Raw genomic sequence first — 72,089 nt, 5'->3', positions numbered from 1 at the left:
TACTCACCTGAGAGCAGCGTAACAGTATTTGTTATCCACATCCATCTGAGGCTGTCAGTACCAACTGGATGCTGCAGCTGGCCTTCCTGCCCTTGATGTGGGTTCCCGTCGCTTGGTAGGTCCGAGCAGATCCTCCACCACGGTATACCTTTCAACCAACTCCACCAACCGGTCGACTGTTGCGGGGTCTCCATGGCTTACCCAGCATTGCAGGTCATCCGGCAGGGACCGCAGGTACCTGTCCATCACCGGGCAAAACAAGGAAAGAAGCCGCTCAGGTGCAAGTTCAGTGCTCGGTGCAGGTCAGATCCGCCATCCAAGCATAGAGACATCCAAAAAGAGAGAGACCGCACTCAAAGGTATAAGATGAAAATCAATCGAACTCCTTTATTCTCCTTTATTCTCCATGAATACAGCAGACAGACAGTACAATACACGAACAGACGTGTCGGGTTGACGCGTTTCACGATGTAGATCGCTTAATCATAACCACACTAAATTCACGCCAGGTGTCTATGAGAGAATGACTTTGGAGTAATTGTTTGAAGGTAAGTTTGTGAGGAGTAGAGGGAGGCGAGATGGGGGCTTTATCCAGAAAAGGATAGACCACCTAATTGGAGTCCCCACACAGTATGACTGTCCCTTTCTTATGTTTGTCAACTATTTGAAGAAGGTGGGAGAGGAAGGATTGCAGGTTGATATTAGGTGCATAAAAAGAAACCAGTGTCACTTCCGTGTCTAATAAGCAGCCTGTGAGAATCAGGTATCTACCTTCAGGGTCAGCAATGGAAGAGTGAAGTGTGAATGGAGCTGTGCGATGAAATGCTATCAAGACCCCTCTCTTTTTAACATTAGCAGAAGGCGTGAGAAATTGTGGGTAAGAGGCAGTTAAATATTTGGGCGTTTGGGAGGTAGTGAAGTGGGTTTCCTGAAGACAGACAACATGGGCTTTGGTGGATGCAAACGAACAGAAGGCTTTGCGTCGTTTCTGATGGGAGTTTAAGCCCTGAACATTAAGGGTTAGCACATTCAGGGAGGCCCATTTGACAACTGAACAGAGAAGGCTAGTGGTGATGGTTATAGCAGAACCAGCGGTCTCCCCCCGGCGAGGTGGGGAGGAAGGGAGCCAAAGAGAGGAGGAAGAGGAAGGAAGACATAGGTTGGGGGGAGAAGACAGGGGAGCGAAGCTTCAAAAGTAGTAACAGAAAATACAGTGTACATGAGAACTGGGAACATTCCATCTGTGCTGGTTTTGGGAACCCGCGCAGAGGGAGTAGTGTTGCCCCTGGATGTCTCCAAGAGGAGGGTTCCGAGGACAAGTGGGGGGCAGCAGTGACAACCAACAGGAGACTGAGCCACTGCTAGAGAAAGCAAACAAGTGAACATATGATTGTGACCAGGGGTAGTAGACTATTGTGTAAAAGCCCACAAGGCAAACGGGTACCTGGCAAATATGGCCATACAGCCCACCAGGTAAGAAATAGGTAAGTTCAGTTTTGGATCGCAGAATTCCAGGTGTGGAGGAATGGGGTTGAAGACAGTGATGGCAGAGCGATCACGAACCTTAGTAAGTGCGGAGTGAAGGTGGCAAGCAATGGTCTGGAAATTTTGAACCAAAGCAGGGGAAAAAAAATCAATAGGAGAGCAGTCTCATATAAGAGGTTTGCATAAACCACTTTTTGGGTGCATAGTTACCATCCAGGCAGAGGTCATAAGTCCAAGTTCAAGTGGGACTTCAAAAGGGAAAGGTTGATGGTACAGAAGTCCTCCCATGTGACGAGCTATGTCTTGTAGCCGGTGGAAGTCCAGGGTCAAGGAAGTGGTAAAAAACAAAGTGAAGAGTCATTCAGAGGTGTTTCAACCCAATTGGGTCATGGGAAGTGGGGGTCCTGGACTGTAGTTCCTAATTAGTCCATAGAGTCAGATAGATCGGGGAGAGGGGTGACAAACCTGCTGCGCTTTGGAGTCGCAGACACTGAAGTGGTTGCCTTCTGTGGTGTTCTGGATGCTGAGTGTCTGCGTTTCTGCGATGCAGGGGTGGTAGGGGGGGATGCAAGGCGTAATTCATGAAGGCGATTCTGGAGATCCTCAGTGGATTTGCAGGAATACTTGCATTCCTGGTAGGTAAACCGTACAAAGAAGGGAAAGCCCCAAGTGTATATGATCCTTTGTTGCTGGAGAACTTGTAATAGGAGTTTGGATGCTATGCGTTTAGTGACTGTAGCTTTGCAGAGGTCCGTGAAGAGCTGATAACTGTGGCCCTGGAACATGAGGGCCTCTTTCTGGCGAACAGCTTGAAGGAGCTGTTCTGTGGTCCGGAAAAATGGAGCTTTGAAATTATGTCACGGAGTGGGCCTTCAGGTTTACGGGGGGCTAGGGCCCTGTGGATGCGGTCCATTTCCAGGAAAGCTCGTGGATGAGGCCCAGGCGAGAAGGTCCCAGATATTCATACTTTTTACCCGCGATTTCCTCTGGATACCATCCTGGTGGGGTGCAAGGTCACTGGCAAGCTGTGAAGGCCAGTGTATGGGCTTCAGGGTGGCTGGTAAGCGGTAAAGGCGGCTTCTTATCTCGCTGTGGTGCAGAGCTCTAGTCAGATATGTCTGTCTCACTGAGCTTTGAGCAAGCGCCCCCTATTAGTTTATCTTAATATGAACAAATACTCTTGAAGCCATAATGCTGGAAACATGACAACAAGTTTGAATATACCAAGGGTGGAAGTGTACAGAAAATTGTCAATGATCCATAGATAAACAGAACAACCTTACATACTAGGGTGAGGCAGTTACAGTAAAGCAAGTCTCAAAATCTCTTTTATAATCATTGCAAACAGAAATCTCTGATATGCATAATCAGGTAGCCAAACCATAGAGTTTGGCCATCATTGAGGCAGGAAAGATTTACCAAAATAAGAATGTAAGTAAGGAGTTACCCAAGGTCGCCATATTTTCTTCAAGGTCGCCATATTTTCTTTTTATTTTTTTCAATAAAAAACTTGTAAACAAAGTCAAGCCAAATGATGCTGCTATAACTTCTTTGCCCTCACTTGTATATAACACACACATGCTTTTGTGTGCATTTGTGAAGTTAAAATAATGTGTACAGTTTATTGTAAAAACATATTACTATACAATTATAAAATTATAAAAATGTAACAGAAAATTGGTGAACTACAAATAATTATATAAATAATACAAATATAAGGGTTGATTTACTAAAACTGGAGAGTGCAATATCTGGTGCAGCTGTACCCAGAAATCTGTAAACAGAAACCTAAACCTAAATTAAGTAAGGAGAGAGATACAATTAAAATATGCTTATATGCCAAGCACACAGATCCACAAAGTTTTCATTTTAACTGTCCTCTGGGTTCTTTACCTCTGGGTTTATCTGCAGCAGACCATATTAGTAACTGCACCATAATTCTTGCACCCTCACTTTAGAGACATCAAAGATAAAGAAATGTTAATGTATGCAGAATACGGTATTTTAAACAAATATCTGTCACATGAAGAGAGGCCCTACATCCCCACTGTTAATTACAGAGCAATCAAGATAGGGCAGTGAGAAGAATAATCATTACGTTCTAAAAAGCTAAATATTAGATAGCTGTTAATATGAATAAGCGTCTAATGCCATGTGCAGTGTAGATGAGGTTAATCTCACCACAAATATTAGAAATGATAATTTTAAGAATATAAATATTGAAAAAATTGAAAATAAGGGATAATTCCTTAATAATCACTAAAACCTTAAAAACCTCCATGCATAGAATTTATTTAAGCAATATGCATGTATTTAAAGTAGAAGTTTGAAATAGTGAAGAATTAGCCTATTATGTACATAACTCAACATAATTTAAGAAGAGTAGCACCCTATTTTTGTAAAAGAAATAATCTACCCATGGCTCTGATCGAAAATGCAATTAAAAAAAAAAAAAAAAATTCAGGACCCTTGTGAGATGACTCCTTCTTCATGGTATGTTTTCTTTAGGGTTCATTGGCGGCAATGCCTTTTCATTTTTTAAAAGTAATTGCCTTTTTATAAAACAGAGACGATTTTTTTTTTCTCAGTTGTAACAAGATATTGTATTTTTGTTACATAACTTTTATGTTTACATGGCATAATAAAGGTTTACACAAAGACTGTAGGGGATGGAATGATCCTAAAATTTTAAAGCAGAAGTGCAGATGAAAAAAAAAAATACTTCTTAGTCTAGTATTGCAATAATTTGAAAAAATATATTCATAACAAAAAAAAAAAAAAAAAGCAGAATTCAGAATGAATAAAGAGATGACCTCAAAAGTATACTTTTTCTCATACATTGTCAAGTCAGCAGGCTGTAGTCACCAGTGAGGTCTCCTTAAAGCGGAGTTCCGGGCACGAAAACGTTTTTTCAATAGACATACCCCCGGGACAGTCAGGGCTAGTACATTCCACAATGGCTAGTCTCTGATCTGTCCCGGTTCGCACTTACCTGCAAGAAGAAATACTCACTTATAAAATTTCTTCTCCAGCGTTGCCATCTCTCTTGTGGGCACCTCTTCCGCATCCTCTTCCGTGTCTTCTTCTCCCAGAATGCGCCTGCACCGGCCCCTCTCGTCACTTCCGGTGTGGCGCCGCATTCCTCCACAGCTTCTGGGCATGCCCAGAAGCTGTTTAGCAGGGAATGCGGCGTCGCCCCGGAAGTGACGAACGGGGCCAGTGCTGTCGCATTGATTCCTGGGAGCGATGACGTTCAGCTCCCAGGAATCATCGCAAAGGAGGAAGTGAAGAAGAGGTGAGTATTTTCTATCTACAATTACAAGGTGAGTAAGAAAAAAAAATATATACCTAACTATCCAATTCCTTTTCAGGTGAAGAAGATCCAGCGGATGGGCACAAAATCGATTAGGTTGATTTTGTGCCCGGAACTCCGCTTTAAGTGTGACAGAAAAACTTGTGTCTTCAGTGCATCAGTTGTGTCATCATTGTGTAATGTAAACATAGGAACTAAATTGACAGAAAGGTAAATCCCACCTCTTTTGTGCACGTGTTGGATACCGCACCACGCACGCACACACACAACTACACACAAACACGCACAAACACACATCAACCTCAATGCACTTCACTACCAATATTGACCCCCACCCCTTCTTACCTGCAAATACCATCCAATGTCATACCCCCTGCACTCTATAGTGCATACTACAAACTGCCATACCCTTTTCACTCCTCTCCAGCAAAAACTGCCCACTGTTAGTCATCTTCATGCACACGGGTCATACCTGTCCCATGTAATGTCCTCTGCATTACTCCTTCACCACCGACAACTGCACTTGGCACCAAACAATATGCAAACAAGAGGAAATTACAAGTCTCACTCTTACCTCCCACTTGGCCCCAGCTTCCCAGTGTCTCCAGAACAACCTTTCTATATATACCTGCAAGATACCCACTGCGAGAAAATTTGAGGACTTGACTAAAGGCTCCGCAATCATCATCTGTGACCTCACTTCACCCTGGGATCCCCTGGCCACAACAATAAGCCCCCCACCCCACTCACACATCTTGATCACTGGTCACCACCATATTTTATTAAAATATAACAACCTTTTAACAACTCAGTTAAAATATTAGAATACCTTCTCTTTTCCAAGTAAATTGCTTATTTTCAGAATATATGATCAAAGGCTGTAATTATTTCTTAGTAAAAGTATTACAGAGGAGCAGTTGCAATTCCTGACAAACTCACTAACACTAAAGGAATAATTATGCAAAATAATTAGCCTCTATATTATGCATTATGTAAATATGTTACTACATATTTAGTGCTTGAAAGGTGATGAAGATAAGATAATGAATGCTGACATGTTAAAAAATACATTTGAAGACTAGTGTTCTGCAAGCAAGAGCATAAACAACATAGCTATTTGGAATGTAAATCTTCAAAACATTGCCAATATGTTTTCAGTCCACTTGCATAAAATGTGATAGGCTAGAAGCTGATAACTCACATAAGCCAACAGAGGACAAGTATTGATTCCCAGGTCTGTAATCTGTGAGCTAGTATAGATAAATTCCAACAGGCTTGCTGCATTGCATTGAATTAGGGATGGTTTGGTAATGATAAATGAGAAAAGGATTCCATCAATGAATGTCTTCTAAAAAAAAAACAGAGCTTGGACAAGTAAAACACAACTTTAACCTTTTGAGTCCCTAAAACATGGTAAAAGATTACTTCAGAATCAGAAGCAAGAGAAACATTTCTAAATGCATTTCTCATTTGAAAATTTGTTATCTTTAATCCCAAATTAAGAGTTCCAAGATGTCAATGGTATTTTCTATAGCGACAAACATAAATAGCAATACTATATACTGTGCATTCCTATGCAATTAAGACTGCATGCAAAATGTACTCCATTTGCGATTTGCAGTGGGTGTCAATCGAAAGTTAATGACATCCCAAACGCAGGTTGCAAATGCATTGCATTTTCCCACACCTGCCCGCACTGGACTGCATGGTACAAAAGATCTGATTACAGTGCGGTTTAAAAAGTAGTGAATGCACTACTTTTGGTGCAGCGTGGTGTGATTTTAGCACATTCAAAACAAATTGGCTGAAATCGCACTGCATAGAACCACATGTAAATCGCACAGGAATGCACAGCTCATTTCTGTGCGATGCATGTGTAGGCATAGTATGAACCGGCCCTGAATGGCCTAAAATCGCACTACGCTGCACCAAAAGTAGTGCATTCACTACTTTTTAAACCACACTGTAACCAGATCGCATGGTACAAAAGTACTATGCGATCCAGTGCGGGCAAAAGCACTGCATTTCCAACCTGCATTTGGGGAGTCATTACCTTTCTATTGACACCCACTGCATATCACAAATGGAATGCATTTTGCATGCCTTCTGATCGCACAGGAACTCACGGTGCATTTCTGTGTGATTCATGTGCTGGCATGGTGTGACTCGGCCCTTAAAAGTACATATCAATCCTACGTGTCAGCTGCCAAGCATCAGACATGCTATGGCATACATTAATATATATATATTTTTTTCAACCACCGAGTTAAACAAAAAAGTGACTTGATTCACCCATTCACACATTCCATTTATGTGGACGGGGGAATTATTTCCACTGAGCTATTGTGTTCTGACCACAGGGATACTTCCCCTTTGTCAGAATATTGATCAGTACTGCAGGCTATAGCTGGCAGCACTAATTGATTGGGGAAAACCCCGACAGGCTGGTTGTACACAAGTCCATCTACCACTCAAATTCTGTACAACCAGCCTGCCCATACATTGATGGAATTTCAGTTGGTCCGTGCTGAACCAGCCAAATTTCCATCCATGTATGACTGGCTTAAGATAGTGGTCTCATGCAGTAGGAAATATGCACCTCTCTGTCATTGAGGTCTACTGGTCTCCTTTCTCAGCCCAGAGGTCCACTCTGCTCTTCCATTATATATGCATGATATGTGAGTGCTGCAGACACAGGGTTCTAGATGAACACATACCCTGCAGTCTACAATAGTGTTGTCCTGAAGCACTTACTGACCACAATGAGCAGTAAAATTCCTGTTCTACACTGAAAAAAAGGCCTTAACACCTGGTCTGACTAGGTGTTAAATTCAGGAGATTTAACACCAAGTTTACACTGGTTTTAAGACTCTTCTGAGCTAACACGGGTTACTAAACAGGTACATTCCTATACTAACACTGTCGTTATCACAGAGACAACACTGTATGGTGAAGAGACGTGATATTTGGTTCCTACCTTGGTTAACACGGGTTACTAAACACGTCTTAGGAAATTATCACCTTGATTCTCTGTGATAAAGCCTAACACCACTTAACACCCATTTAACACCGGTTACTAAACGTACACCTTTATCAGTAGTAAAGGTTAGTAAAATAAATAAATTAATAAATAAATAAAATCCTGCAAGGTAAAAGCATAATAATAAAAAAAAACATAATGTGCTAGTATACATAGCATACTAGCACATTATGAAGGACTTACTTTGAAACTAAGCTCTCCCCCACTGACAGGGCTTCCACCTTCCTCCAGTCTTCCTTCCAGGTTCGGTTGCAGTCACTTGAATGGCTGAGCTGCAATGACAACATGCATGTGCGCGGGAGTCACTGTCACGGCATAGAACTCTGAAGGAACAGCACCAATATGCCCTTTCTTCAGAGCGCATGCACCTGTAATCTCACCAGCTGCTGCTCCCTAGAATATCTTCTAAATGGTGCATCTTTATTATAGGCTTACCTGTAGGTAAAAATCAAAATAGAGATCTTACTACCACTTTAACCACTTAAGGACCGCCCGCTGCAGTTTTACTGTGGCAGGCAGCCCCTCCTGCGTGAACTGACATAGCTGTACATTGGTTGCACGCCTGCAGCTAGGGGGCGAGCGCGAGCCTCAGGCAGTGCGCTCCTGCCCCACTCGGCAGCGGGGACTCCGAAGCACAGTGCCAACGGCTCCGATTACCACCGGGCACCCACGATCGTTCCCCTCTGAGAGAGAAGGATGGCCAATCAAAATACGCTTATTGTGATTTTTTTTGCCAAAAATATGTAGCAGAAAACAAATTGGCCTAAAATGTTAAAAATGAGCAGAATGTGAAAAATATTGTTTTTTTTTTTTCCAGAATTGTCGCTCCTTTTTTGTTTATAGCGCAAAAAATAAAAATCGCAGAGGTGATCAAATAACACTAAAAGAATGCTCTATTTGTGTGCGAAAAAGGACATCAAATTTATTTAAGTAAATCGTCGCACGACCGCGCAATTGTCCGTTAAAGTAACGCAGTGCCGAATCGCAAAAAAATGGCCTGGTCATTAAGGGGGAAAATCCTTCTGGTCCAGAACTGGTTAAAGCAGAACTAAAGTATCTAGTATTCTAGTGCAAATGCTCTAAAATTACAAATTTAAAAAATGTGCATGCATGCATACTTAAAAATCTGTGCTACATTTTGCTTTATTCATATTTCATATTATCCATTTGCCATCTTGTAGAATCTGTTCCAGAACATTAGCAAGAGATGATTAACGTTGAATTCTAAAGCTGGCCATAAAAGCATGGAAAATGTAACAGATTCCTCTATCTGCTCAAACAGTATGGAGGGATGCATCACCCCTGCCAGCTGTCACAATACCCAAACAGGGACTACATCTGATTGACTGCTAATAATTATCTGACAGGCCCTTTGACAAAAGTCGATTAAACTTTGTCAATTGCCCAGTGGAGTGGTGCCAGAATGGTCATATGATGTTCAAATTTTAGCTGGGCCAGCAGTAATATGGGTCAGCCATAATTTGAGAAGTGTATGGTCAGCTTAACGTGGTTATAAAGGTAAAAGGTTTTTACCTTAAAGTGGTTGTAAACCCTTACCTATATACAGTGGGTACGAAAAGTATTCAGACCCACTTAAATTTTTCACTCTTTGTTATATTGCAGCCATTTGCTAAAATCATTTAGGTTCATTCTTCTTCCTCATGAATGTACACATAGCACCCCATACTGACAGAAAAACACAGAATTGTTGACATTGTTGCAGATTTATTAAAAAAGAAAAACTGAAATATCACATGGTCCTAAGTATTAAGACCCTTTGCTGTGACACTCATATATTTAACTCAGGTGCTTTCCATTTCTTCTGATCATCCTTGAGATAGTTCTACACCTTCATTTGAGTCCAGCTGTGTTTGATTATACTGATTGGACTTGATTAGGAAAGCCACACACCTGTCTATATAAGACCTTCCAGATCACAATGCATGTCAGAGCAAATGAGAATCATGAGGTCAAAGGAACTGCCTGAAGAGCTCAGAGACAGAATTGTGGCAAGGCACAGATCTGGCCAAGGTTACAAAAAGATTTCTGCTGCACTTAAGGTTCCTAAGAGCACAGTGGCCCCCATAATCCTCAAATGGAAGACGTTTGGGACGACCAGAACCCTTCCTAGAGCTGGCCGTCTGGCCAAACTGAGCTATCGGGGGAGAAGAGCCTTGGTGAGAGAGGTAAAGAAGAACCCAAAGATCACTGTGGCTGAGCTCCAGAGATGCAGTCAGGAGATGGGAGAAAGTTGTAGAAAGTCAACCATCACTGCAGCCCTCCACCAGTTGGGGCTTTATGGCAGAGTGGCCCGACGGAAGCCTCTCCTCAATGTAAGACACATGAAAGCCCGCATGGAGTTTTCTAAAAAACACCTGAAGGACTCCAAGATGGTGAGAAATAAGATTCTCTGGTCTGATGAGACCAAAATAGAACTTTTTGGCCTTAATTCTAAGCGGTATGTGTGGAGAAAACCAGGCACTGCTCATCACCTGTCCAATACAGTCCCAACAGTGAAGCATGGTGGTGGCAGCATCATGCTGTGGGGGTGTTTTTCAGCTGCAGGGACAGGACGACTGGTTGCAATCGAGGGAAAGATGAATGCGGCCAAGTACAGGGATATCCTGGACAAAAACCTTCTCCAGAGTGCTCTGGACCTCAGACTGGGCCGAAGGTTTACCTTCCAACAAGACAATGACCCTAAGCACACAGCTAAAATAACGAAGGAGTGGCTTCACAACAACTCCGTGACTGTTCTTGAATGGCCCAGCCAGAGCCCTGACTTAAACCCAATTGAGCATCTCTGGAGAGACCTAAAAATGGCTGTCCACCAACGTTTACCATCCAACCTGACAGAACTGGAGAGGATCTGCAAGGAGGAATGGCAGAGGATCCCCAAATCCAGGCATGAAAGATTTGTTGCATCTTTCCCAAAAAGACTCCTGGCTGTATTAGATCAAAAGGGGGCTTCTACTAAATACTGAGCAAAGGGTCTGAATACTTAGGACCATGTGATATTTCAGTTTTTCTTTTTTAATAAATCTGCAACAATGTCAACAATTCTGTGTTTTTCTGTCAGTATGGGGTGCTATGTGTACATTCATGAGGAAGAAGAATGAACCTAAATGATTTTAGCAAATGGCTGCAATATAACAAAGAGTGAAAAATGTAAGGGGGTCTGAATACTTTTCGTACCCACTGTATATCCAGTAAACTGACTGGCCATAAGTAAGTTGTACCAGTGCAGCATTTTCCCTGTACATCCTTGTAAAATTCAGAGATGAAAATTATTTTTTACAGACTCACAAAGCAGGGGGCGGGGAGCTGCCGTTACACACTGTTCAGGAGCTCTGAGAGCTGATTGGAGGGAAGGGACACACCCTCCTTCACACAAAACACAGGAGCAGAGCTGAGGCTGTCAATCAGACATTGACTCCACCCACTTCACCTTTTTTCACTTGGTGTCAGGAAAACTTGTCAGAAGTTACTCAAGCAGATAACAGAGGAACTAGAAAGCAAGAAGAAATGACACGTAGTGGTTTGGAGAGAGGCAAATAAAAGCAATAGAAGTACAGTATGTGCTGTATTTAGATTTAATGTCTGAGGTTTACAACCACTTTAATGCATTTTCTGCATTAAACGCATGCCGATCAGCCACCGCAGATATACGGCGGCAGGTTCCTGTGCCCGTACGTTACTTTGCGTGGGCCCATTCGCCAGAGGGGAAACTGCTTTCCGGGGCCGCGATTGCCACCGGGCTACTGCGATCGCTCCTCATAGATACAGAATGGCGGTCTGCCGTTGTAAACACATTTTACCCTATTTAGGAACACAGCCCTGTGTTCATTCCATAAGTCCATCCCCCACACAGTTAGAAAGCATCCCCTAGGGACAGATTTAACCCTTTGATTGCCCCCAGTGTCAACTCCTTCCCTACCAGTGTCGTTTTTACAGTAACAGTGCATATTTTTAGCACTGATTACTGTAATAATGTCACTGGTCCCCCCAAAAGTGTCATAAATGTCAGTTAGGTATCTTATCTGTCCACCGCAATTTCGCAGTCCCGCTAAAAATCACTGATCGCCGCCATTACTAGCAAAAAAATGAATAAATAAATAAAAATGACATAAATCTTTCCCCTAGTTTGCAGACATGATAACTTGTGCGCAAACCAATCAATATACACTTATTGGGATTTATTTTACCAAAAATATGCGGCAGAATGCAAGTTGGCCTAAAATGATGAAAACATTTGATTTTATATTTTTTTTATTGGGAATGTTATATAGCAGAAAGTGAAAAATATTTTTTTCTTTTCAGAACTGTCACTATTTTTTTGTTTACAGCGCAAAAAATAAAAATCGCACAGGTGATCAAATACCACCAAATAAAATCTCTATTTGTGGGGGACATCAAATTTATTTGGGTACAGTGTCGCACGCGCAATTGTCCGTTAAAATACCACAGTGCCGAATCACAAAAAATGGCCTGGTTATTAAGGGGGAAAATCTTCCGGTCCAGAGGTGTTTAACCAGTTCTGGACTAGAAGGATTTGCCCCCTTAATGACCAGGCCATTTTTTGCGATTCGGCACTGCGTTACTTTAACTGACAATTTCTCTTAGCAGGGAGCAATCGCGGATGGCTGGCAGGAATTGGTGCCGTCAGTCCCGTGCATCAGAGTCCCCGCTGCCGGGGGGGGCAGGAGCGTGCCCCCTAGCAGCAGGCGTACAGTTACGTTGGTTCATTATACAGGAGGGGCTGCCTGCTGCAGTAAAACTGCGGCGGGCGGTCCTTAAGCGGTTACGGTAAAAAACCTGATCTCAATCCTGCTGCTGTCAGTCAAAGTCTGTGAGAATGGAGAAGGGGTCAGGGGTTGAGCTGCATGAGTGCACCATGGCAAGTGGCTTGCTAGGGGGGCACTCAGAGAAAAGGAAGAGCCAAGCGCACAAGCGAGGGATCCAAGAAAAGGAGGTTTCGGGTTGCTCTGTGCACAGCCGTTGCACAGAGCAGGTAAGCATAACATGATTGTTATTTTAAAAAAAGCCTTTACAGTCAGTTTAGATAGATAAAAAAAGACACAAATGAATGCAGCTCTGTAACCACCAATATTTTTAAATGCAGTGTAAGTACCTGAATTTGAACAAGTATCATCCTCCAGCAGTTCCTGTTTAGCAGGGCTTGAGCATGAGAGGAAGAAACAGATCAATTAGTTCATGTGCTGACAAGAAACATACTGATAGGATGAGAGAGCGAGACGAGTGATAGAGAGATAAGCTAATTACTGTGCTGCTTCTCCTTTCATTGTTCAGTCGCAGTCTGGGACAGTTGCAAGACAAAATGGAATCAGAGGAAGTAGGAACATGTTTTGTTATTGTATCTTTTACTTGCCTGGGGGTATTGTCCAATATTATGGCTGCCAAGGCCTACCCAACCACCACTATTTAACATAATCCTTTTTCCCCAATAAATTAATCCACACCAATACCTCTTTATTTGCGTTTAAAATGGCCAAAGCAGCCTCTTTATTAAACAAAACGTAATTCACAACTCTCTTCATTACACCATATCACATTATTTTGCAACATAACATACATAACCAGCCTGATATATCTACCTGCTCTTCCAATAGGTCATAAGATTTTTGAAGGCACTCTTAAATTACCAACCGGCTGTATCTGGCACCCCATTTGCGTCACCAGAGGCCCCCAGTCGCAATTACACCGACTCGGGGACAAGCGTTTATACATCCTCCAACCGACACAGCCAGCTTACAACACTTCCATTTTAAATCCGACACTTATTAGGGCAGGTACACCCATACCGAAGATGGGCCAAGACCCTCGTTCTCCAAAGAGCGTAACCATCCCCTGCCTTCAAAAACCCAGCGACCTCTGCCCGCTGCCATGACATTACCCTTGACCGCATATCTTTACCAATTAAAAAACCCCAAACCCCAACCAAACGAAAAGCAGGGGCGGGAGGGCGGTAGAATCTTTCCTTGTGCTGTCCCCTTGCTGGAATGATGCCCCAAGCAGCACGTCCACCAGAAGACCCCAGTGACCACACCCTGCCCCACCCTGGCCTCCACCAATAAGGTAAGTCCTATATTGATCTAACCCATCACCTACTTAACCCCTTAGTTCCTTCTAGCCTGTATGCCCAAACCCCAGTCATGTAGGCCTTTTGCCCAGGCTGCGGCTCGGCTCCTGGCCTGTTACTGGACTATTTCATCTTTTATTTTTGTCTAGAGCTCTGCTTTAAGATGATACTACATTCTGTGGGAAGCAGTATAATCATTTAATCTGTAGGGGCTTTTTACATTATTTGCCAAGAACCAAGCATGTAACTGGGCAATTTCTATTCTTACCCTAAACCTCCCTCTCTGCTGCTCTATTATTAGCCATATGTTACTTGTTTTTTATGAATGCTGCTGTCAGTTAAATAGGAAAGCAGAACACAGGGAAGAACTGGGAGCAGCCACCTTGTTCTGTGCATTGGTGGTTTCTGCCCTGTTAGCAAATGATATACTAAGAGGGAAGTTTGGAAACCCTATGACCTCTTATTTGTGCAGCCCACAGAGCCTAAATCAAGAGTTCAAAGATAATCCATGTCCAGCAGCTATGCCTACAACTGGTTAACCCCCTGGAAAAGCCACAAAACACATAGGGCTGTGTAGTTGAAAAAAAAAAAAATCATAGCTGTTCATCTAACAAAAACCCCATCTGTGCAAATGGGGCAAAATGGAGTGTACTCGGCCTATTTTGTCACCTCATCCCATGCTCACCACCAGGACTTCTCCAGAGCCTCTCCAATCCTCTGGAACTCCCTACCCCAATCTGTCCTACTATCTCCTACTGTGTCCTCTTTCAGACGATTCCCTGAAAGCTCATCTCTTCAGAGAGGCCTATCCAGCCCCCACCTAACAACTGTACATTTATTATCTCCATCAGCCCATCTCCCATAGTTACTTTTGTATCTCTTGAGCCTCCCTCTTAGATTGTAAGCTCTAAGGAGTAGGGTTCTCTGATTCCCACTGTAATAAACTGTTCGTAATCATACTGTCTGCCCTTCAGTTAAAAAGTGCTGCATAAACTGTCAATGCTATATAAATCCTGTATAGTAATAATAATAATAATATTGTTTGCATATCAAATGTGTGAACGGGGAAAATACCGCTTTATGACAACTAGATGAAGCTGAGGAGCATACTTATATCCTATGATAGTCAGCACCATCTAGTGGCCATAATGCAGTATTTTCGTCATTCACACATTCAATGTGCAGAGAACATAGCCTGAGGGCATTTTATTTTGATTCATTCACTTAAATTGAATTTGCATGCAGTTTTGATGAACAGCTATGTAATTTATTGATTTGCCCCCTTAATGACCAGGCCATTAATGCCATTTCTTGCGATTCTGCATTGTATATTAAATATTTTTTTATTAACCCATCCTATAGTTTTGCAAGTGTGCAGGCATGCATTATTTTAATTTGCAGTTTCATGGTGTTTGCATTAAAAATAGTTTTGTTTTAAATAAAATGACTTGCAGTTGTACTTCATTTACTGCTATCATTTAATGGAAAGTAAAGAATGTAATATACCTACTGTAAATCTTTAGCATAGCAGTGCATACTGCGTACTACTTTATAAAGGTGGTGACGCTTACTACATGTAACACTTGTAAGGTAAATAACTGATATTAATATATTTATTCTTATATCATATACCTAGCCTTACCATAGAAAAATTGGGAAATCCCCATCCCTAAGGCAGAAAGGAGGGAGTGGAGAAAAATAGCAGACACTATAAACTTTTTCTGGCGCATAGGGACGACAGACTAAACATATTTTTTCCAAATTTTCATAACAAATATAAAGTTAAAATACATACAGATTAAAATGATATCCAAACTATAGTTTATATTGAGGGCTCTACAAGGCTGAACAATGCCATGATTGGTACATGGGGCCCAGGATCTCATCATGGCATTGTTCAACCTTTGGGGAGCCCTCAATATAAAATAAAGTTTTTACATGATTTTAATCCTTATGTATCTACCGTATGTATTTTAAATTCATATTTGTTAATAAAATTTGATAAAGATATTTTTAGTCTGTCGTCCCTATGCCCCACAAACAGTCCACAGTGTCTGTTATTTTTCTCCCCTACCTCCTTTCTTTTCTAGGGGTGGGGATTTCTCCATGTTGATGAAAATTGGATTTGATGCCTTTAAATATTTGTTCCCTCTCAATCTAAACAAGTCTTACCATAGATTTAGTTCTATATAAGAGAAGTCTAATGATCAAAAAATATAGATTTAATAAAATAGCGTTAAGAGCAGCACAAATATTTAGTGTAACTGAAGAGGACAAATACGGATTGTACTAAAATAATAAATAATCTTATCTTTCTTCTGTTAATTTTCTAATCTCCCACGCCCATGTAATGGCGATGAACAATTTTCCTAATGTTTAAATTTTCAACTGATGGTTTGGGGTTGTATACAACTGGGCTATCTGTAGTGCTGCTGTGATTGGCCCACAGCTATCAAATGGTACCTGAGCCAATCATAGAATGTCAACAGAAAGTAAGCTGGAAATCCTTTTGTGTAAATGGATTGCTTCTACAGTGTTGTGTAGATCACTGAATCACTGAATTTGCAACCACAGTGTACAAAAAAACCCTAAAAAATCCCAATCAACTCCCCAGAGTACTACAGTGTTACTATGGTGACACTGAACTACTCTGATGAAAGTATGTAAATAAATAAAGTAAGAAAGTATGTAAGAAAATTAAAAGTGTTTAAAAAATTGTTTAAAATGTAATTAAAAATTATTTAATTTTTTGTAATTATTTAAATCATTTATTTATTTATTTATAAACATACTGTCACCAGTCAGTATCCCTCATCACCGCTATAACAGTTATATAATGATGTTGTACTGCACTGGTGACAAAATGTAAAAAAAAAAAAAGAATAAATAAACTGAACAAAAAATGTATTTTTTTAATATACTAAAAAATTGTGACAAAAAATTACAACTTCAAAAAACTTGCAATGCCTCTTACTAAATACCTTAGAAGACTGTCTACTTTACAAAAAGGGGTCATTTGGGGGGTATTTGTAGTGTCTTGGCATTGTAAGGGCCGCACAAAATTAGATAATTAGAATAGATCAATTTTCAAATATATATATATATATATATATATATATATATATATATATATATATATATATATATATATACATTTATTGGATATGTTTTATACCAAAAGTAGAAAATATTTTTTTTTCTCCCCAATTTTTTATTTTTTTTCATGTATACCACAAAAAGCAAAACCCAGTGATGATCAATTACTACCAAAAAAAAAAAGCTCTATTTGTGTGAGAAAAAAAAATGATATGCATTTAATTTGCATACAGTGTTGCATGACAGCACAATTACCAGTTAAAGTAGCACAGTGCTGAATAGCAAAAAATGCTCTGGTCATGGAAGGGATAAAACCTTCCAGAGGTCAAGCTTTTGACAAAGTATGTTTGTAAATAATGCAACCATAGGTTGGTTCTGCAAGTAACTGTTTTAACTTTCATTATCAAGTAAAGTTTTGTGTATGATTTACCCAGAGTCCTGGGCATCACATTTTCCTTTATAACTGGAATATTAAGCTGTAGTTCAGATGAAAAATAAACATTCAAAAGAACCCAGTTTGCTATTTCCAGTGTAAAAAACATCAATTTCCATTAAACTAATCCATCTTCTTCTGTAGCTAGCACAATATTGCAGTTGTGAAAAATCCAGATGCCATTATCAGGCTTTCAATCAACAGCTTTACACGGCAGGGTAACTTGCTTTATCTTAATGGTAAGATAGTGACTGGCAAGAGCAATAACACAGAGATAAGACTGGATTTATATCACACTGCCTGTCAACATTCAAGGCACACAGCTCATTTTTTATTCTGGAAAAGAGACCCAATCAATTTTCTCCCGTAAAATGACTTGTGGCAGCACCTGGAATTCTATACCGCTGTTAATGATAAGATATTCATTTTATAGGCGATAGGCAGTTTATTCCTAAGGTTTGGCAGAAAATAAGGAAATCACTGGTCAATGCATGTTGTTTAGAAATGAGAAGAATGTGGAGATGATAGTGTCATTTGAACATGACATATTATTAATCTGATTTCACTGCATAAAGATGTCCTGAATTAGATTAATCGTAATGCTGGCATTGAATCTTATGATTTCCTCTCTTGAGGACATGATTCATTTTAAGTGTATATTTTAACTGTTTTTTTATGTGATCCCAATATTACTCCATTGTTTGTTTTTCAGGGTAAATGTTCAGACAACCTTAACCACTTATAACTGCTTGTGGCATTTCTGTATTGAGTTCTAACAAGCCATATGGCCTTTGTGCTTTTCCTGGCACTTAAATATTCACATGTCTCTTCCTTGCTGCTGGAATGTTGGAGATGGTAGATAAGGTGTAACACTTATATAATAAATTCAAGAAATGTCAGAATTAACTGCAGTTTGTTAAAGCGTAACTCCACTTTTGTGGGGAAGAAAAATAGCAAATAAAGAAAAAATAATATAGCGTATACAATTGCAACACAAATCATATTGTAATTGAATGTTATTAAAAATTACCTTTCCTTTTCAATCAGCAGCCGCTGTAATTTTCCGAAGATGCAATATGGCTACCTGGAGATGTTCTGTACACAGAATGTGTACTGACCACACCACAGAAACATAATTTCCTGCTTTTGTGGTTGGCTCACCAATGTCCCCAGAAGTTTGTCTAAGATACAAGTCAGATTTCTGGCAGCCCCTGCAGCAAAAATGTCATTTTTGGTGAGATACTCCTAATAGGAACACGTCTAAAGGGATGCAGGCCCAGCATATTTCCTCTTTAGTGCTCTGCAGCTGCACAGCTGATTGATAATTATGAAACCACTCCCATTAGACCCACTCAGCACAGAGGCACAGAGGAACAAACAATGATTTCTTCAGAATAGCAAAAGGTAGGAATCTGCAACAAAGGTTGTTATAATCCTTTAAATGTACAGAGATCACCCAGAGGGGAATGTTTTTTTTTCTCAACAAAGGTGGAGTTAAGCTTTAAGCCCATATGTAAGTGTCCCTTTTTAGAAAGCTAGCTGAATTACAAGATCAATGTTTGGTCTAGATTAATTAATATTTGCCATATCATGATATCTGAAAAACACAGGCAATCGAAGTACAGGTAATTCATGCCTAGTTGTTAAAAAAAATGTTTTTGATCATTTTTATTTCTATTAAAAGGAATGTAAAGATCCCTTGTAAAAAAAATAAGCTTGACAGGACCTCTTTAAAGTGAAATCTGTGGTCAAAAAGACCTCAGATCTCACATCTACACTAAAAAAGAAAAAAAAAAAAAGAGTCTTTTTTATTTTCATGATGAAAAAAATGGGCTCTTTAAATGCGTTGCTAGGAGATGACGTTTGATGTCGCTCCGGTCCTCCAAGGTCATAGAGTTTGAGTGGGGGCCATCTTGCCCTCACTCGACTTCCTGCCTGTGAGGAGCGTGGACCAGATCGTTTTCCCCACTGCCGGTGGGTCCGGTAAGCAGGGAATAAAGACCGGGAAGGGTTATCCCACGGCAAATCCGCTGCTGGGACCACCCTTATAAGAAAGAGGACCGCCCGCAGTTTAAAAAATACTGGGCTATCTGCTGCCATAACCCCGGTATTTAACATCAAAGTACCGACGTAAAACTGTGGCGGGCGGTCCAGAAGTGGTTAATAAATGTGATGGTTGAAGCAGAGAGCACTATATATATATATATATATATATATATATATATATATATATATATATTGATATTGTTGAATGAGTAAATGTTTGGGCATTTATTCAAATGCTTGAACAGCCGAAGTTGTCCAAACTTGTGCTCAGACCAAACCTTGAACTCATCCCTATTTCTTACCATATGTATTAACTATATGAAGTTTTATATTCTCCACACATGTACGTGTTTGTTTCCTTTGGTTGTTCCTGTCAACGTTTAAATTGTGTATTATATTGGATGCCATACAGCTTGCACCTGAATTATTAGGGGTCTAGGTATAAAAACTACATTGTGAAAATGTCTTATTCATTCACACAGGCACAAAGAATGATCACCATATTTTTTGCAATATGATTATCACCTGTGATCAGCCTCTTCATCTAGTGGTCATAATGTTGTATTTCTTATCTTTATTAAGGTATTTCGGAAAAATTCTGCATTGCAGCCACTAGATGGGAGCTGATGATCATAGGAAATATCGTATTACAACAATACTACAATAATTTGCTGTTCCTGTGCAAATACTTAAGAGTTGTGATGAGAATTTGGACCAATCACTCAATGTTTAGACATTTGTCTGAGTGCCGAAAGTTTAGGCTGTTCAACATGGATGAACATGACAGCTTTCAGTTGTCAATGGGCACTTAGAAGTAGCAGGTGTCTGCACAAACCACATTTTTACCAGCCACTCACATCACCCAGCCTATTCAATTACATGTCTGGGCCATGTATGCAAATGGGTGGAGATGGGTTTGGAAATCATTGCCTAAATATCAAAACATTGCTATATTTGGACAATGATGCCACCACTATCCCTGTCCCTACCCTTATATTGCTAATAACAGCTCAGGGAGCTGTCTTTCAGCAAGTGCCATTTTTGCATTTGGTCATCTGTTTTTTTTTTTCTTTCTCTGGCATTATCGTGATTGACATGGATCTACAGTATGTTATGGTGTTTTTTTAAAAAAAAAAAAAACTTGTCAAAACTGTTTTTGTTTTTCAATTTACAAATTTGTTATGGGTATAGGGGGATATTATCTGGGTGCCTCTTTGTTAAAGGGGGCTCTCAGGTTCAAATAAACCCTACCACCCACAGGCTCCCAAAACCATCAGAGTTAAGGTTAGGGTTGTGGGATGAAGCCCTACTTGAGTACCACCCCATGTTGACGGCATGGGGTCGGCTATGGCTCAGGAGATAGGGATGCATGCTAACCCCCCCCCCGTTTCTTGGCCTGCCAGGCTGCATACCTGGATAAGGATCTGCTATAGACTTTTGGGGTGCCTCATATTTTCTTCTTGAATTTTGTGTGAGGCTCACCCTTAAAATCCATGACAGACCCCAAAGGTGGCCCCCTAGGGGCCTGTCACTTTTTTTGTGGGGTTCCCCAATAAAAGTCATACAAAGCCCCTCTATTCTGGTATGAATTTTATAGGGGACCCCATTAAAAAAAAAGGAAGAAACCCCCACACTGGTTTTCTATTTGTGTGAGGGTCCCCCGTTAACATCCAGAGCAGACCTTTATTTAGGATAAGGGTTTTATATAGATGAAGATAATCCACAGGCATGTAAACAAAGGATGCATGTAAATGAGAAAGGGAGACATAATTCCCCTACTAATTCACAAAAAAAGTAAATAAAAACACAAATATTTTTTGATAAGTCCTCTTTTAAAAAAAAAAAAAAAAGGTAAAATAAATACACCCATCATCAAGTAACTTTTAGGTCAATCATGATGTCTGCCACCCACTGACACATGTCTAAACCTGGCACTTTCTTACCCACTACTGATACATGTGGTGTGGGGTTGCAAGGGTGACATCATTGACCATATATGGACATTACCAAATGTGGTCAATGGTGTCACTATGGGGAATGGACTTCACGTTTTTTTTTTTTTCCCCTGAATTTTTGCATGTTATTCCCCCTTAAAATCCATAACAGTCTCAAAGGGTCTTTTTTTTTTTTTTTTGTTGCATGGGGTCCCCCTTAAAGCTCATACAGAAAAGGGTCTGGTATAAATTGGAGAGGAACCTGTGCCATTTTTTGTGTGGGGGAATACCATTAACATTTATAGTATACCCTCACCTGGGATAAGGATCGGGTACAGATTAATGGAATCCCCAGCCATTTGTTTACAAGCAGAACAAATTGGCTGGGAGAAGGATGTAAACATTGTACATATGCATCACTTCACAGGAAAGGTCAGGGTGTCCCCGGGACATGTTTTTTAAATGTAATTTTGCATGTTTATTGTTTCACTTTAGGCATCACCAAAATCACGACTACCAGCCAAATTGGAATAAAAAAACGTTTTAGAACATGTCCTACAGAGCAGTGCCCAGCTCCCTATGGCCAGAAAATGTACAGATTTTTCTTTTTTTTTACTTCAATAGGTTTCAGATTCAACACCTGAACCTCAGTTGTGTTCACTGAACCTTGCACAAATTAAACGCAGGTGCGTTTGTCTCATCATAACGTACATATTAGCACAGTGTATTGTCTTATTCAAAGATCCCTTAGTGAATGTCAGGAGGTAAGCTGAAGAATCCAGTGTTTTCTCTAAAACACTATTCCCCCTAAAAACTGGTAAAATTGTTCAGCAATAGAAATTTGCAAAAGGGGCAGTTCACCTACGTTTTTGATAATACCAGACAAGTGAACAATCTGCTAGCTTATTATGCCCTCAAGAGTTCACCTTGCTACAATGTCTTTACTGCCTTCAGTTTCTGAATCTGCACACCTATTTTTGCCATTACAAGTAGTTACCCCACTAGCTGTTGTATTTACAGTGCAGTAAAACCTTGGATTGCAAGCATAATTCGTTCCGGAAACATGCTTGTAATCCAAAGCACTCTTATATTAAAGCAAAATTCCCCATAAGAAATAATGGAAACTCAGATGATTCGTTCCACAACCATTTATTCATATGTCCTTCAGTTTATAGTCCATATAAAAAGATGATAGCATAACCATAAAATGTCCATCCACAAATAGCCGCTTCCACAAGGGGATTAGAAGCAAAATCCAGCAAGAGCTACAGAGTATCATAGAGAAGAGAGGCGCCTCTAAGTGTAGCAATAAGGTTCCATTTAATGAAGGTACAACATTTAGCAACTCACATGGTTGATGAATAAAACAGGCACATCTAAGTATGCAGGCATCCGGGGTAAAGCTGTCCACATAGACCATCTTTTGCACCGTCAGTCTGTAATCCTGACTGGGAAGACCACCCTGCAGTAAAGCGATCTGAAAGCGAGGGGCAGCATGGAAGGGAGGACGTAGATGGTGGTGCGGAGGATGGTCTATGTGGACAGCTTTAGCTTGGATGCCTGAAACCTTAGATGTGCCTGTTCAATCATCAACCATGTGAGTTGCTAAATGTACCTTCATTAAATTTAACCATATTGCTACACTTAGAGGCGCCTCTCTTCTCTTTTATACTCAGCTGTGACTTGAGGCTACTTGTATATCAAGAAATTGCTTGTATATCAAGTCAAAATTTATTTGAAAATTTTGCTTGTCTTGCAAAGCGCTCTTAAACCAAGTTACTCTCAAACCAAGGTTTTACTGTATATCTATTTTTTCTATAAAAAAATGTATCTATATTTTCTGGCATGGAGATGTCAACAAGGGGATTAAATGCATTCAGAGGTGGGTGAGAACCCCCAAAACAGCCAAGTGGACAGTAACAAAGTTGGAAACATGGTGGGAATTCTTATGGTTGCCATATTCAAAGAAAAGCACTAAAATATCACTTTTTTAGACTGGCTTTCAACCTGTGAGGTTGAATTACTAAGGTAATACCAGATTTTCACTCTGTAATTGTTTTATTCAGCTTAGTCACATACAGTCTAAACATTTACTTTTTAAATTAGATTTTTGTTTATTCAAAGGGAACTTACCTTCACTATATTTTCTAAGAAAGTTGAGTTCTCACATAATACAGTACATATGCATTGTTTTAGAAAATGATATGCCAAATAGCTAGGTATTACTGAATGTCTAAAATGCATGTGGTTATCATACTGTTCCACCCAAATGATGAGTTAATTCCTGTGTTTATTCTCTGTCTACTAAAATGAAATTCTTCTCGGTGCAATATTAAATGCAAATATCATTTAATATAGCATGTAAATAGAAATAAGGTTACTGATGTCTAGACATAGTTGAAGGATGAATTTGGTGTGATACAATTATTTTTCTTATCTTCTAGAATTACATAAAAGTGAACACGTTTTGTTTTAAATGTCAGCTTTGCAAGATTTATATCTGTTATGCAGGAGTAAAAGAGCAATATCCCCTTTTGCTTCAACCTGAGAATTAGTAACAATGGCTGAACTAAGAAAATCATTTTTAATGAGGAATATGTTTAATCTTTACATAACGACTATTCATGTTTAACACACCTTTATCATTAGTATGACTATAGACTTTGCTAATGAGTAGAATGATCTTAGAATTATCTAAGCAGTTACAATACTTTTGGCATTTTCTTAAAGTACCCTGAGCTGCATAAATAAGAACAAAATAATTGTTACCAAGAACAAATGACTGACTGCAAGCTGTATGTTAATCACTATCCTAGGAATTCACTTGCTTTAAAACTACTTTGACCTAGGTTTTAATGTTCTAAGTGTTGCATTCAAGATAATGCAAACTAATACAATTTATATTAACTAGATCCAGGGCTTTCTTTCAGCGGGAAATGCAGTTACGGCACCTCCAGTACTGAATGTATGTAATGGCAAGGGGTGTGGGGTTTGCTGGAGGTTCTATTGTTGCTGGCTGCTGGGGGATCTGTTGTCACCGGTGGGGATCTGTTTTTGTGTGAGGATCTATTTTTGCTGGTGGGGGTCTATTGTTGCTGGGGGGGACTTAAGATGTGAGTGATACGTATTCGTTTTTAATTATTTATTTTATGGTTTTACACTATGGGAGATTCTTTTGTCTACATATGATATAACGTGGGAGCTAATCGGAGAGGAATTGGAGAGGACACATGCAGGCAGACCTTCATTGATACCAGCATGGGGGAGAGACATGCAAACAAGCGTGCTTGATCTATATGAGAATATAGATTAAGTCCTGAGGTGAGCTGCCACTCTCACAGTATATTGCAACACTTGGTGGTTTTTGTTAGTATTGAAGATTTATGGGAGACATATTAACATAGGAGAGAAAAAACACAATTTGAAGAAACCTGTATGCATCAAGGACTGTTTTGTTTGGGACTATAATCCCAGTGGACTAATTAACTGGATATCCAATGTTTTTTTTACACCAATTAATAATAAAGAGCCTACACTTATTAGATGGTTTTATGCAGAGAGGTTTTTGCACTTTAAGCACTATTTATATTCAGATACACGATCACAGGTGTCTATATATGTACCTACTTCCATGAATTTAGATGCACTTTATTTATATATTCATTTTATACAGCACAGCGAGCACTTTCATATATATATTTAGCACTGTTTATGTGTTCGAAGTAGTTTATGCACCTCAGGAATTTGTTGCTATTGGAAGATATACATATATACACACCTCAAAAAAATTAAAGGAACACTTTTTAATCCGAGTATAGCATCAAGTCAATTAAACTTCCGGGATATTGATCTCATCAGTTAAGTAGAAGAGGGGGTTGTTAATCACCTTCAGCTACTTTGGTGTTAATGAAATTAACAACAGATGCACTAGATGGGCAACAATGAGATGACCTCCAAAACAAGAATGGTTTTGCAGGTGAAGGCCAATTACATTTTTTTCCTTACACATCTTTTCTGACTGTTTTTCACTAGTTTTTAATTTGGCTAGGGTCAGTGTCACTACTGGTAGCATGAGGCAATACCTGGACCCTATAGAGGTTGCACAGGCAGTTGAATCCCTCCAGGATGGCACATTAATGCATGCCATTGCCAGAAGGTTTGCTGTGTCTCCCAGCACAGTCTCAAGAGCATGGAGGAGATTCTAGGAGACAGGCAGTTACTCTAGGAGAGTTGGACAGGGCCAGAGAATGTCCTTTACCCATCAGCAGGACTGGTATGAGCTCCTTGATGCAAGGAGGAACAGGATGAGCACTGCCAGAGGCCTAAGAAATGACCTCCAGCAGGCCACTGATGTCAATGTCTCTGGCCAAACAATCATGAATAGTCTTCAGGAGGGTGGCCTGAGGGCCGGACATCCTGTAATTGGTCCTGTGCTCACTGCCCGGCACCATGAAGCTTGATTGGCATATGCCATTGAACACCAGAATTGGCAGGTCCGCCACTGGCGCCCTGTGCTTTTCACAGATGAGAGCAGGTTCACCGTGAGCTAGAGAGCTGCACGATGCTGGATAAAATGAGAATCACAATTTTTCACAAATAAAGATCACGATTCTCTCACGATTCTTGGCGTGACTTCATCTTTTACATTATACAAAAAAATCGGTCTAACTTTACTGTTTAATTTTTTTAAATTCATTAAAGTGTATTTATTTCCTTAAAACTGCGTTTATAAGACTTCTGCGCAAATTCAGTGTGACATAAAAGATTGCAACAATCGCCATTTTATTCTCTAGGGTTTCTGCTAAAAAAATATATGTATATATGATGTTTGGGGGTTCCAAGTAATTTTCTAGCAAAAAATACTGATTTTAACTTGTAAAGCAACAAGTGTCAGAAAAAGGCTTTGTCTTTAAGAGGTTAAACTGCCCTAATTTACAGACAGAAGTTCATTCCTTTGATCTAAAAGAACAAAATGATACATTGTAAAGCATTGCGTTTATAGTTATCTTGTAGCCTTAACAATTTTGCTAAACATTTGCCGGAGGCTCCTTTTTTTTTTTTTTGACAGCTGTGAGTGAGCAGAGAACAGCTTTGTATGAATCGTGGACATGGCGTTTTAAGATTATAAGGGAGGGTGAATCAAGATCGTGATTTTTAAACAATTAATCGTGCAGCTCCTGAGCACATGTGACAGACGTGAAAGGGTCTGGAGAAGCCATGGAGAATGTTATGCTGCCTGTAACATTGTTCAGCAGGACCGGTTGGTGGTGGGTCAGTGATGGTCTGGGGAAGCATATCCATGGAGGGACACACGGACCTCTACAGGCTAGACAATGGCACTCTGACTGCCATTAGGTATGGGGAGGAATTCCTTGGACCCATTGTCAGTCCCTATACTGGTGCAGTGGGTCCTGGGTTCCTCCTGGTGCACAACAATGCCCGGCCTCATGTGGCGAGAGTATCCAGCCATTTCCTGGAGGGTGAAGAAATTGATGCCATTGAATGGCCCCTATGCTCGCCTGACCTAAATCCAATATAACACCTCTAGGACATTTCATTTTTGGTCCATCTGACGCGCCAATTTGCACCTCAGTCTGTTCAGGAACTCAGTGACGCCCTGGTCCAGGTCGGGGAGGAAATACCCCAGGAAACCATCTGTCATCTCATTAGGAGCATGCCCCATCATTGTCAGGCATGCATACAAGAACTTGGGGGCCATACAGACTACTAAGTATCATTTTGAGTTGCAGCTATGAAATTTCAGCAAATTGGACTAGCCTGCTGCATCGTTTTTTCACTTTGATTTTGGGGGAGTCTTTGAGTTCAGCCCTCTGTAGGTTGATAACTTTCATTTCCATCAAACGTTGTGGCATCCTTTCATTCTTAACACATTACTCAGTCCTTATCAGTATAGATAACCATCACAAGATTTTTCCTCATTGAGATCTGATGTGTTTTAAAAGTGTTCCATTTTTTTTTGAGCAGTGTTTGAGCAATGTGCGTGTGTGTATATGTATATATGTATATATATATATATATATATATATATATATATATATATATATTTTCTTTTTTTTTTTAGACACTCAGAATGTTAATTTATTTCCTTATATTTCCTATACTGCAAGCAAAGCCCCACATCATTCAGTAATATAGTATTGTTCTGTGGGGGATCTATTGTTGCTGGCTTGCTATTTTACTGCTTTTCTTGTTAGAATTAACAAATTCCATACAAATTATTTAGTACCACAAAATGCTACTGGGTTCTGTATTCTTTAAAATATGTGGTACTGGGAGGTGGGTAGGGGGTGAAGACAAGGGACTGTGCTCAGAGGTGGGTAGGGGCGGACACAAGGGGTGACTGAGAAGGGGGGAATTCCTGCATCTATTCACTGAGAAAAAAAGCCTTGACTAGACCTATGTAGGTAGTGTGATTGTTTCTGTTAATCATACATCATAAGCAGGAGATGGGGATAACAGATTTCTCTCCTTAATGGTGATAATATACTCCATTCACAGAACCAGATTGCATCCAGTATTTAGGTGTTTTCCCAAAACTGCATACGATCCTGAAAATGTCAATATACTACTGCTTTATGCAGTATTTACCCATAAAAGAAAAAACGCTTGGTAAATACCGCATACAAGTGAAAGGAGTGATAGTCAATTCACAAAAACAAAACAAAACAAAACAAAACAAATGCATGCGATAAATAAGTAGAGGTCCTGCCATGTGTAATTTAAGGAACTGGCAGCCGCCAGCATCCTTAACAGCCAGTACAAAATGTGGTTGTTAAGGAGCGGGCAGACGCTGCGTCCTTAACAACCGATGAGTCATTAGCTGTCAGTGAGGTTCCCCGCTGACAGCTGAATGTAAAAAAAAAATAAATGCCAACAATAAAAATTAGGAACAGCGTGGTTCCCCCCCAAATTGTTTTTAAAAATGGCATGGGGTCCAGCCAAAAATGCATAGCAGGCCCTTATCGAAGCTTGCAGCCTGGCAGGTCAGGAAAGGGAGGGGATGAGTGAGCGCACCCCCTCCTGAACCATACCAGGCCACATGCCCTTAACATGGTGGGCTTTGCCCCCCCCCAAAGAACCTTATACCCATGTTGATGGGGATAAGGACCTCTTCCCCACAATCCTGGCTGGTGGTTGTGGGGGTCTTTGGGGGGGCTTATCAGAATCTGGGTGACCCCTTTTAACCACTTGCCGACCGCCGCACGACTATCTACGTCGGCGGTCAGCCCCTCACAGGCAAACTGACGTAGGTCTACGTCGCTTGCTTGTGAGGGTCTAGGGAGCGAGCGCGTGCCCCCGGAGGCACGCTCCCGCTCCCGCGTGGTCACGGACCCCCCCCCCGCGCGTGTGACCGGTGGACTCGATGTCCGCCGGCCACTCTGCGATCGGCGGGGGAGAGGGAGAAAGTCAGGCAGCTTGTGTAAACAAGCTGCCTGTCATTCTCCTCGGTGTAAAGACACTGATCACACGGATCTACTATGTAGATCCGTTGATCAGTGTCCTTACAGCTCAAGCCACAGCCAATCACAGTAGAAAGCACGCCCCTAGGGACACACACAGCCCCTCCCTCCCAAATAAAGTTAACCCCTTCACTACCAGTGTATTTTTACAGTAACAGTGCATATGTATAGCACTGATTACTGTAGAAATGTCACTGGTAACCCCAAAAGTGTCAAAAATGTCAGTCAAGGGTCCGATCTGTCCGCCCCAATGTCGCAGTACCGCAAAAAAAATCGCAGATCGCCGCCATTACGCGTTAAAAAAAAACAACAAAAATGACAAAAATCTTTCCCTTTGTTAGTAAACGCGATAACTTTTGCGCAAACCAATCAAAATACGCTTTTTGCGATTTTTTTTACCAAACATAGGTAGCATAAAACAAATTGGCCGAAAATGTTAAAAAATTTTGATTTTTACATTTTTTTGGGGGGGAATTTCATATAAAAAAATGTGAAAAATATTGCTATTTTTGCAAAATTGACGCTCTTTTTTTGTTTATAGCGCATGATCAAAAAATCGCACAGGTGTTTAAATACCACCAAAAGAAAGCTCTGTTTGTGGGAAAAAAAGGACACAAATTCGTTTAGGTACAGCGTCCGTTAAAGTCACGCAGTGCCGAATCGCAAAATACCCCCTGGTCGTTTAGCAGCCAAATCCTCCGGGGCTTAAGTGGTTAACAAGGGAGCCCCTAGATACCACCCCCATGTGAATGAGTATGGGCTACATAGAACCCCTACTTATTCACCAAAAAAAAAGTGTAGTGTAAAAAAGACATTAGACAAGTCCTTTATTTAAAAAACAAAAAAATCTCACCCGGTATAAATCCATTGTCAATCAATGAATTTAAGAACTGTCAGATGATGGAGCCATCAGACTTTTTTCTTAGGGTTGGCGGTTCATTTGATGATGAATTTAGACTGGGGGACAGTTATTTATTTATTTTTTTAATTAAGGACTTGTCAAAATGTCTTTTTTTACACTACAAGTTTTTTTTTGGAGAATGAGTAGGGGTGCTCTGTACTCCATATGCATTCACATGAGGAGGCGGGATCTGGGGGCCCCTTGTTAAACTCCACACCATTTTTTTTATTTTGTCGTGGTGACTCCCCTCAAAATCCATACCAGACCAGAAGGGCCTGGTATGGATTGTGGGGGACACCACACCCTTTTCTTTCTTAATTTTTGTTGCCAGCATTTTTTTTTTTCATTCAGCTGTCAGAGGGAAACTTCGCTGAGAGCTGATGACTCATCCTGTGGTGCACACACAGGAGAAATGGGACAAGAGGAGAAGGAGCAGATTGGATTTCTTCTTTCCCATCTGTGCGAGGAAGGAGGGAGGGGGAACTGTCAGTGCAGACTCTGGGCTGTATGAGAGAGACACTCTCAGCTCAGAGTCCTGCTGAGAAGGCACTTATAGGCAGCACTGATAGGCTGCACTGATAGGTGGCATTGATGAGCACTGATAGGTGACACTGATAGCCAGCACTGATGGGGCACTGATGGGCACTAATAGGCAACATTGATGAGCACGGATAGGTGACACTGATTAGCGGCACTGATGGGCATTTTCTGTATTCTATTTATTTAGGCAAAAGCACCACACCATAAATTTTGGTGAACCAGTGAGTACATTAACCTCTCATTTGCCTGGTGGCATTCAATTTACATATAGATAATTCTGAGCGGATGTCCATGGATGCCCTCCCAGAACTGGAAGCCCGGGGCTCAGATGGAAGGAGGGGGGGAGTCAGGGGGGGGGGGGCCCTTTATGGTTTCTTCCACCAGGGACCTGAAGGTTTTAATTACACCTCTGGATATAATGGTATTTTTTTGTTGCATATCTAGTTTAAAAATCCAAGAAATAAGATTTGGGAAGCCTGGAAAAAATTTAAGACAGACAGTAACTGGATTGAAGATGACGGGTAAAAATTATAGCTGGATGAGCATGCGATACGCTAAGGAGTAAAAGATCAAACTGAAAGATGTCTAGTAAAACTTCTCTCTTTCTCTTTTTTTTTAATAACGCCCCGCCAGGGGGCCCCCTCCTCCCCCCTTTTTTTTTCTCTCTCTCTCTATTCATATTATAATTTAGTTATGTTGGATCTGTTAAATGTAGGTTATGTCTAGTGTGTAATGGTTGTGGAAAGTGTGTACTATTTGAAAAACCAATAAAAAGATCCAAGATTTGTTCTTCCCTGCTACAATAATTTGTATGGTTTGTATGTTTGGTAAAAGATACCTGTTTTTTCTCTACTTTGGTCTTTGTACAGGTTATTATACAATAGAATATATGGATTAGCAGGTTCTCTCTGCTTTATTCTGCTGCTTAACTGACCAATGCTGTTAGAATGCTTGCAACTCTGAATTTGAAAGGGTTTAGAGCTGAGCTCCTCCAGATTGCATAGTTACATACATAGTTACATAGTAGATCTGGCTGGAAAGTAACACAGGTCATGCAGTCCAACCTTTACAGTATGTGTGTGTGAGTGTGCATCAGTCTGAGTCCTCTAAGAATTTACAATACATACCTATTTATATTATGCCTATTGAGGAAGGCATTTAGAATTTTTTTTTTTTTTGAATTGTCAACACTCCTAGCTGACAACACTGCCTGAGGAAGGGTGTTCCACATTTTTTGCTGTTCCATAAAGACCCCTATGCAGTTTCTTAATAAAACTCCCTTTCTCCCTCCTCAAGTTGTGGCCACTTGTCTTTGTTAGGAACCTTGTATAAAACAATTGACTACCATGCCTATAGACACTATTAATGAAGTAGTGGATAGCAAACATGTCACCTCTTAAACATCTCTTCTCTAAGGTGAATAAGTGTAATTATCTCAATTATTCCTCATAACTGAAATTATTAGGTTAATTGTTGTTTGATGAACCCTTTATACTTCTAGGGCTTTATGTTGTTTGGTAAACAGACCTATAATGCATACTAAAAATAAGGCCAAACGAGTGTTCTGTGAAATGGTAAAAATATTGATTTATCCCTTGAATAAATTATATTTTTAATGCATAATAGTATTCTGCTTGCTTTATTACCTGTAGCTTTGCATTGCATACTATTGCTAAGTTTGTGGTCTACATGGACCCCCATATCTTTTTCTATTGCCCAAATGTAGTACCCTCTAATAAATACTTTGCATGCAAATGTTTAGCCCCCAAACACATAACTTTACATTTTGCAACATTGAGCCTTATCTCTTAACCATTTTAATACAGGGCACTCTTATCCCCTTCCTGCCCAGGCCAAATTTCACCTTTCAGCGCTGACGCACTTTGAATGACGATTACGTTGTCATGCAACACTGTTCCCAAACTACATTTTTATCATGTTGTTCACACAAGTAGAGCTTTCTTTTGGTGGTATTTAATCACTGTTTTATTTTTTTTTTGGTAAGTAAACAAAAAAAAGCCAAAACATTTTGAAGAAAAAAAGTTTTTTCCTTAGTTTCTGTTTTTGCGAATAAATAGTTGTTCTTCATAAATTTAGGCCAAAGTGTATTCTGCTACATTTCTTTGGTGCAATATAACCCAAATCAGTGTATATTATTTAGTGTGTATGAAAGTTATAGAGTCCGCAAACTATGGTATACAGTATCCAGTATACAGTATGGTACAAAAGTGAGTACACCCCTCGCATTTTGTAAATATTTTAACATATCTTTTCATGTGACAACACTGAAGAAATTACACTTTGCTACAATGTAAAGTAGTGAGTGTACAGCTTGTATAACAGTGTAAATTTGCAGTCCCCTTAAAATAACTCAACACACAGCCATATGATTTGGGGTATCTTAAACACCATTCTGGGAAAACCGGCTACCGAAGCCCTGAGATTCTATCGCCTTCATCGTGCCCTACAACCTTTCAGCAGATATACCCAGGGATGTTATCTGCCACCTTCATTACTTTGAAGACAAAAATGCTATCATGACAAAACTCTACGCCACCCCGTTATCGATTTGTCGATTGATGGCGCAACTCTCAACATTTTCCCTGACCTTTCCAAAGACACCCTGGAGCACCGTTGGGCCCTCAAACCACTTCTGGAACAACTGAGAGCTGATGAAGCTACCTATAGATGGGGATTCCCCTCTTGCCTATTCGCTACTAAGTGTGGCTTCTCCTCCACCCTGAGGTTCCCTGAGGACCTCTCAGCCTTCTTTTACTATACACCTGGCTGGTGTAAAACTCCTTCCAAAAAGAAGCAAACGGCAACACCGAGATCTTCCCCGAAAAATTGATGAAATAATCTCCATCTTCCTTTTTTCTCCACAACTGCCTGACAGTTCCAAGGCTGGCTACATGTCTGTTTTGAGTTCCTCATGTCTTCCCATTTAATGCCTTCCCTAGCATGGAGACTATGTCATACCTTTAGACATTCACCTTTAAAGGTTACCTACTCATTCCTCGTTCACAAATAAAGTTGCTTGTAAAATCTTAAAAAGAAAACAAAGAAAGTCCAAAGAGTGAAAAACAAAGTCCCTCCAATCAAAAACTGCACTATTCATCACACAAAGGGTGTGTGATCCAGTGTGAAAAACACCTCCACCTCAAAGATTGGCTGCTTACCAGCTAATATTGACCTCCTATCATGGAAGTTCTCTCTCACTTGTGACTATAAACCCAGCCTGGGCCTCTGTTCAATCGAGAGGACTTAGTTGAAGAGAACGGCACTCGCCACACTTGAGGAGACTTGGTCACAGATAACCCCAAAAGAGATAAAGCTTTCATAGCATAAAATATTTTACTCATTTATTGGGAGTTATAAAAGTTGCACTTACATAATACACTTTCAACATGCATGAATAAAAGCGGGCCACTTCTGTACAACCGCCCATCCTTCCAGGACCTGCACAAACGTGGTGACATCAGCACGATGTCAGCACGTCACCACCTTTGCACAGGTCCCGGAAAGGATGGGCTTTTGTACAGGACTATAGTAATTCACAGCTGTTATGAATGTAATCAACTCATGACTAGAGATGTCGCGGACCTAAAATTTGCTGTTCGTGAACGGCGAACGCGAACCTCCGCAAATGTTCGCGAACGTGCGAACCGGGCGAACAGCCATAGACTTCAATAGGCAGGCGAATTTTAAAACCCACAGGGACTCTTTCTGGCCACAATAGTGATGGAAAAGTTGTTTCAATGGGACTAACACCTGGACTGTGGCATGCCGGAGGGGATCTATGGCAAAACTCCCATGGAAAATTACGTAGTTGACGCAGAGTCGGGTTAATCCATAAAGGGCATAAATCACCTAACATTCCTAAATTGTTTTGAATAACGTGCTTTAAAACATCCAGTGTGTGTATACGATCAGGTATGATGTATCAATCAGGTAGTGTAAGGGTTAAGCCCACTTCACATTGACAGACCAAACTCTGACAGACCAAACTCCCTGTTTAACGCACCGCAAACAACCGCAAACAGTCCATTTGCAGTGGGTACAGTACAGTCTGTGGACCTGACACTCACTGGCAGGCAACTATAAAAAATATATATTTTTTTAATTTGCAAGGTGCTGTGCCACCGTATATATGAGTGGTGGGCACTGCAGTGGGCACAGTACACTCTGTGGACCTGACACTCACTGGAAGGCCAGGCAACTGCAATTATAAAAAATATATATATTTTTTTAATTTGCAAGGTGCTGTGCCACCGTATATATGAGTGGTGGGCACTGCAGTGGGCACAGTACACTCTGTGGACCTGACACTCACTGGCAGGCCAGGCAACTGCAATTATAAAAAATATATATTTTTTTTTAATTTGCAAGGTGCTGTGCCACCGTATATATATGAGTGGTGGGCACTGCAGTGGGCACAGTACACTCTGTGGACCTGACACTCACTGGCAGGCCAGGCAACTGCAATTATAAAAAATATATCTTTTTTTAATTTGCAAGGTGCTGTGCCACCGTATATATATGAGTGGTGGGCACTGCAGTGGGCACAGTACACTCTGTGGACCTGACACTCACTGGCAGGCCAGGCAACTGCAATTATAAAAAATATATATTTTTTTAATTTGCAAGGTGCTGTGCCACCGTATATATGAGTGGTGGGCACTGCAGTGGGCACAGTACACTCTGTGGACCTGACACTCACTGGCAGGCCAGGCAACTGCAATTATAAAAAATATATTTTTTTTAATTTGCAAGGTGCTGTGCCACCGTATACATCAGTGGTGGGCACTGCAGTGGGCACAGTACACTCTGTGGACCTGACACCTACTGGCAGCCGGCAGGCAACTGCAATTATGACAGAGGAAAAAAAAATATTTTTTAAACTGCAAGGTACTGTGCCACCAATATGAGTGTGGTGTGCACACAGTACAGTCTGTGGTGGGTCTGTGGCCTCTCACACACAGCGGGCAGGCAACTGCACAATATATATATATATATATATATATATATATAAAATTGACTGAAATACCAGCCCTAAAAAGGGCTTTTTGGGGTGCTGTCAGGATGCTGTCCTTACAGCAGGAGTGGACCGAGAACACTATCTTACAACTGTCCCTATTAACAGCAGCAGCAGCAGCACTCTCCCTGCTCTCAGTAACACATTGCTTCAGAATGATCTAAGATGGATGCTGCCCCTGCTTCTTTATAGGAGGTGGGAGAGTGTGGGAGGGAGGGTATGCTGATTGGCTGGAATGTGTCTGCTGACTGTGAGGTACAGGGTCAAAGTTTGCCTCAATGATGAAGTATAGGGGGCGGACCGAACATCGCATATGTTCGCCCGCAGCGGCGGACGCGAACAAGCGATGTTCGCCGGAAACTCTTCGCCGACGAATAGTTCGGGACATCTCTACCCATGACCGTTTAAAACATTGCTGTTACAGTTATCATTACTGTAGCCACAATAAAATAAAACCTCTGATCACCCCCCAGAGTAGTACAGTGTCACTACGGTGACACTGAAACACTCTGAGAATGTAGAAAAACAATTGTAAAAAATTTAAAATAAAAAATTGAATAAAGAAAAGAAATCAAAAAAATGTTAACCACAAAAATCATTTAGGGGTAAAAGGGAGAGAAATCTCCCACCCGTGAAGTTGGACTTTGAAGGATGTAGAGTTATCATAAAATTAATGAGCATAACAAGAATTAATATGTATAAAACAATACATTTTATTTATACAAATAGATAAAAAGATTGTCAGAAAAACCACCACATCAAAGTGAAATGCCTAATACCAATTTTAAGGGCTCATAGAACCATCGAATGCATTTGATGGTTTCTAGGAAGTCGGTCAATAGGGCTGACGCGTTTCGCAGGACAGATTTGTTCATATAGTGCTTCTTCAGAGACCCTTTGTATTGGCCAACAATGTCACCTAGTGGAAAAATTCAACAATTTCATACGATCATGCGTGGCAGGTCAGGATTAATCTTGCAGCCAATTCAGGACCAATTAAAAACTTGAATAGTCACATATGAAGATCCGTATAGGGAGATACCGGACCGTGTTATGGCGGAATAGCAGCAAGGTATGGCAAATATAGCACAATAGTGGGTAGAGCTGTAATAAACCACTTGGCTCAGGCGATGACGTAATAGGCCATCTGCCTGCACGCCGCCAAATGTCTCAGCCCTGGCATTTCACCTCGAGGTGCCGTGTTTATTTTATATAAACAAAATGTAAGGTTTTATACATATTCATTCTTGGTATGCTCATTAATTTTATGATAACTCTACATCCTTCAAAGTCCAACTTCACGGGTGGGAGATTTATCTCCCTTTTACCCCTCTTTTTGCTTTTTGTGGTTAATTACAGGGTGTGGATGTAGATGCTATCTCTGGAACCATTACAATTTCTGTATGTCAAAAAAATGTTAAATAATTGTTTTGTTTTGTTTTCTTTAACATACTGTCACCAGTCAGTATCCCTGATCAACTAATATGATGTTGCTGTACTGCACTGGTGGCAGTATGTAAAAAAATGTGAAGAAAAACATTGTATTTAACTTCTTCATATTCCAAAAAATTGTGACAAAAAAATGACAGCTTCAGAAAACTCACCATGCCTTTTATTAAATACCTCAGACTATCTACTTTCCAAAAAAGGGGTCATTTGGAGGGTGTTTGTACTGTCTTGGCATTTTAAGAGCCTCAAGAAATTACATTTCCAGATGCTACAACTTTCGCACAAATAAATTAATATACACTTGGATTTTTTTTTTTTTTTACTAACGACATGTAGCAGAATACATTTGGCTTAAATGTATGAAAAAAGTTGATTTTATTGGATATGTTTTATAACAGAAAGTAGAAAATATTGTTTTTTTTTTCAAAAAAGTTTTTCTTTTTTTAGTTTATATAGCAAAAAATTAAAAACCCTGTTTTGTTCAAATACCACCAAAAGAAATCTTTAACTGAGTGAAAAACATTTTGATAAATACCATTTGCTTACAGTGTTGCATGACCGTGCAATTGCCAGTTAAGGTAGCACAGTGCTAAATAGCAAAAAATGAAGGGGGTAAAACTTTCTGGAGGTGGAAGGGGTTAACTTAGTGCAGATTTATTATGTTTTTTACACACATTAATAAGATTTTTAGCTTTCCACACAGCAAAACAATATCCATTTATTTTTTTATTTTTTTTACTGACATTAGAATTAATCTTCAAGCTTAAATATTTTGTGCCTGTGTATATTTTCATTTTTTCTCCAGCAGGAAAGATTGTTTTAAAGGCTAAGTTCACCTTAGGGACATTATAGCATACAAGTACTACCACACACTGTATTCAGCTCTTGTGTGAAGTAAATGAAACTCAGCTCAAATCCCATTGGTCACTCCCCTCTTACATGTTTAACCCACATTTGGCTTAATCATAGACTTCTACTGATTGTGGGTGCAATGTTTGAAGGATCCTGCAGGGAAAAATAATAAATGTGCTTTTTTCTCCAAAATATGTGTGTTTATTATTTTTTCCTGAAAGGCAAACTTATCCTTTAAATTAATCTGATAAACAGTAACATTTTATTTCAAATGTTTGTTCTTTTGTTGTGCTGTAAATTAAAACAATAAAATAACCATGGTAATATGCTGTCAGAGGCATTAGCTTTGTCAGTGCCACTTTACTTCAATCTAGTTATTCAGTGTTCTGCAAAAGTGGCTTTTGCTCAATGTTTTTGTATTGATTGGTGCAGCTGTCTGACACAAGTCAAAGTATGTCCCCTCTATTAAATCTCTAGAGAAATGTGTTAAGCGCAAATGTATATCTGTGCTAATGATGACTGGCATAAATCTATAAATGGCATTTCTAGAAAAGACACCAAGAAAACATACAATAAACATGATTATATTTTATTCATGAATTTCACAATTTCTAAAATCAATCACTTGATACTTTAGGGTTTCAAACTAAATATTCATGTGGTACATCAAACTAGCAGCAAAATGCATTTAATATGCTATATTCATTAAACTAAGTTGGCATTAGTTAAATTATATTCTGTTTTTGAATGTGTGATTGCATTTGAATGCTTTTCATTTGAGGATCCAATGCCTAACTCCCTTTTTAAGATTTCAAAACTGTAATTATGCAATTTGCAAAAGATACAGTACTCTATATTAAAGTAACTCTAGGCCTACTATGTGAACTATTAACCTTTTTTAATACGTCTTGCCATTTGTAAAATGCTGAATTGTAAAAATACTATTTTTCTATAACTTTATTAGACTTATTTAAATATTGCAAAAAGCAGCAGTGTGTAGTAACCCGTTATGCTATCATCCCTAAATCAATTTGCCTAGACTTCTGAAGCTTAATTTTAATTAGTTGCCATGCATTTATTTCAGAGTTGGCTCCAGATACTGTACTTACCAAATGGAGCCTTGCAACTTTAACCAGTTCCAGACTGCCCATCGCATATATACTGTGGCAGGGCGGCCCGGGTACGCAAAATCATGTACCTGTACATAATGTACGCCTGTAGGTAGGGAGTACGTGCATGAGCGCACACCTGCTGTCCCTGTGGCAATCTGATTCAGTTCAGAACTAAGAAGACATCAGGTTTAGGCCTGGACCTGGTGATCGGTACTGAACAATGGCAGAACCTCCTGTGCCTGTGTAATGTAAACACAGACACAGGGAATTATGTAATCTTCTCTCTTGCAGCCCTTTTCTGTTCCAGCGTGAGAGGAGAGAGCATCTATCGTGAGTACACAAGCACTACACTGACACTAGTACATATAGGCACATTTTTCACCCCTGATCACCTCCAGTTAACCATTTCACACCCTGCCACAGTGTAAATATATACAGTATACAGATAATTTACTGATCACTGTATTAGTGTCACTGGTGACACCAGTTAGCGCCAGCTGAAGTTAGCGGTAGTTATCATCAGTCCCAGATAGGTTTAGGGCACCTGCCGTTAAATCCTTAATAAAGGTTTAACCCTTTGATCACCCCCAGTTCACCCTTCCACTCCCTGCCACTGTGTCACTATATACAGTGTACAGATATCTTACTGATCACCGTATTAGTGTCATGGGTGACGCTAGTTAGCATCAGTGTCAGTCTTAGTATAGCGTCAGGGTTTCGCCACATAATATTTTCTAATAAAGCTTTATCCCCCTGATCACCCCCCGGTTGACCCTTTCACTTCCTGTTACAGTGCCACTAGTAAAGTATACAGATCTTTTTTTTATCACTGTATTAGTGTCACGGGTGGCACCTATACGGGTGATGCTAAGTAAGCATCAGAGTCAGTTAAAGTCAATCCCGGAGAGAGTCAGATTTTACCAGTATTACTTGGCGATGTGGCAAGTCCCATAAGTGCAGTTCAAGCTGGTGTGGTGGCTAGCAGAATTAGTGGCCCACAGCCGCCAAGAATTTGAGCGCAGGCCCCTAGAACCCATAGTGCAGTTCCTGATGCGCTTTCAAATCCTGATTGGCAGCCCAGAGATTCTGCAGTGCCCGTACTTCCCCCAATCACTGGCCAACCCAGAATTCAGGTGGAAACAGACAATTTTTCTCCCCTTGATTTCTTGAGCTATTTTTCACGGAAGATCTGTACAGATCTATTGTGGACCAAAGCATTTTGAATGCAAATCAATTTATCACTGCAAACCCAAATTTGACCCTTGCTAGACAATTTGGCTGGAAACCTATAAAGCTTCCCGAATTTAAGACCTTTCTGGGCCTATCCCTCAACATGGGCATTATTAAAAGAGTTAGTTGTGGTCATTTTGATCCACTGACCCAATTCATCATATACCCGTGTTCTCTGCTGCCATGGCCAGGACTAAATATGAGCAAATCTTGCGGTTCATGTATTTCAATGACAATGAACTCTGTTGTCCTTGGGGTGACCCTGAATATGACCGGCTCCACAAAATTTGGCCCCTTGTAAACCAAAAATTTGCATCTTTGTTTATCCCTCAACAAGATGTCAGCGTCGACGAGTCCCTGATTAAGTTTTCTTGCCATCTTGCTTTCAAACAGTTTTGCCACAGCAAGGGTGCCATATATGTGGTCAAGATATTTAGGCTCTGTGACAGGGCAACAGGCTATACATGTAGTTTCCGGATTTATGGGGGAAAAGATAGCAGAAAGAAGCCCCCCAACTGCCCAGACTACATAGGGGCAGCCGCAAGATTGTTTGGGACTGGGTGTCACCCTTATTCGGAAAGGGATACTATTTATACATGGACAGCTTCTATACAAGCGTGCCACTTTTTGGACACCACTTTCAATTAGGAGTTGTTGCATGTGGCACCGTGCAATCTAACCGCCTGGGCTTCCCCCAACAGCTTGTAAATGCCCAACTTAGTCAGGACGAGAGAGCCTGCTTGAGGTGCAATGAATTGCTTGCAGTGAGGTGGAAGGACTAAGGGAAAAGGGAACGTTTTTATCTGTCTTCCATTCATGCATGTCCAAACTACAACGGTGACTGGTGTTGTTGAGAAGTCCCTCTGTGTCCACGACTACAATCGTAAAATGGGAGGGGTAGATTTCAATGACCAGATGATGGGGCTGTACTTAGTTGCCTGTAAGGCCAGACGCAGATGGCTTCTGGAATCTAGAAGCCCCCTTTATAGGTGGCTCCCAGATATTGACTGCTCTGCCATTTGAATGGGTAAGGGTTACATAGAAACATATACACACTTTTTTTGCTAATCTTAATAATAATAAAACAAAAAAAACAAAACAAAAACAATAGTCCCACAATGTACATCTCTTGTCAATCACATTGTGCAGTGATGTATACCCATATCAATCACACCTGGTCCCACTTTTTCACTCCTGCTAAATGACAGGTCCAGCAGATGGAAGCTCATGTCCATATTTGTCAATATCACCTGAGAGACCTTGCCTTTTTGTATATATGAGATGTCACCCACTAGACCTGTAATTCAGCAGGACTGAAGCAACGAAAGCAGACATGCATTGTAGAGTGGTGTGTTTTGTCTTTCAGTGGGTCAACAGGCATTGGCATCATGAATGGCATTAATCTAAAGTCATTGATGGTGGATGTACAGTACATCACGGGACATTTTTTTTATTAAAGACTTGACAAAAGCTGTGTGTGTGTGTGTGTTTTACAATTTAGTTTTTTTTTTACTATGTACCTCTTACTCATTCGCATGGTAGAGTGGTATCTGGAAGCCCCTTTGTTATTAACCATTCATAGAATTAAAGCTGTTAAAAGAGCAGTTTGGGAACAGAAAAAAAAATAAACATACAGTTCATACACACCTAGATGGCTGCAGCACTGAGACCTGAGCAATAAAAAAATCTCTGATCGCTCAGTTCTTGGTCTTCACTGAGCAGAGAGCTCTGCCCTGCCCCTCCAGCGCCCATTGGAGCACTGGGCTGGGAAGGAGTTGGGAGCAGCTAGCTTAGGCTCTCAATAGTGATGAGCCGAACACCCCCCTGTTCAGTTCGCACAGAACACCTCGAACAGGGGAAATGTTCTAGTGAACATGCGAACTCCATTAAGTCTATGGGACACAAACATGAAAAATCAAAAGTCCTAATTTGAAAGGCTTAAATGCAAGTTATAGGCCCAAAAAAGTGTATGGGGACCTGGGTACTGCCCTGGGGGACACGAATCAATGCAAAAAAAAACATTTTTAAAATGATAATTTTTACAGGAGCAATGATTTTAATAATGCTTAAAGTGAAACTATAAGAATGAAAAATTCCTTTAAATATCGTACCTTGTGGCCCCCCTTAAAGTGACTGTAAAGTAGCACATTTGTGCAAAGTTTGTAGCCTGCTGCAGCAATACTGACATTTCTAAAGGAAAAAATGTCATTTAAACTTGCTCGCGGCTGTAATGTATTGTCGGCTCCCGGCAATACAGGTAAAAAAATGAAACAAATGGCGTGGGGTCCCCCAGTCATCTGGTATGGATTTTAATGGGAACCCTATGCCAAAATAAAAAAAAACGGCATGGGGTTACCCCTAAAATCCATAACAGACCCTTATATGAGCACACAGCCTGGCTGGCCAGGATGGGGGCGAGCGAGTGCCCCCCTCTCCTGAACCATACCAGGCACCTTGCCCGCATGTGGATGTGGACAGGGGTCTCTTCCCGACAACCATGGGCTGTGGTTGTGGGGGTCTCCGGGGGGGAGGCTTAACAGAATCTGGAAGCCCCCTTTAACAAGGGGGCCCCTGATCCTGCCCCCCCCCCTATATGAATGGATATCGAGTACATAGTACCCCTACCCATTCACCAAAAAAGTGTAAAAAAAAAAAAATGAAGACAAAAGCCAGTTTTGGAAAAGTCCTTTATTAAAAAATAAAAAAATAGTGTCCCCCATGATCAGTCGACTGTCTGTCCGAAAAATAGAAAAAAAAAAGAAGTTACTGCTTCTCCAGACGCTTCCTGCGTTTTGAGCTGCTTTGATTTTGACAGCTCTTTTATAGGGACCTGAGGTCACAAGCCGCCCCACAATGCACAATGTTTGTCTCGAACTCGAAGCTCATCCATAGCTCTGAATGGGTGGGTGGATCCTGACTGTAATGTGTATTAGGTTTTCACTTTCTGCTTTTAAAATATTGCATTTTATTATGCACAAAAATTCTGTCATTGTCATTGAACAACTTGGCTGATTTTTTTTGAAGTGAGAAATATCAGTATCCAAGCATATACGTATCTTCTACCTGTTTTCTCCAGTTTGACCATGTCTAGATTTTTGCTGAAAATCTTCCCATATGCGACTTGAAGCATGATACTGTCAGATCTGAAGTAAATTACACAGAGATTTAACAAGTTTGAATCTACATCTCACTCTTTTTGACAAACTTTAACATTTGAAAATTAAATCGTATGTTCACCTTTGTAAAAAACATAATAAATGTGCATCTTTTTTGCAGCAGATTGCAGGGCGCAAAGCACTGCTTTTACAGACTGTCAATGTAAGCTGTCTGCTCATAACTGGAATGAGCAGGCAATTACACACTGACAGGAGGCATCAATGAACTACCTAGAGTGCCAAACAGTGCCCTGGTAGTTCATTGAGAACTACAAGCCAACAGCCACAAAGGATGTCAGAACAAAGGATGTAGTTCTAAAATTCACAGGACTCTGTGAATGAATGATGCAGCCAGCTGGGCACAGCCCCACATGGCTGTGTTTTTTTAAATTTTGATAGCAAGTGCAGGGAGAAGATCCCCTGCTTGCTTTCACAATGAGGGAAGGGGGGCTGCTAAGGGTGCTGCATCTGTAACAGGTTACATGGTAACTAGGGGGTTGAGCGAACCCGGACTATATTGTTCGGGTTCATACCGGACTTTTGGGTATTCGGTACCCGGACCCGAACCCGAACATTTCACTGTATGTTCGGATACTGTCCATTGTAATGTTATTTGATGTTTTGGAGCGGTTTTAATGGCACGGTTTCAACAGGTGCAAGGCAGCCAATCAGCAAGCATTTAACTAGTGTGCCCTAGAAGCCATTACAGCCATGCCTACTAATGGCATGGCTGTGATTGGCCAGTGCAGCATGTGACCCAGACTCTATATAAGCTGGAGTCACATAGCGCCGCGCGTCACTCTGCTATAACTATACTAGGGAGAGGTTCCTGATACTTCTGCTGAGAGAGATAGGAGATTACTGTAGGGCAGGAGATTGCTTTGAGGGAAAGCATAGGAACAATCTTCTTTAATCAGACAGCGATCTACATTGATTTGATTGTGTGGGGGTGCAGTGCACGATCTTTTTGCCCGGAAGGAGAGATAGGAGATTACTGTAGGGTTAGGCGGGAGATTGCTTTGAAGGAAAGCATAGGAACAATGTTCTTTAATCAGACAGCGATCTACATTGATTGTATTGTGTGGGGGTGCAGTGCACGATCTTTATGCCCTGACCTGAGCCCAGTGAGGAGGAGAAAGGAGAAAAAAAACTTTTATCAGTCTGTTAGGCGTGCAGTGCTGCACATTTAATGCAAGCTCAGTGCATATGTGTTTGCTTAATCTGCATTTAAAAAAGGAAAAAAAATGTTCCTTCATATTTAACTTTGACATACAGTCTTTAGACAGACACTGCTTTTCTAACCTGCTCTTAAAAAAGCACCAATGTAAGGGGAAAATAATTATTTTTCAGTATTTAGGGAAAAAAAAATATTTTTCAGTTTTTCATTCAAATGTTTTTTTTTTTTTTTTTTATTCAATAGCGTAATAGAACAACCACAGTATCCAACCTGTTAGGAGTGCATTTAAAAAAGAAAAAAAAATGTTCCTTCATATTTTACTTTGACATACAGTCTTTAGACAGACACTGCTTTTCTAACCTGCTCTTCAAAAAGCACCAATGTAAGGGGAAAATAATTATTTTTTAGTATTTAGGGGAAAATAATTATTTTTCAGTTCATCATTCAAATGTTTTTTTTTTTTTTTTTTATTCAATAGCGAAATAGAACAACAACGGTATCCAGCCTGTTAGGTGTGCGGTGTGTAGTGGCCATTCCCTGCAAGCTCAGTGCATACGTGTCTGCTTAATCTGCATTTAAAAAAGAAAAAAACTTTTTTCCTTCATATTTTACTGTGACTTACAGCATTTAGACAGACACTGCATTTCAAATTTGCTATTCAACAAGCACCAATTAAGGGGACAATTATTTTTCAGCTTTTCATTCATATGTTACAGTGCGATACACCCATTGCATACTGTTGTATTCCGCTTTGCAATAAAAACCCATTTAGGGGGAAAAAAAGTTAATTGCGGCCCTGTCTGCATATGTTACAGTGAGATACACCCATTGCATACTGTTGTATTCCGCTTTGCAATAAAAACCCATTTACGGGGAAAAAAAAGTTAATTGCGGCCCTGTCTGCATATGTTACAGTGAGATACACCCATTGCATATTGTTGTGTTGCGCATTGCAATAAAAATCCATTTAGGGGGGAAAAAAGGTAATTGCGGTCCTGTCTGCATATGTTACAGTGAGATACACCCATTGCTTGCTGTTGTGTTGCACATTGCAATAAAAACCCATTTAGGGGAAAAAAAGTTAATTGCGGCCTAGGCTGCATATGTTACAGTGAGATACACCCATTGCTTACTGTTGTGTTGCGCATTGAAATAAAAACCCATTTAGGGGAAAAAAAGTTAATTGCGGCCCTGTCTGCATATGTTACAGTGAGATACACCCATTGCATACTATTGTGTTGCGCATTGCAATAAAAACCCATTTAAGGGGGGGAAAAAAGTTAATTGCGGGCCTGTGTGCATATGGTACAGTGAGATGCACCCATTGCATACTGTTGTATTCCACTTTGCAATACAAACCTATTTAGGGGGAAAAAAATTTAATTGCGGCCCTGTCTGCATACTGTAGTGTAGAGATGGCCTTGCGGTTTGCCCGGCGGTCGGTTTGCAGTGAATTTTGCTTGTTCGCTACCCGTCAATTTTGCGAACACATGGCGTTGTTCGCGGCGGCCATATTATTTTATATTGGGGAGAACTTTGACCCATGACACAGACAGCCATCAGGTGGAACGGGACAGCCAATTAAAACATTTCAGCACATGGACATGCCCCCTACCCTATAAATAGACCTGAGCTGTCAGCCATTTCACATTCTGCTTTTTGCCAGCGTAGGGAGAGGTTGCCTGTGCTCATGAGGGAGAGATTGCCAGACACAAATAGCTCTGTGAAGATCCACAAAAGTCCCTTTCAGGGCTGGTATTTTGGTATAGGTCTACTAGTATTTTTTCAGGTTAGGGGCAGGTATCCAGTCGGTGCTTTAGGGGCAGTTAGAGATCGGCAGCAGTCACACAAATCGCTCTGTTAATTTCCACAAAAGTCCTTTTCAGGGCTGGTATTTCGGTATAGGTCCAGTCTCTTTTCAGGTTAGGGACAGGTATCCAGTCTGTGCTTTAGGGGCAGTTAGAGAGATCGGCTGCAGTCACACAAATTGCTCTGTTATTGTCCACAAAAGTCATTTAAAGGGCTGCAATTTTTGGTATAGGTCCACTCTCTTTTCAGGTTAGGGGCAGGTATCCAGTCTGTGCTTTAGGGGCAGTTAGAGAGACCGGCTGCAGTCACACAAATCGCTCTGTTAATGTCCACTAAAGTGGGGGGGTAATCCACAGTATAATATACTTTGTAGAAAGCATATCATAGTGGATTAGTAGTATTATTGTGCACTGTGCAGCATTGTGGCAGGTGTGGTGTGACCGAGCGTTGTTGCAGAAATACTACACACAGTGACAAAAGCACTTATAATGTATTATAACTGGTGTGATAGACCAATGCCCCCCCCTCCCAATACCACATATTGAAGTGGGGTGTTATCTGAGTATACTTTTACAAGTGTATTTGTGTCCTGCAACAATATTGCCTCTTTTGCTGAGTGAAGTCTGATACATACAGTGCCAAACTCACTGGCTATTTTTTTTTAACTGCTGTGATAGACCAGTGCCCCCCCCCCCAATACCACAGATTGAAGTGGGGTGTTATTTAACAGTATAATTTTCTAAGAGTGTATTTTAGTCCTGCAAAAAAATTGGCCTCTCTTGCTGTGTTAACTGTGCTACACACAGTGATAACAAGTACTGGCCAATTATTTGTAGAACTGTTGTAATAAACCTGTGGCCCCCCAATACCACAGAGTATACTTTTACAAGTGTATTTGTGTCCTGCAACAATATTGCCTCTTTTGCTGAGTTAAGTCTGGTACACACAGTGCCAAACTCACTTGCCAATTCTTTGAACTGGTGTGATAGACCAATGACCCCCCAATACCACATATTGAAATGGGGTGTTATCTGAGTATACTTTTACAAGTGTATTTGTGTCCTGCAACAATATTGCCTATTTTGCTGTGTTAAGTCTGGTACACACAGTGCCAAACTCACTGGCCAATTTTTTAAACAACTGGTGTGATAGACCAGTGGCCCCCAATACCACACATTGAAGTGGGTTGTTATCTGAGTAAACTTTTACAAGTGTATTTGTGTCCTGCAACAATATTGACTCTTTTGCTGTGTTAAGTCTGGTACACACAGTGCCAAACTCACTGTCCAATTTTTTAAACAACTGGTGTGATAGACCAGTGGCCCCCCAATACCACACATTGAAGTGGGGTGTTATCTGAGTAAACTTTTACAAGTGTATTTGTGTCCTGCAACAATATTGCCTCTTTTGCTGAGTTAAGTCTTGTACACACAGTGCCAAACTCACTGGCCAATTTTTTGAACAACTGGTGTGATAGACCAGTGGCCCCCCAATACCACATATTGAAGTGGGGTGTTATTTAACAGTATAATTTTCTAAGAGTGTATTTTAGTCCTGCAAAAATGTGGCCTCTTGCTGTGTAAACTGTGCTACACACAGTGACAACAGTTACTGGCCAATTATTTGTAGAACTTTTGTAATAAACCTGTGGCCCCCCAATACCACAGATTGAAGTGGGGTGTTATCTGAGTATACTTTTACAAGTGTATTTGTGTCCTGCAACAATATTGCCTCTTTTGCTGAGTTAAGTCTGGTACACACAGTGCCAAAATCACTGGCCATTTTTTTAAACAACTGGTGTGATAGACCAATGGCCCCCCAATACCACACATTGAAGTGGGGTGTTATCTGAGTAAACTGTTACAAGTGTATTTGTGTCCTGCAACAATATTGCCTCTTTTGCTGTGTTAAGTCTGGTACACACAGTGCCAAACTCACTGGCCATTTTTTTAAACAACTGGTGTGATAGACCAGTGGCCTCCCAATACCACACATTGAAGTGGGGTGTTATCTGAGTAAACTTTTACAAGTGTATTTGTGTCCTGCAACAATATTGCCTCTTTTTCTGTGTTAAGTCTGGTACACACAGTGCCAAACTCACTGGCCGATTTTTTGAACTGTTGTGATAGACCAGTGGCCCCCCCAATACCACATATTGAAGTGGGGTCTTATTTAACAGTATAATTTTCTAAGAGTGTATTTTAGTCCTGCAAAAATGTGGCCTCTTGCTGTGTAAACTGTGCAACACACAGTGACAACAGTTACTGACCAATTATTTGTGGAACTGGTGTAATAAACTTGTGGCCCCCCAATACCACAGATTTAATTTGGGTGTTATCTGAGTATACTTTTACAAGTGTATTTGTGTCCTGCAACAATATTGCCTCTTTTGCTGAGTTAAGTCTGGTACACACAGTGCCAAACTCACTGGCCAATTTTTTGAACAACTGGTGTGATAGACCAGTGGCCCCCCAATACCACATATTGAAGTGGGGTGTTATTTAACAGTATAATTTTCTAAGATTGTATTTTAGTCCTGCAAAAATGTGGCCTCTTTTGCTGTGTTAACTGTGCTACACACAGTGACAACAGTTACTGGCCAATTATTTGTAGAACTGGCAGACTGACGGACCAGCAGATAGGGAGGAGAGGCAGGCAGAACTTGCATTGCACAAGAGGTACAAAGCAGACTGCAAATGTATCAGGAGTGAGCCATCAACCATGTACAGTCATATCTGGCGCTCCCAGGACGCCGTCACATGGCTTCGCAGTGTGGACTTTTGTTAATGTCTCCATTGCTGACAACAGTGTTGCCATCTGCAGCCTTTGCAGTCAACGCATAAGTCGCGGGAAGCCCAACACTCACCTAGGGACAACTGCCTTAAGAAGGCACCTGAAATCCCATCACCGAGCCCAGTGGGAGCAACACCATCAGAACCCACAAAGCCACACTCCAGGCTCTCACCGTCCAGCCTCTTCTCCTTCTCCTTCTCCTGTCTCCTCACAGTTGTCCTCCACTCCACCTTCCATGATGCCGTCGTCACGTTGTTTTGGAAAAAGACAGGCTTCTGTGGCTCAAATGTTGGAGCATAAAAAAAGGTGTCCGACGGGTGTCTGACTACATCGGGTTAACTGCCGATGTGGACGCTCTGAGGAGTGATGAACCCCTGGACTACTGGGTGGGCAGGCTTGACCTCTGGCCAGAGCTTGCACAATTTGCAATTGAACTGTTGGCTTGCACCCCGTCCAGTGTTCTGTCTGAAAGGACATTCAGCGCAGCAGGGGGGATCATGACCAATAAGCGCACTCGCTTAGCTCATGACAGTGTAGACTACCTCACATTTATAAAAATGAATGAGGCTTGGATCTCTGAGGAGTTCAACACATGCAGGCATTTCATGTCCATTGAATGGCTAATGTTTGGGGCCTGTACAGGCTGACACTTACTTCTGTATACTGTGAATGCCTAATGAACCTTTAGCCATCAAATACACTATGTTCTTTGCTGTCAGTTAAACCCATGTGAGCTAATTTTTGGATCCTATACAGGCCAAAACTTACTTCTGTATACTGTGTGAATGCCTAATGTACCTCTAGCCATCAAATACTACGTTCTTTGCTGTCAGTTAAACCCATGTGAGCTAATTTTTTAGGGCCTATACAGGCCGACTCTTACTTCTGTATCCTGTGAATGCCTAATGTACCTCTAGCCATCAAATACTACGTTCTTTGCTGTCAGTTAAACCCATGTGAGCTAATTTTTGGGGCCTATAAAGGCCGACCCTTACTTCTGTATCCTGTGGGAATGCCTAATGTACCTCTACCCATCAAATACGCTACGTTCTTAGCTGTCAGTTAATCCCATGTGGGCTAATTTTTGGGGCATATACTGGCCGACACTTACTTCTGTATCCTGTGAATGCCTAATGTACCTTCAGCCACAAAATACTACGTTCTTAGCTTTCAGGTAAACGCATGTGGGATAATTTTTGGGGCCTTTTATGGTCGACACTTACTTCTGTATCATGTGAATGCCTAATGTACCTTCAGCCACAGAATACTACGTTATTAGCTGTCAGGTAAACCCATGTGGGCTAATTTTTGGGGGCCAATACTGGCCGACACTTACTTCTGTATCCTGTGAATGCCTAATGTACCTTCAGCCACAGAATACTACGTTCTTAGCTGTCAGGTAAACGCATGTGGGCTAATTTTTGGGGCCTTTTATGGCCGACACTTACTTCTGTGTCCTGTGAATGCCTAATGTACCTTCAGCCACAAAATACTATCTTCTTAGCTGTCAGGTAAACCCATGTGGGCTAATGTTTGGGGGCCTATACAGGCCAACACTTACTTCTGTATACTGTGAATGCCTAATGTACCTTTAGCCACAGAATACTACGTTCTTAGTAGGGGTGATCAAACTTTTGAAAAGTTTGGTTCGACCAGAACACCCGAACTTCCTGAAAGTTCCAGTCTGGATTCCAGAACCCCATTGAAATCAATGGGACCCGAACTTCGGTAATCAAAAAACACAATTTTGAAGCCCTAAAACCCAATAAATGCCCTAAAAAGTGACTAGGGTTCTGGGTCATGCCCCAGGGACTATTAATCACACAAAAAAAGTTCTTAAAAATTGTCGTTTTTGATAGAGAGCCAATTATTGAAAAAATTATTGGGAAAAAAAAATGAGATTTCTTTGGATTTAGTGTCTGGGGGGTCTAAAAAGTGTACCTGTGAAGTTTCAGCTCTGTAGCATGTCAAGAACCAGAAAAAAAAGATAATTTTTCTTAGAATTTTTATTAGTGCAGGGATGTGGCTCCGCTCCTATCACACCTATATGTGTGTGTGTGTATATATACATATATGTGTGTGTGTGTGTGTGTGTGTATATATAGCCCTATACAGAAGTTCAGATGTTATGCCTGCCTCCAAAGACGCCCAAAAAATGCCCAAAAAAATGCCTGCAACAACACACCTGGGCGTTTTTGTTGCAGGCGTTTATTGGGCATTTTTGGAGGCAGGCATAACATCTGAACTTCTGTATAGGGGTATATATACACACACATATATATGTATATATACACATACACACATATAGGTGTAAAAGTAGCGGAACCCCATCCATGCGCTAATGAAATTATTTGCAGGGATGTGGCTCCGCTCCTATCCTAGGGGTATATATACCCCTATACAGAAGATCAGATGTTATGCCTGCTTCCAAAGACGCCCAAAAAATGCCCAAAAAAACGCCTGCAACAACACACCTTTTTTTTTCAACAACACAGCATTTTTTACATTCAAGAGAGCCAGGAGGGGGTCGGGCGAGATTGGCTCGTCTATCAAAGTGGAAAGAATATGGAAGATGGCCTGCCAAAACGTTTGCACCATTGGACAGGTCCACCAGATGTGCATGTGTGGTGCTTTGTAGTTTTAATAAAAGCTACCATGCTTTCTCTAATTAGTCAAATGGAAAGGCAGGTGGATGCAATCATGATATTCACCTGGCCAATCAAAGGAAGTCTTGTATTCAATGATAAAAATACAAGACTTCGCCTAAATGGCATAGACATGTAGCTAGTGTTTCAACAACACATAGATACTGTACAATTATATAAAGGAAATAGTTTGCTTGTGCCACCTTGACCAACAAATTATTTAAAGTTATAGTAAAGCTGTGCTTTAAGTTTGAGAAGTAAACATACACATTATTCTAGCAGCATGTGATATTTGCGTGACAAAATTGCTTTAAGATTTATTAGTCAAGCCTTGCTAAACATGCTTGTTATAGAGAACAAAAGTGTACTTTAATAAATATTTTTCATTAACATCCTGTTTTATTATGCATTTAGTCATAGAGAATGTAGCAGTACACCGTAAAGCAGATGTTTTGCATGAAATTAACATTTAGATATTGTTAAAAAGAAAGTTTGAACAATCGATCTGTATAGGGCATCTGTTCCTTTGTCTGTCAGGGGCTGGTCATTGGTGGAGTCAAGTGGCTGCAGATTACAAACTATATTGGCACACTCATACATTGTAAAAACAGCCAGAGATAATAAGGCAACTGTACCAAAAGTCAATGGTATAGCGCAGACTACTAATGGGAACACAAATGGAGCAAGGTTCACATTTTGTGTTCTACATCCCTAAACTTAAAAGGTATAATATTTTCACATAAATTAAAGTACTTAAAGTAATTATTTTAAAGGTACTCTTCATGAGAGAGATTGTAATTGGAAATGTTCACTCTAAATGTGCTAGCTGCCTGGCTGTCATGCTGACCCTCTTACTTTAATTCTCTGGCCTGGAACAAATATGCTTCTCAGATCAGAACACATGTTCTGGATCAGTGATTCAGTATTAACCACTTAAGCCCCAGCCCTATTTCGGACACTTTTTGTTTAAACCAGTTAAAACCAGTATTTTTTCCTAGAAAACTACTTAGAACCCCCAAACATTATTTATATTTTTTTAGAAAAGACTCTGGAGAATAAAATGTCGGTCATTTCAAAATTTTTTGTCACGCGGTATTTGCGCAGCGGTCTTTAAAACGCCATTTTTTTGGGAAGAAATTTGAAAAATCAAATTTCACTGCATTTAAAAAATACTAAACAGTAAAGTTAGCCCATTTTTTTTGTATATTGTGAAAGATGATGTCACGCCGAGTAAATAGATACCCAACATGTTATGGTTTAAAATTACGCCCCTCCGTGGGATGGCGACAATAGAGATCGACTCAATAGAGTCAATAGAGATCTCAATCGGCGACGCTTTAAATTTATTTAACGGTTACCAATTTAGAGTTAGAGTGTAGCTCTTTTTTTAAATGATTGCCCATGCTCTGGCGATCGCGGCGATACCTCACATCTGTGGTTTGAACAGTGATTTAATTCGCGGCTCGACTTGCGTATACGTTTTTTTTTGTGCGCGAGCTAACAGTGACGGGGCGGCTAAATTTTTTTTCCTATTTATTTTTTTTAACTTTATTACAGGTTTTTTTTAAAAAAAATATGATCACTTTTATTGCTGTCACAAGCAATGTAAACATCCCTTGTGACACCAATATGTAGTGACAGGTACACTTTATGGAGGGATCGAGGATCTAAAAGACCCTAGACCCCTCCACTACACTTCCATGTATGCAAAACGCCGAAAACGGCGTTTTTGCATACAGCCGTTTTTTAAATTTGCCGCCTTTTGCAGCACAGTAACCCGGAAGTGGACGCCGCCTCTGGGTTACGTCATCGGAGACCCGATCAATGCCATTTCCAGCATTCATCGGGACTCCATCCAGCCGGCGGACGCAAAAGCCACAGAAGGCGGCGGGAGGGGGGGAACGTCCCCTCCCGCTCAGCCGGGTAACGATCGAGCGGCTCCCCAGCCGCATCGGTTGTTACTGACGGAAAGCCGACCGTCGGCTTCAAACCACGGTACCGGGCCGATGCCTGTAGCTACAGGCATCATCCCGGTATAACCCCGCAAATCTACCCGACGTATGGGTACGTCAGTATGCGGTAAGTGGTTAAGGCCAGTGTGCAAGCCTAATATTCAGACAACTAGATTTTTAAGAGGTTGCCAGAAATTTATGCCCACATTTTTCTCTAAGGAAGGATTTTCAGGTTTTCTATGGTGTTATGTGTATGAGGTCCCTGTGAACTGTTTAAAGGGTAACTCCACTTTCGTGGGGAAAAAAAAAACAAATAAAGAAAAAACAATATAGCGTATACAATTGCAACACAAATCATATTGTAATTGAATCTTTTTAAAAATGACCTGTTGTAAATTAATGTTCTGGAAATGCAATGCAATATGGCTACTTGGAGGTGTTCTGTACACAGAATGTGTACTGACCACACCCCAGAAACATAATTTCCTGCTTGGGGTAGAGAGATAAGATAATCAGTGCACGTTTATATCCTTCTCTGATTGACTGAATCCAATATTCTATATATAAAAGTGCTAATACAAAAGTGCTAGTTATTATATATATAGAATATTGGAATCAGTCAATTAGAGAAGGATACAAACGTGTGCTGATTATCTTATTTCTCTATCTCTATGTGGGACACCTGCAGTAGATTAGCAATAGTTTACCCTGGTTCCTTTGTCTCTTTTTGGCTATCCAACCACTGATTGCCTTGGCGCCTGATCTCTCTCTCTTTTTATATACAGTATCTCACAAAAGTGAGTACACCCCTCATATTTTTGTAAACATTTTATTATATCTTTTAATGTGACAACAGTGAAGAAATGACACTTTGCTACAATGTAAAGTAGTGAGTGTACAGCTTGAAAAACAGTGTCAATTTGCTGTCAACTCAAAATAACTCAACACACAGCTAACATTGTCTAAACCGCTGGCAACAAAAGCGAGTACACTCCTTAGTTAAAATATCTAAATTGGGCCCAAAGTGTCAATATTTTGTGTGGCCACCATTATTTTCCAGCACTGCCTTAACCCTCTTGGGCATGGAGTTCTCCAGAGCTTCACAGGTTGCCACTGGAGCCCTCTTCCACTCCTCCATGACAACATCACAGAGCTGGTGGATGTTAGAAACCTTGCGCCCCTCCACCTTCCATTTGAGGATGTCCCACAGATGCTCAATAGGGTTTAGGTCTGGATACATGCTTGGCCAGGCCATCACCTTTACCCTCATCTTCATTAGCAAGGTAGATGTCGTCTTGGAGGTGTGTTTGGGGTCGTATCATGTTGGAATACTGCCCTGTGACCCAGTCTCTGAAGGGAGGGGGATCATGCTCTGCTTCAGTATGTCACAGTACATGTTGGTATTCATGGTTGCCCCAATGAACTGTAGCACCCCAGTGCCAACAGCAAGACACACTTGTCTTTGTACTCCTGAACTGGTTGCTCCAAACACGCTTGACATCATCTGAACCCATTAAGTTTATCTTGGTCTCCTCAGACCATAGGACATGGTTCCAGTAATCCATGTTCTTAGTCTGCTTGTCTTTAGCAAACTGTTTGCAGGCTTTCTTTTACATCATCTTTAGAAGAGGCTTTCTTCTGGGACATGCAGGCAATTTGATGCAGTGTGCGGCGTATGGTCTGAGCACTGACAGGCTGATCCCCCACCCCTTCAGCCTCTGCAGTAATGCTGGCAGCACTCATACATATATTTCCCAAAGACAACCTCTGGATATGACGCTGAGCATGTGCACTCAACTTCTTTGGTTGACCATGGCGAGGCCTGTTCTGGGTGGAAGCTGTCCTGGTAAACCGCTCTATGGTCTTGGCCACCGGGCTGAAGCTCAGTTTCAGGGTCTTGGCAATCTTCTTATAGCCTAGGCCATCTTTATGTCGAGCAACTATTCTTATTTTCAGATCCTTAGAGAGTTCTTTGCCATGAGGTGCCATGTTGAACTTCCAGTGACCAGTATGAGAGAATGAGAGTGATAACACCAAATCTAACTCACCTGGTCCCAGTTCACACCTGAGACCTTGTAACGCTAATGAGTCACATCACACCAGGGAGGGAAAATGACTAATTGGGGCCCAATTTAGATATTTTCACTTAGGGGTGTACTCAATTTTGTTGCCAGCTGTTTAGACATTAATGGCTGTGTGTTGAGTTAATTTGAGGGGACAGCAAATTTACACTGTTTTACAAGCTGTACACTCACTATATTACATTGTAGCAAAGTGTCATTTCTTCAGCGTTATCACATGAAAATATATAATAAAATATTTACAAAAATGTGAGGGTGTACTCACTTTTGTGAGATACTGTAATTTCCTGCTTGAGTGATTGGCTCACCAATTTTCCTAGAAGTCTGCCTAAGATACAAGTCAGATTTCTGGCATTCCCTGCAATAAAAATGTCATTTTTGGTGAGATAATTCCAATAGGAACATGTCTAAAGGGATGCAGACCCAGCAGTTTTTCTCATTAGAGCCCTGCAGCTGCCACAGCTGATAGATAATTTTGAAACCACTCCCATTTGACCCACTCAGCACAGAGAAACAAACAATGATTCCTTCAGAATAAAATCCTTGTAATGTACACAGATCACCCATAAGGGAATGTTTTTTTCTCAAACAAACGTGGAGTTACACTTTAAGTGGAGTTACACCAAAAGTGGAGTTACACTTTAAGGCCTTTTGTATATGTGAAACTAAATTAGTCCAAGAAATACATATATAAAGAACATATTTGAGCCCAAATAAGGTTCAGCATGTATTTTTTAACAAACATTTATAAACTGCATATTTGCTTTGTATGACTAATAATTTGGTGCAGCAGTGCATGGTAGCCAATCAGCTTCTAACTTTAGCTTGTTCAATTAAGCTTTAACAAAAAAACCTGGAAGCTGATGGGTGCCTATGCATATCTGAACCAGATCTTGCACTCTCTAGTTTAGTAAATTATACCCCATAGTGTTAACACAAGTACACAGATCATTTTTATTACAAAAATAATTCCAAGATCATCATTTACATACAAACCCGATTCCAAAAAAGTTGGGACACTGTACAAATTGTGAATAAAAACAGAATGCAATGATGTGGAAGTTTCACATTTCAATATTTTATTCAGAATACAGCATAGATGACATTTTTAATGTTTAAACTGAGAAAATGTATAATTTTAAAGGAAAAATAAATTGATTTTAAATTTTATGGCATCAACACATCAAAAAAGTTGGGACAAGACCATGTTTACCACTGTGTGGCATTCCCTCTTCATTTTACAACAGTCTGCAAATGTCTGGGGACTGAGGAGACAAGTTGCCCAAGTTTAGGAATAGGAACGTTGTCCCATTCTTGTCTAATACAGGTTTTTAGTTGCTCAACTGTCTTAGGTCTTCTTTGTTGCATCTTCCTCTTTATGATGTGCCAAATCTGGACTGCAGGCCGAAAAAGTTAAATGTACATATAAGGAACAGCTGGAGGACCAATTTGCAACTTATTAGGTCAATTGGCAACATGATTGGGTATAAAAAGAGCCTCTTAGGGTGGTAGTGTCTCTCAGAAGTAAAGATGGGCAGAGGATCACCAATTCCCCCAATGCTGCGGTGAAAAATAGTGGAGCAATATCAGAAAGGAGTTTCTCAGAGAAAAATTGCAAAGAGTTTGAAGTTATCATCATCTACAGTGCATAATATCATCCAAAGATTCAGAGAATCTGGAACAATCTCTGTGCGTAAGGGTCAAGGCCGGAAAACCATACTGGATGCCCGTGATCTTCAGGCCCTTAGACCGCACTGCATCACATACAGGAATGCCACTGTAATGGAAATCACAGCATGGGCTCAGGAATACTTCCAGAAAACATTATTGGTGAACACAATCCCCCGTGCCATTCGCCGTTGCCTACTTAAACTCTATAGGCCAAAAAAGAAGCCATATCTAAACATGATCCAGAAGTGCAGGCCTTTTCTCTGGGCCAAGGCTCATTTAAAATGGACTGTGGCAAAGTGGAAAACTGTTCTGTGGTCAGACAAATCAAAATTTGAAGTTCTTTTTGGAAAACTGGGACGCCATGTCATCCGGACTAAAGAGGACAAGGACAACCCAAGTTGTTATCAGCGCTCAGTTCAGAAGCCTGCATCTCTGATGGTATGGGGTTGCATGAGTGTGTGTGGCATGGGCAGCTTACACATCTGGAAAGGCACCATCAATGCTGAAAGGTATATCCAAGTTCTAGAACAACATATGCTCCCATTCAGACATTGTCTCTTTCAGGGAAGACCTTGCATTTTCCAACATGACAATGCCAGACCACATACTGCATCAATTACAACATCATGGCTGAGTAGAAGAAGGATCTGGGTACTGAAAGGGCCAGCCTGCAGTCCAGATCTTTCACCATAGAAAACATTTGGAACATCATTAAGCGGAAGATGTGACAAAGAAGACCTAAGACAGTTGAGCAACTAGAAACCTGCGATAGACAAGAATGGGACAACATTTCTATTCCTAAACTTGAGCAACTTGTCTCCTCAGTCCCCAGATGTTTGCAGACTGTTATAAAAAGAAGAGGGGAGGCAACACAGTGGTAAACATGGCCTTGTCCCAACTTTTTTGAGATGTGTTGATGCCATGAAATTTAAAATCAACTTATTTTTCCCTCAAAATGATACATTTTCTCAGTTTAAACATTTGATATGTCATCTATGTTGTATTCTGAATAAAATATTGAAATTTGAAACTTCCACATCATTGCTTTCTGTTTTTATTCACAATTTGCACAGTGTCCCAACTTTTTTGGAATCGGGTTTTATACAGTGTGTGTATGTGTATATTTAGGCATACATGAGTGTGTAATTAGTATTTTGTCAGCACCAAGTACAGCCATTTGTTCTTTTATAATATAACATACTGCACAAGTGTTATGAGTGAAAGAATGGAAGGACAAAATTATGTTTCCCCACTTGAATTATAAAATGCTCTTGCTACTGAAATAAGCTACAACATAAGCAAGCCTCACTTCAATGGAGGATAATCTGCATGGAGTGCATTGTCTTTGAAATATGTTTCACCACTTAATGTACAGATGCCTAATAAAAAAACAAAAAATGTGTTTTCTCCTTTTAGATTTGTTATTTTTCAGATCATTATAAGCTTATACAAACTGAGTTTTTAAATAACAGTTTTCACAACAGCATTAAAATGTGAACATGGGAATTCTTCAGTTTTCCAATGCATGCAGACTTGTGCGGGCACAAATGCCACTACATGTATACAAGAAAATATATATAATGTACCTCCTGTGCTGCAAAACAAAAATAAAATAAACCTGCCACTAGTTAGCACCAATAAGTTATAATTACAAAGAAAAAGACACTTATAAAAAAAAACACGTGTGGAGCTCTTCAAACATAAATCATAAAATACGCATACTGTACAGTATATCATGCAAGAAATTAAAAAAAAATGTTCATCAAATAACTTATCCCTTATTCGAAAATGTCCAATAAAAAGACTATTTGTTTAGACTCTTCCAATCTTCTGTAATGTATTCTTCCAAAAATTGTAAATCCACCATGATTTAAACCATCCACACAGTGCCATCAGGTGTGATCTCATGTTATATCTTTGGGCCCACTGACCCATAGGTCCAATAAACACTTGTAACCATTAAGGGTTAAAAAAATGATCAGGGCCACTTTATTCCTTCCCATACAGGCTTAATATCTCACCACGACTTGAGGCTTCATAGAAAAAAAAATAAAAAAAATAGTACTTTCTGCAATAAACTTTTTTTTTTTTTTTTTTAATAAAAATTCAAATAACCACTCACATGCTAAAAATATTACTCAGGTACAAAATGGTAAAAATGTTAAACAATGTATGCTCCAACCGCATCTCATGCTTCCCGCTCAACGATCTGAGAATGCTTCCTGGAGACATTGCTAGGACATTATGATTTTACCCCACCATCTGCAGTATGCCAGCTGATAAAAGTGCTCCATTTCAACTTAAAGCGTAACTCCACTTTTGTTGAAAAAAAAAAACATTCCTCTCATGGTGATCATATGTACATTGCAAGGATTTGAACAAACTTTGTTGCGGATTCCTACCTTTTGTTATTCTGAAGTAATCCCTGTTTGTTCCTCTGTGCCCCTGTGCTAAGTGAGTCTAATGGGAGTGGTTTCATAATTATCAATCAGCTGTGGCACCTGCAGGGCACTAATGAGGAAAGCTGCTGGGCCTGCATCCCTGTAGACATGTTCCTATTGGAAGAATCTCACGAAAATGAGGGGGTGCCAGAAATCTTACTTGCATCTTAGTTCAGGCTTCTGGGAAAATCGGTGAGCCAATCACACAAGCAGGAAATTATGTTTCTGGGGTGTGGTCAGTACACATTCTGTGTACAGAACAACTCCAGGTAGCCATGTTGCATTGCATTTTCAGAAAATTACTGCGGCTGCAGATTAAAAAGGAAAGGTAGTTTTTAATAACATTTCATTACAGGGGGCGGAGCCGGCTAGCGAGGCAGATGGAAGCGTGAGCCAGAAGCTCCTCGCTAAACAGACACATCGGAGCGATTAGAACACAGAGGGTCAACCCAAACACAGCCAGCTGCACACCGGACATTCCCAGGCATCACCCGAACATGCCACAAAAGCGCAAAGACCGCTGCAGACCCGTTAAGATGATAGACTTTTTTTCACCTCACACCAGGCCGCCCAGCCAAGATGGCGCCGGCCCGCCACGAGCGCCCAGCACTCAATCACAGAAGCCTTCTGGCTCGGCACAGAGGGGATCCTCCCCGAGCTCCCTGGCAGACCCCTTAAACCTTGCACAGCATTCGACCTCAGGATCACAGTCCAACAGTCCTGCGAAGTCTAAGCAAAAAACCTTCCATGAACTGTCTCCCCCTCACCGCAGTATATCTGTGGATGACACCCTGGAGTTCCAGGACACACTAGCAACCATTCCTGCTGGGGATCATCCCATGATGGCATCAATGTTTAAAGATGTAATGCTGTCTTTGAGATCGGCTATTCATTCTGACATGCTGCAACTTGTGTCACAATGCAGCTCAGCAGTCACAGCAGTATCTGACAGGGTCTCCACCATAGAAAACAAGATGGGAGAATTCGCGGACACTTTTAACAATATGGTGGACGCTCATAATGAACATGATGATGATCTGGTTTGGCTCAAATCAAAGGTGGCTGATCTTGAAGACCGTTCCCGAAGGAACAATGTCAAAATCAGAGGCATCCCTGAGACGGTTAAACCACCAGACCTAGCAGCATTCCTTACATCTATTATGCAGGAGCTCCTTCCTAACACGGCTCTAGGTGATCTGGCCATCGACAGAATCCACAGGCTGCCGAAGCCCAAACATATCCCAGACAAATATCCTAGAGATGCCATAGCTAGGATTCATTTTTACACAGTGAAGGAGCAACTTATGGTAAAAGTGCGAAAAGCGGTGGATCTCCCCCCTAGTATGCAGGGCCTGTCCTTTTATGCAGACCTTTCAGCTCACACTATGAACCGGAGGAGGAATCTAGTGACTATCACCAAACCCCTTAGAAACCATCATATCCAGTATCGCTGGAACTACCCAGCAACCCTCATTGTTACTAGAGGGGATAAGGAATTTAAAATTTCCACCCTGGAACGGGGCATTGAGCTCCTTCGACAGTGGGACATCCTGGAATCCACAGACCCTCCTGGGGCTCAAACGGCTACTTGGGATCCTGAGCCAACGGTTTCACATTGATCTAAATGATTTCCTGGGAATTCACTGATCCCTTGGAGTTGACCCTCCATATGATCCAACACTCGGCCCTACCGTCTCCGACAGTTCTGTTCGGCTACTCTCTTGTTTTGTGTTCTATTAAGTTCCCCGGATTAGCAGTACCAACACTGCTCAGATTTCCATTTGGATATCGCCTCATTCTTAAAAAAGTTGGCACAGTCTTTATACCTGTGCCCATATACGGATATCTACAATTTGTTTGCAGGGCTCTGCATATATAGTGATTTACGCTAGACTGTTGATAAATTTATCCCTGCTGTTTCTTTTCTTTTTCATCTTCTTTCATTTATGACCCACGGCAGCATCTCTCCAGTCCTACAAGGTTCCACCAAGTCGACTTGAATTCTACAGCTTCGTTGCAGGGCCTCCTGGACTGCCAGCATCACCACCGTTACCGACACACCGGATTGGGGTAGGATCTCTTGGACATTGTCACTTGTTCTACATTGGGACCTTATTTTCTCTTTCTTTCCCGCATTGTTGACTTCTTGACCAAAGTCTCACTACTCCTATCACATCATGGCATTTAAACTGACCTCCCTTAATGTTCGTGGGTTGAACAGCCCATTTAAAAGACATATGCTCTGGCGAGAAGTGAAGTCTCAAAAATGTGACATTATGCTACTACAGGAGACTAATTTCTGCGCCACGGACCCTCCCAGACTTACCAATAAGCAATTTCCGCACATCTACTGCGCAAATGGCCCCAAAAAGAGGGGAGGTGTGGCCATTCTTGTTAAAGACTCTGTGCCTTACAAATACCATGCTCATCTCTCAGACCCGGAAGGTCGCTTTATACTCCTACACTGTGAAATTAACAATGTTGAATATACCATCCTCAATATATACGCCCCAAATGTGAGACAACTTTCATATATTACCAAACTATGGAAACACCTCCAACCGAGCATCAGGGGTCATGTGATCCTGGGGGGGGGACATGAACCTAGTGGCTAACATACGCCAAGACATCTCCAGCGGTCAGACCTCACTACCTTTTTAAACTCCACGGGCCTACAGGATGTATGGCGGTGCCATCACTCTACGGAGCGAGATTACTCCTTTTTCTCAAAGGTTCATGCCTCCTACTCGAGGATAGATATGTTCTTTACTGACAAATTCCTGCTACAAAAAATTGTGGACTCTTCTATTGGACAGATCACATGGTCGGACCACGCCCCCGTGTCAATAACGGTTGGCACGCGGGTGTTCTCCACGAGGGCTAATAGGTGGAAAAATGACACAAGTGTCTTTTGCGATTCGGGGTCTTCGTCTGAGGTCTGTGTGGCCTTAGAGGAATTCTTCCGCACGAATGAAAAGGGAGACGTTTGCCCACTGATTGTGTGGAATGCTCATAAGGCTTTTATGCGTGGTTTTCTTATGTCCAAGAGTGCTGCACTGAGGAGGCAGAGGAGGCAGCGCCTGGACGATCTTTTGACAAAGATCCAAAATTTAGAAACATTAAACAAATGCACCCCCCGTCCAGACATTAGCGACCAATTATTCAATGCACAACATGAGCTCCGTTCACTATTGATCGGACAGCACCAGGCCCATGTACGCAGACTGAAGGCCAACTCATTTGCCCATGGCAATAAGGCTGGCAAACTATTAGCAAATCAACTGAAGGACAAGCAGGCCCGGCAACGTATATCTAATTTGACACACCATTCCTCGAAACAGACATTGACTAACCCTAAAGATATTGCTGACGCCTTCAGCCAATATTATGGCGAACTGTATAACCTACATGATGACGTGTCCACCCCACAACCATCTCCGGAAGACATTGACAGATTTCTCGCCTCAATTTCCCTACCCAAATTACAACCCACAGACTTACAGGAACTGAACCTCCCTATAACAGACCTTGAAATCGGTAAGGTCATTCAATCTCTACCCATTAATAAAGCTCCTGGCCCTGATGGGTTCTCTTCGGAGTATTATAAGCAGTATACGCAGATTCTAACCCCGAAACTCCGGAGGGTATTCCAGACGGCTGCCGCCTCTGCCTCTTTCCCTCCTGAGATGTTGGAGGCCACTGTGGTTACATTACCTAAACCGGGGAAACCCCCGGATTGCGCAAAGAACTTCAGGCCCATTTCTTTGTTAAACGTGGACCTGAAGGTCTACGCAAAAATTCTGGCAAACAGAATATCGAAATTCCTGCCTGGCCTTATTAAACAGGATCAGGTAGGGTTTGTAATGGGCCGTCAGGCCACCGATGCCACGAGAAGAATGCTGAGTCTCATCCACCATGCCGAGTCCACTCGTACTCCCACTGTGTTCCTGTCCCTTGATGCCGAAAAGGCCTTTGACAGGATACACTGGGGTTATCTTCGTAAAGTTCTGCAACGATTCGGCATGGGGGGTGAGATTCTAGATGCAATACTAGCATTATACAAGGCACCTTCAGCCTATGTATACACAGAAGGTATGTTCTCCACCAAATTTTATATAACAAATGGCACTCGCCAGGGGTGCCCTTTATCCCCATTGATGTTTGTTTTATTGATGGAACCCTTTGTAGAAAAAATTAGAAGCCACCCGGGAATTGGGGGATTAGATATTAAGAAAATCAACAACAAGATTTCGTTGTTTGCGGACGACGTCATCTTGTCCGTGACGTCTTCCCGGTCCTCTTTAGTGGCAGTCCAGGAGGTGCTCAAAGAATTTAGCTCAGTTTCATAGTACAAGGTGAATGACACTAAGTCAAACATGCTAGGTGTAGCAATTCCCGAACACCTAGCGAAGGAGATTCAAGGCAGTGTCCCTTTTCAGTGGGGCAATGGACATATCGACTACTTAGGTATCAAGCTTACTAGCAAGGCTGGGGACCTTTACAAAACAAACTTTACACCATTTCGTGACGTCCTCACACAGGAGTTATCTAGACTGGGCAAATTCTACCTTACTTGGTCAGGCAGGAATGCAGCGTTTAAAATGCTGACATTCCCAAAGCTCCTGTACCTGTTTAGAGCACTCCCCATCAAGATTCCCTTAACCTTCTATCGATCAGTTCAGTCTCTAATATCTAAATTCCTCTGGGCCGGTAAAAAACCCCGCTGCTCTCACAAGCACCTGATCAAACACCCCCTCATGGGGGGTATGGGTGTCCCGGATGTACGGGACTACCATATGGCTGCTATACTCACCCAATCCATCCACTGGCTGAAACAAGCCCAAACACCTAGCTGGAGGTCCATTGAGCAGGCGGTGGTTACACAAGGTACCCTAGCGGACCTCATCCTCAGTATTCCATTGTCTAATGGCAATTATCCAATGGCGCACCCTACTATTATGCCCACAATACAGGCATGGCGCTACTTTTATGCTCACAGTGCCAAACGTGCTAAAAGAGTAGATGTCCCTATCCCTTTGACTGCGCTCTCTTTCATATCCCCAGACCTACATTTGGGGCACTGGTCCACATATGGCCTCCACACGCTTAGAGATATCACACACAACCCGGAAGGTTTTTCTTTCTCTGGATGGTGTACCCGCTATCCATTGTTTGCTAAGGAATTTTTCGCATACTCCAGAGTATCCCACTTGATTTCCACAGCATCTTCAGTCGACATCCCTTTTCCTGAACCGATTCACATGTTGTGCTTCGGAGCCAATCTACACACGAAAGGAATAGGTAAATTTTATGCCTCCCTACACGACAAGAAGACATTTGTGAAAAACACCTATCACATAAAATGGGAGGGGGACCTAGGTCGGGAATTTACAGAAGTTCAGTGGTTACGTTCTTATACCCATACGGCTACCCACACTAGATGCTCCAATTTTAGGGAAGGTCTTTTAAAAATACATCAGCGGTGGTATAAAATGCCGTATTCCATTGACAAATACTACCCGGGCATCTCAAACTTATGCTGGAGACAATGCGGGCAAGTTGGAACTATACTCCACGTTTTGTGGTCCTGTATCTCCTTGCGGAGCTTCTGGGCTTCTGTTTCTAAACTGGTTGCGGAGGTGACAGGAATGTTGAACAAAGTTACAGTAGAACAGGCATTACTAGGCATAAATATTGACAGGTACCCTCCCCAATTGAGAACGGTGGTTCAAAATATTCTTTTTGCTGCACGGCTGTCCATAGCACGCAGGTGGAAATGTGAGGATGTCCCTACCAGGAGGGAAGTGATACAAATAGTAGGAGAATCGTATGCACACGAGAAAACTCTGGCTATCTCTGCCTTTAAAATGCAACAATTTCGGACGAGATGGTCCGCCTGGACTGAATATGTTGGACAGCGTGGTGCCCGATAAACTAAATTCCTCTTACCATGTATATGATTGATACTGTGGATGTTGTGCTGGGGGACATGGGTGGGGGAGGTGGGGATGGGTACAAGAGAGGGGACGCAGCAGGATCCCTTTGGGGTGTCCCCCCTAGAGTGGCTCTTACGCCGCACTGCCTCGCCCCGCGCCCTCCCCCATGGGTCGCGGCGTGAAATTGATTTCATTGTGTGTTTGGGTGCTACGCTGTCCAAGCCGTTTATTCCAATTGTTGCTGCTGTGGGTCATACCTTCAAACCGTTAATCCTTTAAACTTTTGTTCAGTCATTACAATTGTAATTATCGGTTGTTCATCTACTCATAAGTTATGTTATAATGTAACTGTTCCATGCTTATACTTCCATTTGATTTGCTTGTAAATCATTATTTCTGCAAAAACCAAATAAAAAGATTTTCAAAAAAAAAAAAAAATAACATTTCATTACAATATGACTTGTGTCGGAGTTGTATTATTTTTTTTTTTTTTTTGCCATGAAAGTGGAATTATTCCTTAAGAGTATTTTCTTTCCCTCTGGAACAGTATAAATTTTTCAATTGTTATATATAGACTAGTAAACATTTTGTTTTGGCTAGAATATCTAAAATAACATACAAAAAATTATGTCCCAGTGACTTTGCGGCACTTAAATCAAAGAAAAATGGGATATAGCCATAATATATGACCGGTGTTGTGGACAAAAGAGTGTAGTGGCATGCCAGCACCATCTTGTGGCCAACCACCCTAAGCGCTTCTTGTTGTCTAAGGTTATACCCATTACTTAGTGGATGGACTTTTTTTTACTTCCTCTGGTAAAGTGTTTGCCTGCATATGTCAAGGACACAAATGATTTCCTGACAAAAACTCAGATAGTTTTCCACATTCAGTGATTAACTGAAGACTTGCAACCATGGATGTTTAATCCCTTTACACATGTATAACAAAACCTGCCACTTTGGTACCTGTAAACCTCTTGTAACCAACTTTGGTGTGGAGGTGTGAAGGTGTGAACATCTCCTTGAATGTCTAAAATTTGTACATGAAAACAACTTTTTATAATTGGGGGGGTAGGATACTGTTTCCTTAAACATGAGGAACTTCTATGGACAGCTTAGCTGTCCCTTTATTTGCAAATATGTTTATGGGAAAGTGCAGCATCTATCCATGCACCACTTTCTCTGATCATGTTAAGTGTTGGATGGGCTACATCAATGTTATTTTATTCATATGGGCTGGTGATGAATTGTCATTCTTAAATTTTGTAGTTTTTTTTAATGCTTTTTCCAGAAAACTCCACACAGACCTTGATGTCATTATTATTATTATGATTATTATAATTCAGGATTTATATAGCACCAACAGTTTGCGCAGCACTTTACAAAATGAAGGCAGACAATACAATTTGGTACAAGAGGAATCAGAGGGCCCTGCTCGTTAGAGCTTACAATCTAAGAGGAAGTGTCAAGTGATACAAAGGGTAATAACTGTGGGAAATTAGCTTATGGATAAAGTAAAAACACTTTACTTTATTATGTATTAGTTAGAAGCAGGATAGGCTTGTTTAAAGAGAAGGGTTTTCAGGGATCGTCTAAAGATGGATAGATTAGGAGATAGAGATTATTGATGTAGCTGGGGGTAGAGTTGTGGATGGCTTTGTAAGTTGTTGTTAGCAATAGAATTTTATTTGTTGGGTGAGTGGAAGCCAGTGGAGGGATTGGCAGAGAGGGGTGGCAGACACTGAGCAGTCGGTAAGGTGGATGAGTCAGGCAGAAGATATTACAAAAAGTGGGTTGTAAGAGATGTCACAATTGCAATGTCTGCCTGTAGTTCTCTGATCTGCAGAGAACTTTTGACTCACTTGCACAAGGGCAATCATTACTGCATACATGATTGTGTGAATTGTAACACGGAGTGTTGCATCTACATTCTAAAATGTCCCTGTGCATTGGTGTATGTTGGTAAAACCATAGGACCTTTTAAATAATGTTTTCAGAGACATGGGAGCGACATTTGAACAGCTCTCACCAAGGCCACAAAAGTGGACCTTAGTAATCCTATAGTGGTCAATTTTTCTACACCTAAACACCAGGTATATGAGCTGAGGGGAATGGTGATTGAACATATCAACCAGCCCATAAGAAGCAGTGACCCTGACTTGGATTTACACACTTGGTACTGTAATACCAGGAGCCTCAACTATAGATGCGCACAATGGAAAAATGTGTTTTGTTTCTGATTAATTTGTTATGTTAATAAATTCATTGCATCATATTCAATATGTTAGAATGATTAGTTTTCAGAATGTGTTTTGCATATTCAGATTAATTTCATATATTCTCATTTATTTCATATATTATTTGTTCTGAATAGATTTGTATTTCAGAAGTTATTTTGGAAGATTAGCTTAACATGTTAATTCCTTATTTAGAGAGTTTACTTATACACTCTCTTTGGGTTGGATGGAGGTGGATCCATCAGAATCTCCAGATCATAACATAATGAATAGAACAAAATTAATTTCGCATTCATTTGTTATGTTATGATTCAGAGATTCTGATGGATCCACCTCATCCAACTCAATCAAAATAAGTAGGAATTATACCTCACTGTATTTATTGCAATATCGTTCCATTTCATATGTAGTGCATTTCTTATAATAATGAAAAAATGTTAATGCAACATAAAAACAAAATGGTTTAGAATCAATTTGGATAATTCGTTATGTCGTTACATTATTTCATGTTCTTCAAACATTAACAAAAGGCCCAAATGATAGCATCATGTCATCCGAATGAAACAAATTAATACTAGGGAATTTCTTTACTATTGTGATTTGGGCTTTCAGATACATCCGAATCTCTGAATAATGACAATTTTATCAGATTTTTCCTTTCCAAATAGTTTTTATTAAGGCTTAAGCATCTTACATCATGAAAAAATCTTGCAAGGTATCAAGCATGAGTTACAATAGATTTTACATAAAGACGAAGTATAAACACGCTAGGTCAAAGCCATAATGGATAACATGTTGCAATTGAGGATTTACCAGATCTCTACGACCAAACAGCATTCCTTACATTAACAGCATGAGTAAACAAGTCAGGTACATCTAAGTAACCAAATCAAAAGGTATAAACAAAAGAAAACATATAGAAATTTAAACACGCACCCCTAAGCTCATAGGGGCTGAATCAGTAAGACCATTGAAAGTATAAAACACTATTATTAACTACTCATATAAGGACTGGAATGGAAGTTACTTGAGTCCAACATTGCTGGTTGTTGAGAAATATTAAAGAGGTCTGTGCCCTGTATGCAAAAAATATTTTTTATATAATGTACAGTATATGCAGAGTTTACCCTATGAATAACCTTCAAAATGTTAACATCTAGTGTAGACTTTCATAAACTCATAATGGTTAAACAGGCTGCATTCAGGGATGTGAGAAGTCACTTTACGAAACTGCAAAGATGTTCTATTCATATTTAGGCCCAAAATAACTAACTCTGGGGAGGAAGAACGGGCTGCATTCAGGGATGTGAGAAGTCACTTTACGAAACTGCAAAGGTGTTCTATTCATATTTAGGCCCAAAATAACTAACTCTGGGGAGGAAGATATGATAATGCCAATTTCTTTAGCAATCAACGTAATTACTGTTTTGCAAAAGCTTCTCAAACTTTTACACTGCCACAAAATGTGCAGTAGATTCCCCACTTTCCCACACTGACGCCAACATTGTAAGTATGTGTCAGAATAAATATTTGATAATTTATATAGAATTAAGTAGCCCTTATGTAAAATGTTGAGGTGTGTATCCCAATGTTGGATGCAATGAGATGTTTTAGTTGTGTTGAAAAAGGGGTATTCCCAAAAAGAAAGTAGATAGGCGCAAGCCAGTCCTTTTTCAATGCTAGCATGCCAGACGTTTTGGGAAGGGTCATGTCATTTTGTAGGTAAGTGTAAAATCGTGCTATACCACCTTTTTTTACTGGGCGAGCCATGAGTTCTTGCCAAATGTCAAAATGTAAAGACATCTACAGAATAGGGTGTGTATGATGGAAAAAGTGAATCTGTAACACGGGGATGGAGATATCATTGAATGAGTCAAAGAGGAAATCTTTAATATACATGTAGCCTTGACTAGTCCAGGAGGGAACCCAAAAAGATAGGATGAGGTATTCATAAATTGTTAAAGGAGTATCTAAAAGGAGCTGTTTAGATCGGGGGTACGTGAGTTAGAAATAAAAATTCCCATGCACCTAGAGATGCCTGAATTGATGGTACTTTAGAACACGGTATAGGCAGACCAGTTGAACTAGCTAGTAATAAAGTAATAAAGTAAATATATATTATTCTTATATATATATATAGTAATTAATTTTTTTTTATTCTGATATTTCATATTTGGTTTTTAATATTTATCTTCAATATATATATATATATATATATATATATATTTTTTTTTTATTCTTCCATATATATATGTGTGTGTGTGTGTATATAATTGTCTTTAATGCTAATATTCATTACTTTATTATTAATATTTTATTATTTAGTATGCAGTACCGAAGGAATATGTGTATATATATATATATATATATTTTTTTTTTAATACTAATATTCATTATTTTATTATTATTATTTTATTACTTAGTATGCAGTACCGAAGGAATATGTGTGTATATATAATTTTTTTTTTTTTTTTAATAGTAATATTCATTATTTTATTATTATTTTATTATTTAGTATACAGCGGTACCGAAGGAACAACTTTTAATACATTTATTACACGGCCGCAAGTCTCCTAATCCTCCCTGCCCCGCCCCCTGTAAGAACTTGATGTCTACTAATCCTCCCCGCCCCCTGTAAGAACTAGATGATATTTGCATCTACCGCCTCCCGCCCCGCCCCCCTGTAAGAACTCTTCCGCCCCCTGTAAGAACTCTTCTCAGCGGACCTCCAGAATGCGCACCGGGGCGGAAGTGACGAGGGTATAGCAATCTGAGGGGGTATAGCATTCTGTCACAACACCGGATGGATCGGACGTCGCCTGTGGGAGGAGCCATGATCAGGGGGGACGCGCGCGAGGCACGCCCCCCCCCTGGGTGCACCGGGTGAAGCCACCACGGGAAAGACGCCCAGAGGGGATGGAATAAGGGGCGGGTGCATGTCAGCATACACATCAGCGGTCTGTCTGAATTAGCGCAGTGGGTAAGAGATGGAGAAGAGAGAGAAAAAAGAGAAAAGAGGAGAGGTGGGATGCCAAAGCTAGGTTAGGGATATTCAACAACATATTTTGTAATACAATTTATATAAACATATAAATACATATTGTTGCAATAGTTGTGTACTTCATTGGTATGTCAGTATATAGGTTTAAATACATCCATACATATATAAGGATATATCTGAAGCTCAATAGAGCCGAGGATTAGTTAAATATTAAGGATGTTAATATGCAAATAATACATGGATTTAAAAAATGCATATAGAATACTGTATACAAGGATATGAGGTGTTAAATAAATAGATGGTAATAAAACCTGGTATCAGGAACCTCTATTAGTCTGGGAGCAGCAGACCTAATTAATATAAATAAAACAGTGGGCAAGTCGTACACATAAACGTAATATATTACATAGCGGTATAGGTATCAAACAATCGGAAGATATTTTGTGATGACGGAAAATTGATAGGGATGGAGGGGGAGGGAAGAAGGAAAGGGGGGGAGGGGGGGCGGAGCATGGGGGGAGGGGGTTTGTTTTTGGGGGAGGGGGGTTATTTGGAGGGGGGGGTTTGGAGTGTGTTTTTATGGGAGTGTGGAGGGGTATTTGTTTATTTCTTCCAGCCTCCTGAGGAGAAACCCTCCAAAAAGGGTCTGAAACTGAGGGAATCGTTGAGTCCTGGAGGTGAGGTGGTGTTGAGTTCCACTATCCACCGTGTTTCTCGCTGTAGAAGTATCTTATTCCAATCACCCCCTCTTTTATTGGGATGTATCCTTTCCAAAATCACAAATTTTATTGCAGGGAAAGGGCCGTGATGGAAATCCCTAACATGCCTACCCAGAGGGAGGTTGGGATTTGCAGTTTTCATGCTTAATACGTGTCGGTAGGCTCTGTTATGAAATTCTAATTTGGTTTTGCCTTCGTAGTAGCCACCGCATGGGCATAGTAGAAGGTATATCACCCCGGCGGTTTTACAGTTGGCATAGTGGCGTGGTTTGTATCTTTTGTCGTTGGGTAAGACAATGTTAGGAGTGGTACACATGTATTGACAGTAAGAGCATCCTCCACAGCGGAAGGTCCCTGGTCTTTTACACGGATCTCGTCTGGATTCACCTGTATATTCGCTGTGAACCAGCATGTCTTTCAGTGAT

This window comes from Pelophylax lessonae (genome assembly GCF_965119305.1).
Source record: "Pelophylax lessonae genome assembly, chromosome: 4".
In the NCBI taxonomy this organism is placed as follows: Eukaryota; Metazoa; Chordata; class Amphibia; order Anura; family Ranidae; genus Pelophylax; species Pelophylax lessonae.
The sequence above is the reverse complement of the archived record's forward strand: the minus strand, read 5'-3'. Positions refer to the sequence as shown.